The sequence below is a fragment of the Ostrinia nubilalis genome, chromosome 28, assembly GCF_963855985.1.
Source record: "Ostrinia nubilalis chromosome 28, ilOstNubi1.1, whole genome shotgun sequence".
NCBI lineage: Eukaryota > Metazoa > Arthropoda > Insecta > Lepidoptera > Crambidae > Ostrinia > Ostrinia nubilalis.
Genome location: NC_087115.1, coordinates 3,858,229 through 3,911,452, shown reverse-complemented (window position 1 = coordinate 3,911,452; position 53,224 = coordinate 3,858,229). Strand labels below are relative to the sequence as shown.

Genomic DNA, 53,224 nt, shown 5'->3' with positions numbered 1-53,224 from the left:
GTAATTTGAACAAATGTGATTTTTCCTCAATTCCGTGGATCTCAATTCCGCGGAATATGGGGCATCGAATTGAGAAAACACGTACACCGAATTGATATTAAATGAAAATAGAAACTTTTGTTGTGCTATAAATTGTTTGTGTAACTTAAAATAATAATGAAATCAATAGAGCATAATAATAGGGTGAACTACCAATCATTGGACCGTACCAGTCATTGGACAGAAGACAATAAAACTAATTTTTTGAGGTTTCATTAAAAAAAATACACTGCTATTGCTATCTTATTTAAATAATTATTCCAGGTTCTTCGCTCGACCTTCACCAGATCGTCGGTCTACCTAGTGGGGGCCTGCTCACTGGTCCGTGGTTTCCACTCGACAACTTTTCAGTCCCAACAGCCGTTATAATCTGTACGAGCTATGTGCCCCGCCCACTGCTACTTGATTTATGCAATTTTACGGGCTATGCCGGTCACTTTGGTTCTCTTGCCGATATTCACATTTCTGATTCTTATTAGGCTCATAGTAAGCGACCAAGTTTCACATCCATACACCATAACTGGCAACACACACTGGTAGAAGACTTTTGTCTTAAGACGCTGCGGTATTTCAGACGTAATAGCGAAGCTTCCCGATCGATGCTTAGCTGAGTTGAATTCAGCGATAGACCTCTTTCTCAAAGTTGAACCTAACTATCTGGACTCTTGTCCCAGGTATACACAATTGTCAACAACTTCGAGTGTAGTCTCCAACCTTCACAGGAGTGGGTGCAACACGGACATTTGACATGATTTTTGTCTTGTCCATTCAAAATTCAATTCAAAATTATTTATTGTGAAACATAGGTGTTTACAGATAAAAATATTACATTGTGATAGTCTAGATGTTTCGCCTGGTTGGCATACAATAATATAAGTGATTAATAAATCAATGAATAAATTAATAATTCACATGCATTAATGACACAAAACACTATGACACCATGTTCATTTTAAGACCCACTTGTTGAAAGGCTCTACGGAGGCCATGACTCCGATATCATCCCCGATATCGCGACTCCTTGGTCTTCTGTATAATCTGCCGTAGCGTACCTGTGTGTGTACCATAATACTAAAGCCTTTTCGGAAACAAGCATGTTCGGAAGACTGGAAGTCGTCGAGTTTGCGAGTGAGATGATTTTTTGTAAGGACTCTCGAAAACAGCTTGTAAACACACCTCATAAGTGAGATGAGTCTATAATGCTATCACCACACTTCTGTGCCATGCCGGGGGCGTTTTTTCTTCGAGAATGACGGACCTGAACTGCTTCTGTAGAGCCTTTAGTACCGGCGAAGCTCAGCTTTAATGCCGTAACACCTGGTGCCTTGTTGTATTTCAGCTATTAGAGTGCCATTTTAATCGTGTACAAACTGACGTCCTATATAATATCTTCAGTATAGTGTCAGGTCAATCTAGCTCTTGGGTTTTGCAATATTTGTTTTATGTTTAAGGTTAAGAATAAATAAACAAAGAGACCCTGTGTTATGTATTTTATTTGTTTTATTTAAATAAAATTAAAATAATATTATATAAAAATTAAAAATTTATTATAGTTGCTTATTAAAAAATTAAACATATTGATTAGGATTTTTGTTTTATTCCATTGGTATTTCAGACACATAAACCTAAAATGAACCATCTAACTAATAGACCAGCAATCAGATATCAAAACGTTTTAAGTATTTATTATATTAATTATTGAAATACATTAGGTATTTCTTCATAATGTCATCAATTCTAAGTTTGCGGAGCGATTTTTATATTTGGAGATTCATTTCTCAATTCCGTGATTCATTTTCTCAATTCGGTGCTCTCTCAATTCGATGCTTAACATTTCTCATAAACCACTTCACAATATTTAGTGACAATGCTATTTTTACATTCAGAATGGAGTAACATTTATTTTTTTGTATTGAAACTACTTAAAAAACTAAATATAAATTTTAGCACCGAATTGAGAAAAAATACACCGTACAGTAGAAATGCCCTTTGATCAATCGTATCGCAGAATCGATGAAACGCGTCTGGATTGGAGACGTTAAAAATTACCGTAATCGGGGCTCAGAGCCCCGATCAAAACAACTGACGTTGGTCAAAACAGCTGACGTACGCTGTTGAACGACCAATCGTATCGCAGAATCGAGAAGCGTGTCTGGATTGTAGACGTTAAAAGTTACCGTAATCGGGGCTCTGGTTTCCTTTCGCCAGTTTGCCTCTCAATATTTCAACAACCACTTGACGCACTCTTATCAACAGTACAGTATAATAATCTCCGTTTATTGTATTTTTTAAAATAGGTAGTCAATGAATAAAATTCCTCCACAATCCCAAAAATAGTTTATGAGCTTGGGTGTCGATCGCTCCACTTTGAATTTCCGCGGCGGCGTTTTCCCTTTTAAATCCGTTGCATTGACTCTTATTTTGACTCTACATCGGTACTGCCGGATCTATTACTTATCAATAGTGACAAATTGAGAAAAATTGTTAGGATTATGGCCAAAGATGTCAAAAAACTCCTGCGAAGTTGTGACTCGACGCTGGTTGTCGAGCGGCGTGAGCATTTTTGGCACCCATCGCGCGCACCCCTATTTCATGTGCAAATTAGTATGAAAAATATCGCCAATACGTTCCTTGCTAATGCCTATGGCTTCAGCTATCTGTCACAGCTCAATTCGCTGATCTCTAAAGCAAGATTAATTAAATTTTCATTATTTTATTCGTTAATGGCGAAATCTGGCCGCCTGGGCCGCCCTGTCTTGCGGTCATCTTTTAGCGACTCCCTGCCATGCTTGAACTATCGGATCCAATCTTTCATGATGGCAAATGAAGGCCCAGCCTCCCCATAAACTGTAAACATCTCATCAAATGTTACCGTCAGCGTTTTGTTCCTCTTTTTGAGGAATTTTATGACAACTGTGTACCTACTTCAATTTCGTACATTGCGCGAATGACTGAGACATGATGATGTTTACGAATTAATTACTAAAAGCGTGATGACGCTAATGAAATGAAAATTTGTACATATACTAAGGTTATTGTCAAATTAATTAAATTTAGCGCAAGTCAATAACACTTGAAGATACTTAGCACAGTAAATATATTTATCTACTGTGTACTTACTTAGGCCTCAGCCTCGAGTTTAGCGGGCAGCGGGGCGGGAGCGGCGGCGGCGCGGGAGCGGGGCGGGCAACGCAGACCCGTTCTCGAAACAAGCGGGCAGCTCGCATATCGATACCTCTGGGCTCAAAGGTCGTAAAGGACAAAATACCGAAAATGAGTTATTTATACAGTTTTACTCAGAATTTAATTCTCTATCGATCTGTATATTTAGTTTGTCGAAATTCCCAAAAAAAGTGCCTTTACGACCCATCATATTTGATAAGCTAAACAGAATTCATCGTGAAAATTGGGATGTAAATACCATTTGATTTTTTAGTACAGTTACCATGGTAGTAAAGAACAAGTAAACACAAATTTTTGGGCGTATAATGTACATGTAGTATATCTATTGTCCTATACAACCTTACATTTTCATAACCAAGTCTAAATAATTTGTCCTTTACGCCCTTAGATTATCTAAACAAATATTTTAAAAATCTACACAGTGAGGATATTAAAATAACTGTAAAGGTACATTTTATAGACGTTTCTTATAGTATTTAAGTATGTGCATTTGGAACAAACGAAGGAACCTAAAAATCATCAAAAATATATATTTCGGGTGTAACATTTATGTGATTTGTACATAATTTATAAAATGATGACATCTACCCACATCGGATAAAGTATTGTTGCTTTTTATTATTTCTCATTTTAAAGAAACTAGGTATTTGTCAGGTAAAAGATATTTATTAAAAGATGATTTAAGAAAATAAAAACATGCTATAAAATAACGTATTACCTAATTAAGTTAGGATAGTCATCATAAAAATGAAAAAGCTAGATTTGTTAAAAATATTATGAGAAAAAAAGTCACCTTACTGTAGTACCTTAGGTGTCATTATTTTGTATGCACAAATCACACAAATACTACACTTTATAATTATTTTTAATGATTTCCTAGTAATTTTGACTAACGCCCTTGGTCAAAACCACTTTTGAGTTTTGACTGTTACAATTAATAAATTAGTATAGTTTCTAAAGTTATTTGGATTAGCTAATAAAGCATAACTAGTAGGAAAAATATTTACACAACATTGGGAAAATATATGTTGAGACTTAATCTACTAAAAAGCGTGAATGCATTTTTTTTCGAAGTTATATTTTTATATTAAAAATAATTGGCTTTTAAAAATGGTATTATGTAGGAGTAAAGTAGGTGGATGTACTTTACTGGAATGAAAACCTTCCTACTTGTAAGCTTACTTACCTAACTTTTCTACTTTTATACTAAGTGCAATGACATAATTTTAAGCTACTATGAATTAATAATGTTTAATTTATTTAGAATTTAGAATAATTATAGTTTGGTTTTCGTTTGTCATTAATAATTATAATTCTATCTGCATTATGATAAGGTCAACTGGTGGACAGACTGCCCTATGGAATTAATTCCGCTATTTGTAGTTTTTCGAAACAATAATAATGATTAAATAAAAAAATTAAATTAAATTGGTTTCGGTTTTTCCTATAAAGTAGACATTTATGAAGTTTCATTTAAAAGCGTCATAATATTTATTTTCTATATTCGCTTTTATATCGGAAATAGATTCTTTTTGTTCGAAGATATCAAAACTTCTACTTAAATAGTTTCATAAATTGTGTGCATTAAATTATGAAGCTACGGAAAATCATTTTATTACATTTAAAAGACCATAATTAATTAAAAATATGTGAAGAAATGGTATATTACATATGAAATACCATAAAATATTAAATATTTAAGCTAAATCATCAATTTACCCTTTCATAATACCTTACCTGGGTGTCCCGTTACGACCCATGAAAACCTACAAAACTATGTAAATTGTCATTTATTACCTTAGTTTTGTAGTTTTGTGAAATAAAAATGGACTTACGTCCTGAGTAACTTGCCTAGGACGAATATTTGAGGGGCGTAAAGGTCTTTTTATTGTAATTTTGAGGGCGTAAAGGAAATCTATCTCAGTAAATACAGCTCTAGTCCAGTTTTTCAATACCTCTTCGGCAAATGCTGTGAATTCTAAGCACTTTCTTCATAAGTCATAATTTAATAGCTCAAAAAACAAAAAAGTTATCGTCGAATAAAAAAATAAAAAAACGTTTTTTGCTTCTCCTGAAAAGTCGTACTTTGTCCTTTACGACCTTTGAGCCCAGAGGTATCGATATTTGTTTTTATTCGCAAACGAAATGTCTGAACAACGGCGACAATTTTATTTCGATTCAAATTTATTCCTAATGCTCGATTTATTATGGGCAAAAGAAGGAGTGCGCTGCCCGCTCGTTGCCCGCTCCTGCGCCGCTGTTTTCGAGAACCGGTCTATTTGATTTTACGCATAAGATCCTGCCGCTCCCGCGCCGCCGCCGCTCCCGCCCCGCTGCCCGCTAAACTCGAGACTAGCAAATCCGCAATCAAACATAATAAGTAGTATTTTTTAAGCAGGCGCCTATTGCTCATATAATTCTGTAGGCGTTGAGATAATGATATAGTAAATACATAATTACTTTTTAGCCTTAAACGCTATGAGCTCCAAGACGTGGCATATGAAGGTAGCAGTTAGTAGCAACTGTTGGTTAAAAACAAACTCTTTTAACTAGCGCAGTTTGTTCTCGCTAGATAGGTGACCAGCCATTCTGATGCTAGGATGACGCGTCACCTAAGAAAGTAGATTATTTTCTTTAAATCGGGGGAAGCAACTATTTAACGATTAGTAGCAACTGGGAACTAACTTTCAATATTTCCCATATTTTCGATGTAAAATATGGGTAGTGACCGTCCATTCTGACGCACACATTTACTCTGGTATTGCGAGCCACAGTACAGTTGATGTCGCACGGAAAACATTCGCTAAAAATTCTATTTTTTTTGGTGGATAATGCGTTTATATTTAGTCATATTACCTAGATCACCTAAATAAATATGGAGGATTGAAATCAACACCCTGTATTTACTTGTAAGTTAGGTGTGTTCTGTATTCAAATGTTACCTCAATGTGCTGTACCTATGAATCCATGTTCGCCTCAAGTTTTGCTGCGCGACCTACATTACGTTTTATGTTGAATTTTCAAGCTTAAAAAATATATATAAATAACTTGAAAAAATGGAACTGTCTAGAGTGCATTACCGCAGCAAATTTTTTATAAATGTTGTGCTTTAGAGTCGAGAGTATAGCAGATAATTAGGCGCGAATTGAACCCACGACCTTCCGCTTGCCGAGCGACTGCTCTTCCAACTGAGCTACTTAGACACTGGATGAACCCGTCGAAATTTTCAAGTGTGTTACCACAGTATACAGGGTGGAATTTTGTAATGCCACCTGGAGGAAAAGTACTCTTAATAATGTAGATAGAAAATTCTACTCAAAGAAAACATTCCTTTATATTTGAAAAGAAATAGAACTGCATTCAAAGATTTCCCAAATTTTTTCGAAAATCCTCTACCATGCCGTACAATTTTCTGTAAATAGTTAAAATAATGTAAGATTTCATGGTTTTCCTTTCACTTGATTAATCAAGTTTGTCAGAGAGATTTCATCCTTATACCTTACCCTAACGATCGATGCAATAAAAATACAGAGTGTAATTTTTAGCAGATTTTAGTTGGTTCGATTCCTGAGTATGGCAAGCAAATTTTTGAAAATCTTTGAATGCAGTTCTATTTCTTTTCAAAAATAAAGGAATGTTTCCTTTGAGTAAAATTTTCTATCTACAGTATTAAGAGTACTTTCCCTCCAGGTGGCATTACAAAATTCCACCCTGTATATATGAGCTAAAGTGTTACACTAGTATTATATTATCTGTGGTCACAGATAATATAATACCTGTGGTGTTACTGTTACGGCCAGCGCATGCAGCGTTAAAAAAAATCTTTTAGTAGGTTGACCAAAAAAATTTTAACCAACAACAAAAAAGAGGTTCTTAATTCATTCTGCTGTACCTATGTTACATATTTGTTTTGTATTTAGGAGTTACGTTAAAGCAGACTCAATTATATTTCTTAATTATTTTTCTACTATCTAGTGCACTTTTTTGGAGTGATTTATTTTTTGTTAAAATTTTTGGAATAACATTCACAATTTAAACAAATACCTATTTAATTTAAATATTGTTTATTAAACAATTTTTATAATTATTTTACTAGTTAAACAGATAAGAAAATATAGTCACAAACAATAATATAAAATGTTACATTATACATTGACGAGAGAAAATAAGAGAGATTCAAAACATACCTACTTAGTAACTTACTTTTATAGCCTGACCAGGAACATAAAAACCCTCGCCATGTTGCGGAAAATTAATGGTACTAATTTCTTTTAATGGCAACAGTAACTGAAAACTTCATTGAAATGTCACCTTGCATGTCAGTCTATTGCTGTCAAAGTGTAAACAAACTTTATTATAAATGTGTGCAATTGATTTTCTGAATTAAATTGCTAAAAACTTTTTATAGTCGTGAAAGAAAAGTGGTTCACAATGTGTTAAAGTATTTGTCGAAGAGAAATACTAAGGGTTCGGACAATATTTTCATTGAATAATGTTTCCGACAAAGGTTGTCAAATTGACTGACATGTTTATTGCATAGTACAGTCAACTATGAAAATTAGCTGTGGTTTGTTTCAACTACATAATTTAAAGTTTAAAGTGTTGAGTTTTATGGAATTGGGAAAGAAGTACCGAGTTTGAAGCGTTCATGAGCAGACATTGTAGTTGAATATTCAAGTTCAGAATTTGATTATTGATGAATAATAATAAAATCCTACTTGCTCGATTGATGGTTTCATTTAATTTATTTAAACCAGTTTACCTATAATATAATATTTTTTTGTTAATTTATGAAAATATTAAATTAGCCTATAATCCTGAATCCTGATACATAAAGTTAGCCTATTAATTTAATACAGGTACGACTGTACCCAGTGTTGCACTATCAAATGCAATTGACGCGCCTCTATGCCAGGGTTTTTATGTTCCTGGTCAGGCTATAAATTGAGTAAGTCATGAAGGTTTATTACTCAAACAGCACTGTTACTCTTCATTTTAATGGAAAGTCGTAATACATACTATGAATTATGTGTAATAATAATAATACAACACTACTATTACAATGTGTCAAGTTATACACTGCTACCACATGAGTAAAGAAACTGAACAGAGACAAATCTTCTAAAGAGCTAGCAAAATTTATACCTATTTTGGTAGGGTTGGCACCAGTGTTGGCACTAATCAATAAATTTTTTAATCAATTAATTAATTTGATAAATATAAGGTAAACTGCCTAGGTAACCTAGAAGTTCAGCAAACGTGTTCTAGCCAAAAACAATGCTAATGTTTTCGTTTTGGTAGCAAATTTTAACAATGCTAACTATCGGTTGAACGCAGCCAAAACTTTAGCACACAATTCTGTGCTTTATCATGTTTTCGGCTAGGACACGTTTGCTAAACTTCAAGTGATTTTAACAGGAACAGCACTTAACGCTAAAAGGATGCTATTTTCCGCCAAACGCCCTATTGTTTGGATGTGGAATGTGGAGCTCCCAGAGCCCCGATTACGCTAATTTTAACGTTTCCAATACAGACGCGCTTCTTCGATTCTGCGATACGGATTGGTCAAAACAGTTGACGTCAGCTGTTTTGACCAATCCGTATCGTAATCGGGGCGCTGAAGGCCCGCACGCACGGGTGACTTGTCGCCTTGAAATGTTTGTCCACTGTGATGTTTGTCACTGTCACCTGTCACGACGCCCAACGAAAAGTCACCCGTGGCTTGTGTCGCCGTAACTGTTTCGTCACTAACAACTCCATGGAGATGCATCGAGGTGCGCGCACGTAGCGACGTGACAGTGACAGAAAGTTTTTGTCACCTCTGTTTATAGATGACCCACGCTGAACTGTCCCACCAAACTCAATGACAGGGGGGCGCTACCATCGTTCAACTATATGGTTTCCAACATGGCAAAAATCGGAACCAGCGACCCGGTATTGACGGTGGCGCCCCACTGTCAATGTCATCGATAGGACAGTCCAGTATTTTGGAACTATAAATGACCCACGCTGAACTGTCCCACCAAACTCAATGACAGGGGGGCGTTACCATCGTTCAACTATATGGTTTACAACATGGCAAAAATCGGAACCAGCGATCCGGTGGCGCCCCGCTGTCAATGTCATGGATAGGACAGTTCAGTATATTGGAACTATAAGATGTATGGAGTTATGGAGGTGACAAAAAATCACCCGTGCGTGCGCGAGCCCTAAGAGTTATAGATCTACTTTGTAATATTAGTATACTAGCTTTCCGCCCGCGGCTTCGCCCGCGTGGAATTTTGTCTGTCACAGAAAAACTTTATCGCGCGCGTCCCTGTTTCAAAAAACGGGATAAAAACTATCCTATGTTCTTTCCCGGGACTCAAACTATCTCTATGCCAAATTTCATCAAAATCGGTTGCGAGGTTTAAGCGGGAAAGCGTAACAGACAGACAGACAGACAGACAGACAGACAGACAGACAGACAGACAGACAGACAGACAGACAGAGTTACTTTCGCATTTATAATATTAGTTGGGATGCCGGGGTTCCTTAGGTATAGCCAGGGCCCGGGGGCTCCGTATCATTTTCTGGTGGGCTTTGGAGCGGGCTCGGTGTTGCCGCAACACCGAGCCCGCTCCAAAGCCCACCAGAAAAGGCAACACTGTTGCCTTACTCGTAGTCGCGTACATTTGTTCCGTAGGTTAGAGATACATTCGAATCGGTATTTTTATAAGAAACCCGGTGCTTCGAAGTGCTCAACTCAAAGTGGCATTTTAATGGTTTGTTCTGAAATATGCTGATATCTCTCGGCTTCATTTGGCTGTAGTTATAACCCCTGTAACAATGTAAAATATTTTTTTATGTAAGTCAACAAATTAATATTAAAAAGTCCACTCTAATAGTAAAATTAAGTCAAACCAACCATTAAACAATTTTAACTAACAAAACAATAAAAAAACTCATTTTATAAAATAAAATCTTATCGATGATATGGATTTATCGTGCCAAATCGATAAAGTCGTTGGCGTGCATCTTAGGCCTACTGGTAAATTAACGAAATAGCGGGTTTTGTTTGATAGATTTATACTCGACGCACGTAAAGACTCGTGTCGTGGCAGGCGGGGTCATAAGTAATTTTTGAAACAGAGATGCACACTCGCCAATATTTTATTTTATTATTACATAATATTTCGGACATGAGTATATGGCGAAGCTTTCCGAACGCTGCCCATCCGAGTTGGATTCGACGATTGACCTCTTTCTCGAAGTTGGACCTACCTAACTGGACTGTTTGTCCCTGGTATACATAATTGTCAACAACTTCGAGTGTAGAGTCTCCAACCTTCATAGGAGTGGGTGCAACACGGACATTAGACATGATTTTTGTCTTGTCCATGTTCATTCTGAGGCCCACTTGTTGAGAGGCTCTACTGAGGCCATCGAGCATTGTGCCTAGATCCTCCAAGGTCTCAGCCATGACTACGATATCGTCCGCGAATCGAAGGTGGGTGATGTACTCGCCGTTGATATTTATGCCAAATCCGTTCCAGTCCAGAAGCTTGAAGACATCTTCCAGGGCGGTGGTAAACAGTTTTGGAGATATGACGTCTCCCTGTCTTACCCCTCGCTGCAACTGGATAGGTTTTGAGTCCCGATCCTGGAGGCGGACCGACATTGTGGTGTTTTTGTACAAACACCTCAACACTTCAATATATCGATAGTCAATTTGGCACCTTTGGAGAGACTAGCACTGCTCAGGTCTCGACCGAATCGAAGGCTTTCTCATAATCCACAAACGCCAGGCAAAGTGGTTGATTATACTCCTCGGTCTTCTGTATAATCTGCCTTAGCGTATGTATGTAGTCTATGGTACTAAAGCCTTTTCGGAAGCCGGCTTGTTCGGGAGGCTGGAAGTCGTCGAGCCTGCGAGCGAGACGATTCCTAATGACTCTTGAAAACAGCTTGTAGACATGGCTCAGAAGTGAGATGGGTCTATAATTCTTCAACAAGGTTTTGTCACCTTTTTTGAAGAAGAGTACCACCACACTTCTGTGCCATATCGTAGACGTTTTTCCTTCGAGGAAGACGGATATACTCACGTCCGAAATACCGCAGTGTCTCAAGTCGAAAGTATTTGACCAATGTGTGTTGCCAGTGATGGTATACGGATCTGAGACGTGGTCGCTTACTATGGGCCTCATAAGAAGGCTCAAGGTCACCCAAAGGGCGATGGAGCGGGCTATGCTCGGAGTTTCCCTGCGTGATCGAATCAGAAATGAGGAGATCCGCAGGAGAACCAAAGTAACCGACATAATTCGCAGAATTGCTAAAATCAAGTGGCAGTGGGCGGGGCACATAGCTCGTAGAGACGATGGCCGTTGGGGCAGGAAAGTTCTCGAGTGGCGACCACGGGCTGGAAGACGTAGCGTGGGCAGGCCTCCTACTAGGTGGACCGACGATCTGGTAAAGGTCGCGGGAAGAGCCTGGATGCGGGCAGCGCAGGACCGTTCATTGTGGAAAACCTTGGGGGAGGCCTTTGTCCAGCAGTGGACGTCATTTGGCTGAAACGAACGATTACATAATATTATTTAAAACAACGTTATGCCTGCCTCTGTGTTACATCACAGATAATATAATACTGTTACATTTAGAGTGATGAACGTCACCCATAACCAGCGAGCGAGCGACTAAGATGTTTTTATAGTATATGTCATTGGCGAGCGAAAGAAAACGTGATGTATGTACATGTACGTATGCACTGTTTTATTATTACACCGCCTGCCACGAGTCTTCGCGTTGAGTATAGGCATTATCTGCGCTACGAAATAGTAGTAAGTAGGAGGTACTTACGGATGAAAACAAAACCACGGTATATTTTCGAACACTTGGCCTTGGTATCTATCACCCCAATCAAAAATAATGTCAAGTTGGGCGTGACATTTCCATTCTGGAGTCGTTGAACCCTCACATTTTAAGTAAACAGAGTATTCATGTTTGTCCCTTCTTATATTTATTTTATATATTATAATTTTCCAAAACAAACCACAGAATAAAAATGAGTGAGTGACCCACAAACTTTTATTTTCAGACTTCATAGGTGCAACTGTAGTGAAAGTTAGTTTTTCAATGTCTTTGTTCTCAACTTCAATTATTTTTATCTGAAAACATTCATAAAAAAAATGAATAAATGAATAAAGAGATGTTTGAACGAGGTTTTTTTACTAATAAAGTAATAGACAACATTTTATTTATTGTTCTTGTAATTACTTTCACTGTTCATCTCCGCGAGTTCACATCGAAAACAAAACACGCACGATAGCCCACCTACAGGAGGCGATTCGACAAGGCGTCACATACGAGCTTAGATTAATAATTTATTAATCTAAGTATCTACAATATTAAGAGTGCTTTCCTTCCAGGTGGCATTTCAGAATTCCATCCTGTATAATAATTAGAGGTCAGTGGCATAAGTATTTGTATTTTTAATTAAGTAGCGAGTTTAGCGTAGGCTCAAGAACTCAAAATGCTTACATCTTTCTGCTGCATAATCTCATATCGACGTTTCGTGGTTTGTCTCGAAAATCCAAATGGATGCATAGGACTGTCATTTGCTATTTTTTTCCGGATCATTGTCACTTCTTCCTCAGTCAAAAACCCCGACTTGGATGGACCTTCGTCGAATTCCTTCAGCGTCATGCTTAAGAACCCGATTTCTTTTAGAGCGTCGCGTATTTTCTTTTGAAAGGTAGCATTTTTTTTGCCATTTTTATCCTGTAACATAGTCATAGTCATAAATATTTATTGCATCATGTTGGTATTCATCATAAAACGAAGATAGCAAGCCAATTTAGTCCTGTGAGAATCCAACGAGAAAATAACGGTGTACTAATGACCATGGGTGTGACTTGATGATATTTTTTTCCCAATGATTTATTAATTCCCGTTGTCCACACTTGTGGGTTTTTTTATTTCCATTGAATCCCACCGACCGGAGGAGTGGGCACAACGGGAATAAAAAAGAAATGTTAATAAATAAATATAGGTATTAAATAAATTATTATCCTTGGACATTTTACACTGCACCTCTAGTTCAATAAAATATTAATTTTAGTCACCGTGACAGTACTATCTCTATTTTCTATTTTTAAAGGTGTAAAAGAAACAGACAGACAAAATATCGTTACGGTTAATATTGCCACGCCACAAGCCACGCATAGACTACTTAGGCTGAGTTGCACCACCTAACTTTGACCGTAACTACTAACTATAACGATAACCGCTGTTTTTTGTATGGAGTGTGACAGATTTTTGACGTTTGTTAAAGTCAAAGTAAGATGGTGCAACCCAGTGACAATAAGTCACCCCGTGCGTGCACCCTAAACTAGTGTTCCGCAAACGGTATTTATTTATGGGTAGTATTTAACTGCAAGTCAAAAAATCATCCTTTTGCATACTAAAAAAATCCGAATTCTAAGCAAAAATACTGATTGCACAACAAAAAAATACCTCAAAATATTAAAATCTTAGCAGCAATTTAAGTTCGAGACGCTTTGCTATTTATTTAAAAAGTGAAGCTATTTTATGAATGCATAGCTAATAATAACTCGGCATAGTAAACCTTGGGGGAGGCCTTTGTCCAGCAGTGGACGTCATTTGGCTGAGACGACGACGACGACAGTAAATGTATCAGTATTACATCATTTATTAAAAAAAATACTCTCATTTTTTCTATCGTGCACTGCAGTTTATCTAAATGAAATATCATTTTATTTGTCATAATAATCGAACGTCCATGCTTGCGTTTTTGGCCAATAGCACAGAATAAGTAATAGTACAGGTACAGAAGGATTACTCCGCAAGACGATTTAAATAAATGCGAGTCTTGCTACGACGCGATACAGTGGAATTCAGCTCGCACAGCACTACGTACCTACAATTTTATTCACCTACAAGTTTTGTCTCTTTCTATCGCGTGCCTCTGAACTCTTCTTACGTTGTTAGGGTTGCTGTCTAGTGAAAAATTAATTAATCTACTTATATGTAATGAGGTACGTATGTAGGTAACTGGTAAGTACGCATTCATTATGGAAAACTTGGGAGAGGCCTTTGTCCAGCAGTGGACGTCATTTTTATATTTATACATTATGATTTTAACTCAAACCAATTGTATTCTTACTAACCTTTAAAATTTTTAAGTACTTATTTACTAACACTATGATCTGTATGTGGTCGAAATAAATAAATTTATTATTATTATTATTATTATTTAGCTGAAACGAACGAACGCATTCTGAGCAGTAGTCATGGTAGGTTAGGTTCCTATACTATCCTAAGAATTATTGATTACCTACATGACCAACATACCTTTCAGCATCTTTGGTAAGCGAAAAAAAAGATAAATCCGGTGTAGATTTCTTTTCGAATTTAAACACCCGAACCCCGCACAATATTTATTTCTGTTTATGTCCATTTTTAAATAATACTTCGATCATAGAATTAGGTACATACTACAACGCACGCCAGCGTCCTGACGGGCGCGCGCGTGTCACTCGACTGATATAATACCCGCCGGCGGGGCGCTTCGCTGTAGGTAATTATCGGATGTACCGCGCGGAGTGAGCCAGGCCTGCCAATAGGTATGTTTTTGGCCTCTGCAGGCGATGTGATGTGACATACTTGAGTCGAATCGCAAGCCCTATAAATGCTTGCATAATGTACTTTATTTAAAAAAAGGGGACAGTTAGGTACCTACATTTATCATTCATCCTGCATTTTTTTTAAATCTATCTCACTTGTACACAATACACCAAGTCCGGCGACTTGGTGTCGGCGGCCTTATTTCAAACGAATCATGTCACTGTTTTTGTTTGTCGGTGTAAAGTCGCCGACTCACGTAGGTGGATCATCTGAGCCCCGATTACGGTAACTTTTAACGTCAACAATCCAGACACGCTTCTCGATTCTGCGATACGATTGGTCAAAACAGCTGACGTACGCTGTTGAACGACCAATCGTATCGCAGAATCGAGAAGCGTGTCTGGATTGTTGACGTTAAAAGTTACCGTAATCGGGGCTCAGGACTGCATTATTGAACGGCAAAAAGTGTTAAAAAGACGCAAAATAGATTTTCAGTTCAACTTTAAGAAATAATGCGAAAAAATGTTGCAAGAATAGTTATATTGATATGAGTATGAGTATTACTGATGTACGTTCGAGTAAATTTGCTGTGCAATTAGTATATTTGATGAGAAAATAATATTTATGTATGTTACGGTCAAAGTGATAAATGTGAAAATTATGAATAATCGCCGGTTATTATGAATAATTACCGCATGATTTGGTAAATGTGATTAATATGAGGTCATTTATCCCAACTAATATTATAAATGCGAAAGTAACTCTGTCTGTCTGTCTGTCTGTTACGCTTTCCCGCTTAAACCTCGCAACCGATTTTGATGAAATTTGGCATAGAGATAGTTTGAGTCCCGGGAAAGAACATAGGATAGTTTTTATCCCGGTTTTTGAAACAGGGACGCGCGCGATAAAGTTTTTCTGTGACAGACAAAATTCCACGCGGGCGAAGCCGCGGGCGGAAAGCTAGTGTGTGTATAAAACTAAATAGGCGGCTTAGGGGTGGCCCAAGGGCCACCCCCGCCGCACCTTAACCTATTTTTCACTTTAAATCAAAACATTATGTTATAGGCATCATGGAAAAGTAATATTATGCAAAAAACATTCCAAACTCATTATGCCAAATTATACTAATATATGATATCAAAACGTTCAAAAGTTTGGCTGTACACGAGCACGTACACAAGATGTTGTTCTCTTTTATGAAATTTGTTAGTACTAAGGTTGAATTATTAAATAATCATTGCTAAATGTGATTAATTTATCACTTTCACCGCGACTGTCGGGAATTATTCATAATAACCGGTTATTATTAATAATTTTCAATTTATCACATTAACCGTAACAGATAAGTGTAACTATGTAAATTATGAATTATTTCAGTGAAAAATAAAGTTTTTAAATAATTTCGTATGAAAAAATAAGTCGAAAAAAATTATAAATTAACAAAAATTGTAATGCCATTCCATTCCATGAAGTGGTCTTATTAATACCCTAGAGTTCCAGGAAATCAAAAAGAGCACGTTGTATATTATGTTATTTGACGTGCATTTAATAATATTCCTTTTTTTAAATAAATTATGTAATACATTTACTATGCGCAAGTTATTATTAGATATGCATTCATAATAGCTTCACTCTTTAAATAAATAGCAATGCGTCACGAACTTAAATTGCTGCTAAGATTTTATTATTTTTAGGTAATTATTTTTCTGTGCAATCAGTATTTTTGCTTAGAATTCGGATTTTTTTAGTATGTAAAAGGATGTTTTTTTACTTGCAGTTAAATACTACCCTTTATTTATTTTGTTTAATTCAGAAAACAAACAGCTCACAAACCTAAAGAGGATTTAGGACGCTATTTGGATCAAATATTATGTAATTGCTCAATAATGAATATGTCGGCGCCGGACACAGATGCTGCAATTATTATTGATGATTAATAGTACCAATCTTAATATTATGTTATCTGTATAAATCTGTAGAGCGGAAGGTTTGTGATTCCTAAACGTAACACCCGACTGATGCGCAGAAAAAGATAGCTGTCAATCAGTTGTGTCATGTCAAGTGTGAGCAGGCGGCTGCGAGGTTATCTTTGAAAGCGTGTTGAGTTTGGTGGAACGTTAAATTGTAGGAAAAGTGATTGTCAACCATCCAAGATATTATATCTCCTTGCCCGTTAACCCACGCCAATGGAGATTCCACCCCTAGAGTTCCTTCTGATAGAGACCCAGTGCCTTTATCAGAAGTGGGATTCGAAGGGCACTATTCAAAGGAGATAAATCTTTCAGCATGCACACCTACGCTACGCAACTCATCAAGTTTTACATGGAGGATGCTGGCTCAGACATTGAGAGTTGGTGCAGGTTGACGGAAATTATTGTGATTGACGTAAACTGGAAGGGCCTTTGTGAGTAAGTGAGTTAAGGGGGCCGGGCCAAGGGCGCCCGGGCCACCCTGTTGCCGTGGTTGAAGGGGCTGTTTACGCCCGGGCGCCCTTGGCCCGGCCCCCTTAACTCACTTACTCACAAAGGCCCTTCCAGTTTACGTCAATCACAATAATTTCCGTCAACCTGCACCAACTCTCAATGTCTGAGCCAGCATCCTCCATGTAAAACTTGATGAGTTGCGTAGCGTAGGTGTGCATGCTGAAAGATTTATCTCCTTTGAATAGTGCCCTTCGAATCCCACTTCTGATAAAGGCACTGGGTCTCTATCAGAAGGAACTCTAGGGGTGGAATCTCCATTGGCGTGGGTTAACGGGCAAGGAGATATAATATCTTGGATGGTTGACAATCACTTTTCCTACAATTTAACGTTCCACCAAACTCAACACGCTTTCAAAGATAACCTCGCAGCCGCCTGCTCACACTTGACATGACACAACTGATTGACAGCTATCTTTTTCTGCGCATCAGTCGGGTGTTACGTTTAGGAATCACAAACCTTCCGCTCTACAGATTTATACAGATAACATAATATTAAGATTGGTACTATTAATCATCAATAATAATTGCAGCATCTGTGTCCGGCGCCGACATATTCATTATTGAGCAATTACATAATATTTGATCCAAATAGCGTCCTAAATCCTCTTTAGGTTTGTGAGCTGTTTGTTTTCTGAATTAAACAAAATAAATAAAGGGTAGTATTTAACTGCAAGTAAAAAAACATCCTTTTACATACTAAAAAAATCCGAATTCTAAGCAAAAATACTGATTGCACAGAAAAATAATTACCTAAAAATAATAAAATCTTAGCAGCAATTTAAGTTCGTGACGCATTGCTATTTATTTAAAGAGTGAAGCTATTATGAATGCATATCTAATAATAACTTGCGCATAGTAAATGTATTACATAATTTATTTAAAAAAAGGAATATTATTAAATGCACGTCAAATAACATAATATACAACGTGCTCTTTTTGATTTCCTGGAACTCTAGGGTATTAATAAGACCACTTCATGGAATGGAATGGCATTACAATTTTTGTTAATTTATAATTTTTTTCGACTTATTTTTTCATACGAAATTATTTAAAAACTTTATTTTTCACTGAAATAATTCATAATTTACATAGTTACACTTATCTGTTACGGTTAATGTGATAAATTGAAAATTATTAATAATAACCGGTTATTATGAATAATTCCCGACAGTCGCGGTGAAAGTGATAAATTAATCACATTTAGCAATGATTATTTAATAATTCAACCTTAGTACTAACAAATTTCATAAAAGAGAACAACATCTTGTGTACGTGCTCGTGTACAGCCAAACTTTTGAACGTTTTGATATCATATATTAGTATAATTTGGCATAATGAGTTTGGAATGTTTTTTGCATAATATTACTTTTCCATGATGCCTATAACATAATGTTTTGATTTAAAGTGAAAAATAGGTTAAGGTGCGGCGGGGGTGGCCCTTGGGCCACCCCTAAGCCGCCTATTTAGTTTTATACACACACTAGCTTTCCGCCCGCGGCTTCGCCCGCGTGGAATTTTGTCTGTCACAGAAAAACTTTATCGCGCGCGTCCCTGTTTCAAAAACCGGGATAAAAACTATCCTATGTTCTTTCCCGGGACTCAAACTATCTCTATGCCAAATTTCATCAAAATCGGTTGCGAGGTTTAAGCGGGAAAGCGTAACAGACAGACAGACAGACAGACAGACAGAGTTACTTTCGCATTTATAATATTAGTTGGGATAAATGACCTCATATTAATCACATTTACCAAATCATGCGGTAATTATTCATAATAACCGGCGATTATTCATAATTTTCACATTTATCACTTTGACCGTAACATACATAAATATTATTTTCTCATCAAATATACTAATTGCACAGCAAATTTACTCGAACGTACATCAGTAATACTCATACTCATATCAATATAACTATTCTTGCAACATTTTTTCGCATTATTTCTTAAAGTTGAACTGAAAATCTATTTTGCGTCTTTTTAACACTTTTTGCCGTTCAATAATGCAGTCCTGAGCCCCGATTACGGTAACTTTTAACGTCAACAATCCAGACACGCTTCTCGATTCTGCGATACGATTGGTCGTTCGATTCGAGTTTGGTGGAACGTTAAATTGTAGGAAAAGTGATTGTCAACCATCCAAGATATTATATCTCCTTGCCCGTTAACCCACGCCAATGGAGATTCCACCCCTAGAGTTCCTTCTGATAGAGACCCAGTGCCTTTATCAGAAGTGGGATTCGAAGGGCACTATTCAAAGGAGATAAATCTTTCAGCATGCACACCTACGCTACGCAACTCATCAAGTTTTACATGGAGGATGCTGGCTCAGACATTGAGAGTTGGTGCAGGTTGACGGAAATTATTGTGATTGACGTAAACTGGAAGGGCCTTTGTGAGTAAGTGAGTTAAGGGGGCCGGGCCAAGGGCGCCCGGGCCACCCTGTTGCCGTGGTTGAAGGGGCTGTTTACGCCCGGGCCACGCTGATGTAATGTTGGTTTCCTGGTCGCATGGCTGCATGCCTGGATCAGCAGTAGTAGTGGTGCGGTTTGAGGTAAATGGTTGAAGGAGCCTTGGCTTAAGCCTTGCGCGTCGGGCCATGTTACCTAAACCCTGGTTTCCTGGTCGCATGGCTGCATGCCTGGATCAGCAGTAATAGTGGTAGTTGGGTTTGAGGTAAATGGTTGAAGGAGCCTTGGCTTAAGCCTTGCGCGTCGGGCCATGTTACCTAAACCCCGGTTTCCTGGTCGAAGGGGCCTCACGCCCGGGCCAGCTGTAATGTTTTGGTTTCCTGGTCGGGCTTCGCGCCCGGGCCAGCTGTAATGGTTTGGTTTCCTGATCGAGGGTCATCACGCCCTGATCAGCTGTATTTATTGTGATTCTACGATCTGATATTCGCACGCTCTGTAGTCAGGAATGGACGAGCTGTGATAATAAGAAATTGAATGTTTACAGATGGACAAACCCTGGAGTAAGCGCACGAGGCCGTGCGATAGTCAGGCTGGCCGTGTCGGCGCCGGACACAGATGCTGCAATTATTATTGATGATTAATAGTACCAATCTTAATATTATGTTATCTGTATAAATCTGTAGAGCGGAAGGTTTGTGATTCCTAAACGTAACACCCGACTGATGCGCAGAAAAAGATAGCTGTCAATCAGTTGTGTCATGTCAAGTGTGAGCAGGCGGCTGCGAGGTTATCTTTGAAAGCGTGTTGAGTTTGGTGGAACGTTAAATTGTAGGAAAAGTGATTGTCAACCATCCAAGATATTATATCTCCTTGCCCGTTAACCCACGCCAATGGAGATTCCACCCCTAGAGTTCCTTCTGATAGAGACCCAGTGCCTTTAAATAATAAATAAATAAATAAAATAAATAAATACATAAATTGCATAGATACAGTGTAGTTAGTCAAAGCCTATAGTTTTCACCTCGTATGTAACGGGGTATAAAATTTAACAAATTTTAACTACCGCGGCACATTGGATGTACCGTGGTCATTAGATGGTGTGCCTCGGAAAAATAAGATTATCTTAAACTTATTTTTAGTAAATAAGTAAGGGTTAAGAGTAATAAAAATAAGTAATTAACTTAAAAATTGATTTTTCATGACGTGCGGTGTGGTGTACCTCCAAAAAAATTTGTTCTAGTGTACCTATAACACAAAAATTTGCGGAACACTGCCTGACACTGCCCTAGAACCCCTCTTACCTTTTCATAATATTGCTCGCTGGGTTTCCAACCGTGCGCATGAGCATATTTAGCCAATGTCTCAAATAAATCCAGTTCACTTTCCGACACCATCACCTTTACTGCAAACAGGGACTTTAGAAGGTCAGCCTGTATGTCGTCGTCCACAATCCTCGCTAAAATATCTGGAGTTTTCACAGCAATCAACTGTGTAGGTAAACATAAAGTAAGTAGGTAAGTAAAATTACTTATTAATTATTAGCTTTAATTCTTGAAAAATGGACTTTCGGCTGCATAATTTAATGTTACAGTCAAAACTCTAAACCAATTTTGTAATTTTGTTATTTTTGGTGTACTTGTGACTGCAGCGAACAGTCAAAAGTGGTTTAAAATTTTACCAATAAGCTAAAATTCATACAAAGTTTAGTGAAAATTACTAGGGAATCATCAAAGTTATACATAAATCAACTTTTAAGTGTAGGTAGTTACCTACCTAAACGTTTAAATGTGATTTGACCCCCTTGGTCAAAAGTCAAAGCCATTTTTGACTGATTTTTGCAGTCAAAAGTAAGTTTGACCGATTATGAGTTTTGACTGTAAATAAAACAATAACCCCCTTACTAATAAAAAGTTACACAGTCACGGTAATAATATCATACAGTATTGTAACTTCATATAAACCGACGAAACGCGAGCTTTCCTTCGAATTTCAAAACTCGGGACGTGGTTGAGATTCAAAAGTTAGGGGTGTCGCGAATGTGCCGAACGGAAGTCGATGGCCTAGTGTTGAAAATGACTAAGGTGATTGAATTTGACTGACCGTCTTAAACGGTCAAATTTGTCAAAAACTAGTCATTAGCTGTCAGAAATGGTCATTTTCAGTCAGTTTGATTTGAAATGAAAATTATATTGTATAAAACCAGCTTTGGCCCACGACTTCGCCCGCCTGAAATTAATGTAACAGGTCATTAAGTACTCATTATGATTAGTAGATTCGAAATTATTTTAGTATATTTTTTTAAATTAAATCTACTAATCACACAACAACACGCATTTTTATCCTATTCCATTCACAAAGTATTTAATTTTGTTTGTCTAAATAAAAAAAAAATACAATCACAAAACTAGATAGAAATTCTAAGTAAGACAGATGTAATTAGAATGGGTACTGTAGGTGAGCAGCCCTATCGCATGTTGTCATACCGTGACGTACCGCGGGGCTGTTGACATTTATTTCAAAAATATGGCCGAGTTGGAATACTGTATAGATAGTATTACCGTGACACAGTTGTTGATCATTGTTTTAAAATGACATTTCCATACTAAACGTCACTTTAAGAGTAGGTGCACACCGTTGATTTTTAGTTGGCCGATAGTTGTGTTGTTGTGCCCGATTTTAATTTGTATGAAGAATCGGCCAAATCGAATCGGCGTAGTGTGCGCACTCCCATACATTCAACTGCCCGACTAAACTATCGGCCGACGAAAAATCAACGGTGTGCGCCTACTCTAAAACACTGTTCAACGAGCGTGTAAGTTTTATTAGTAAGGGGGTAAGTACCTAAAGTTATTGGCTTGTCCGTTTCTCTACCGTCCAATGGAAAATAAGATTGTACGATTTGTAAGTACTAATTTAATGTGTCATGCTCTGGGGCGGGACCACCTTAACGTAGGTACATATAATATATACGAAAGAAATGTATAAAATATGTATATAATTGTAGACTTAGTTAAAAAAAAATGTATATCTATAGTTTTGTTGTAAACATTAATTCAAAGTGGTCCCGCCGGAGAGCATACTCCCTAGCGGGACCACCTAGAAGATTTCGTTACTGAAGGTTTCTGAATTCGTTTATAAGCCCATAAAAATGTATATTAAATGTATACAAATCTGCTATACTCAATTTTTTATTTGATTTAGTATAAACCGATTTACGGCAAATTTAAAATTTCCTTTCGGAACATTTAGGGGAGACTGGCCCAAAGCGGGCACCTTATGGTAAAATAGGAAAAAAACATACAGATTATGCAAAACGAAATAAGTTTTTATGACATAAGCTCAAAGTGGCACAGCGTGCTATGGAGAGGGCTATGCTCGGTGTTTCTTTACGAGATCATCGTTACATTCCCTCTAATATGGTCGAGTGAAGCGATGGCTGGTTCACTCGTCATGTCTGTGAACAGGCGCTGCTTTCGGGGACTGGTCAATCCAAGTTATTCAAATTTATTAATGCGAGTCATTTCTACTAGTATTTAAGTATCTTAATCTGTAAGTCTAGATATTAGCACGTTACTACCTTGTTTAATATACCACGCAATTTTGTATACCCATTCTTGTAAGATTTTTCTATTTATTTATATTAACCGGCAGACAGTGGTGACTGACTGAGTTTGTTGCGGCGCTTCTTCTCAGCACTTGCCAAATGTTGGTCTCGAAGCGCTGGTATAAAAAGATTATGAGACATGTAGAGGCTCCTTAAGAACAAAATGACGATTTGTAAGAACTATTTATTAGTCTAAACAAATAAAGAATTTTTGACTTTGACTTTGAGATCGAATCAGAAATGAAGAGATCCGTAAACGAACTAAGTAAAGTCGCTGACATAGCCCGACGGATTAGCAAGCTGAAGTGGCAATGGGCAGGGCACATAGGACGCAGAGCTGACTTGCAACTTTGAGCTTGTTTATAAGGCCCATGTTGCGTCTTACCCAGTTTCGATTGGGAGCTAGATTCTCAAGATTGTTGACAATATGTCTACCTCGCACAAAAGATTCAGCTACGTAGATTCAATTTCGAGAAAGAGGTCAATCGTCGCATCCAACTGTACCGTACCATTTTAGATGGGGGTTATAATATTTAGATAAATGAAAGTAATTTTAAATTTAACAAAAGGGTTTAATTACAACTCTTCAGGGAGTGGGTAAATAATTGCAACGCGAGGAATCACTGGCCTTAAATTCAATCAAAACCACTGCCCTTTTATCTGTGGAGTAGCGTTGACACGAAGTAGGAGCCACGAAGTTGTGATATCGTAGGGTAGTCCGACGACAAAAAAATGCGGCAATCACCTCCGCCGTAAACTTGGCTGTGGAGAGTGAGCCGGAAGCAGCAATTGAAATCCGGTACTGGAACCCTGGAATTCCGGAAATCGGACACTTCTTAAAAAGTCTGATTTCATTTGTGTGACTGCCACATCAACCGGAAGCGAAGACAAGCGGATCAGATGGTAATGATTACGGCAAAAAATAGTGATTAATGATGTGGCAGTTATACACAATCATCCTTAAACTAAAACAATCCGATGTTTGTACTAAATAAAGAACATGACGTTATTAAATAGTCGCAAACATCTTATAAAAATACCACTAATGAAATACAATTCTAAGTGCATTACTATAGTAATATTACTACAATAAGCGTTAATCAAATCAAATATAAATTTCGAAACATAATAGTTAACAACGACCATTGAAGGTCATGTAAGGTCATGTATGCATGACATTTACTTTTATATTTATCATATTAAAATAAAAACGACTATTATTTTATCATTAAACATTCTGCTTTCTAAAAACACTTAAGATATATTTTTATGTACTTTTCAAATATTTAAATGTAGTGCATACATAGCAAGTACATTTAATAATTTTTTTGGCAGGTAGGTGATCGATAAATTTACTAAGCACTAAGTACTATTACTATGTATTAACACAAGTATTAATTTGCAACACTTACCCGTTATCGGGGTGACGCACACAGACTTAATTAGATTTTGAGGTGTAAAAACTTCACGAGTTCGTAAACCTTATATTTAAAAAATCTGCAGCTAAAGTGGTACGTGTCTGCGTACGGATGTTTCGCGAGACACAGTGATGGATTCGCGATCGCTGCGAGCATTCGCCGCGCCTTGAATCATTCGGCGTTCGTTCGTTCGCTCCAAAGATTTAATAACATTGGTATCGCGCAGTTTGCTTACAAAAACAATTCTTTCAATTAATATTAAAATTTATTAAATGTTAGTTATTTTATTGATTTAATTGTATATTATTTCTTTTTTTTTTTACTTATAAAATAGTTGTTTTTAATTATTTCGATTTTAGTTTTTAAGAATAGTGTAACGAAGCGTTACACAACTCGGCTGGGCAGCATTCAGTAAACTACGCAACATCTTTTCATTCAAAATATCTCAGTACCTAAAGACGAAAGTCTACAACCAGGTGTGCGTGTGCTATCAATGATGATAATAGGTACGGCTCAGAAACGTGTCCTCTCACTATGGGCTGTTGATTAGATACAAATATTGCCTTTAAAGTTGGTAAAAAAGGGAGTAAAATTAAAATAGGGGATGAAATTTTTTGTGGAAATTCCATTTCACATAGTATTCATGCTCATGAGATTCGCTTCACTCACTCACTTCTCATTTCACATGTGTTTTTTTCTTGGTGCCCGCTTTGGGCCAGTCTCCCCTAAATGTTCCGAAAGGAAATTTTAAATTTGCCGTAAATCGGTTTATACTAAATCAAATAAAAAATTGAGTATAGCAGATTTGTATACATTTAATATACATTTATATGGGCTTATAAACGAATTCAGAAACCTTCAGTAACGAAATCTTCTAGGTGGTCCCGCTAGGGAGTATGCTCTCCGGCGGGACCACTTTGAATTAATGTTTACAACAAAACTATAGATATACATTTTTTTTAACTAAGTCTACAATTATATACATATTTTATACATTTCTTTCGTATATATTATATGTACCTACGTTAAGGTGGTCCCGCCCCAGAGCATGACACAATTTAATTAGTCTAAACAAATAAATATAATTTTGATTTTGTGCCTACTTTCGGCCAAATCGGAGTTTACTAAATTATTGTTCCAAGCATAATTATCACAACTTTTCTGAACGTGTGCCCTATCTATAGCAGCCCCGACGTTCCATTGTCAATAATTGCTCAGCGAAACGATCAATATTAGCTTTAATGGCACCAAAATATCATCAATTTGCTTCAATCGCGTAAATTCAATTGACAATCGCTTCAATGCCTTTTGTAAACGATCAATGTCAATTGACAATCAAGTAGAATAAAATTGACAATCGCGATTGATCGTGTCAGGGCCACTTTAGTAGGTACCTCAAGTGACGGTAGGGTATCTTACTGTCCCCTCTCGTATTAAAGGGTTCCATCCACGAGACAATAATAAAAAGTAACTATTAATAAAGTCGTCCTAATAAATAAATTAATTAGCTACTCACCTTTTCACATCTTGAAATAATTATTACTGACTTGTCGTCATAATGTAATAGCAATGATTTGCGATATGCAAATAAACAGGTAGAAACATTTATTTTAATCTTTTTGGAACATTTATCTCTCAAGTTGTTTAGATCAATCCGCGATGTAGCATACCAAAGACTAATTATTTGTTTTTCATCTTCAATTTTATCCAAAGGCGATTCGTTTAGGTAAATGTATCTGAAATGAATGTGCATTTTAGATCTTATTTCACCAACATTTAAAGGCCTATTTTTATACATTTACCGTGTGTTCGCATCGTGGTCACTTAGCACATAGCAGGGGCCAAAAGAAACGTAGGTACATAGGTACGCCAACGGTCGTAGGTAGGTACATTTTACCTGTATTGTTTGAAGGTATCATTTGAAGACCACACGGGAAAAACAAAGAATGTCAAAAAACTACAATTAAGAGAAAAACAGTTTTTAAAGTAATTTGAAAGTCTATATTTCTTTCATTTTAGACTCTTTTATGTGAAATATTGAAACAACTTATTACTGTGTTAACATGCTTTGTCTGTACTTCTAAAACTCGATAAGTGATGCATAACATAACCGTTTCTTGCCATGGACAAACAAACACAAATTGAACTATTACAGTTGACTACGATGATTTTTCCCAATTCTGATTTTTGAAATAGAATGTTTCCTTAAAAAGCTAATAGATGGCATTAAAAACTCAGTTTCACAAAAAAGGTGACATTCATTGTTTTTCCCGTGTGGTCTTCATTTGCATTCGATGTATTCCTTTTAAGAGGGCTTTTAAAGTGGATAAACAACCTACCAGGTTGTATCACAGAATATGTATATGTTACGGTTAATGTGATAAATTGAAAATTATTAATAATAACCGGTTATTTTTTTTTTTTTTTTTTTTTTTTTTTTTTATGCATAACAAGGCAGGTATTTGACCACAACCGCACCTGATGTTAAGTGGGATATTATGAATAATTACCGACAGTCGCGGTAAAAGTGATAAATTAATCACATTTAACAGTGATTATTTAATAATTCAACCTTAGTACTAACAAATTTCTTAAAAGAGAACAACATCTTGTGTACGTGCTCGTGTACAGCCAAACTTTTGAACGTTTTGATATCATATTACACTGCACAACAGCATTTCTGATGATTGGGTTATGTTACATGATATTAGTCCAATTTTTAATGACGATTTCAAATCTGTGATTGAGATATCTGTATCAGCCCTGGTTAAAAAAATATGATACTTGGGTCTTTTTGTAAAAAAACACTCTTTTTTTAGAGATGATCCTATTTTATGAAGTTGTTAAGTTGAAAAAACTTTCTTTTATTTGACTTCCTTGCTGATGCTGAAGGCAGACAGCTCTTCTGAATGATTCAACAGCAGTCAGCCATCATGTGTGCATTCCAGTGGCCCTGATAGCGTCCCTCTATCGTACGAAGGCCCTGGTGGATTTGCTCGCCATGTTCTTCACTTAGATCCTTAAGAGTTGTGATAAAATTGTTCAGGTGATTGCGAAGAGAGTGTAATTCGATGTTTTTATTACATCCAACCAAAAAAACATGTTTGTAAGTGACTCATACGTTGTTCGATGTCTAAGAATAGTAAGATTTTTTCGGATTTTCCAAAAAAAAAATTAAAATGCCAAAATAACTCATTCCATGTCTTTTCGGAAGACTTGAAGATCCTAAATCTCTAAAACGATCGTTTAAACCATCTTGGCTACATGGTTTTGAAAATTTCGGGTCACATTCAAAGTCTCTACCACACTGACAGTTTTCGCCTCAAAATCCTCATGTGAAGTATCAACATGAGGTTCAGGTGACTTCTTAGGGTTGAAAAGACGTCTACATGCCAAACGTATGCAAGGAATTACTATTTAGTTCAATATTTTTTGGTTAATACCATTTTTGTTCAAAAATAAAAATAACAGTCGTCGCGATGGTTCAAGGGTTCCTTTCAGATCATAGCGGTTTCGTACCTAAATCTACACATATTCTTATTTATTTATAAACGTAAAACCTCAACGCGTCTTTTCCACGCCTTTTGCGGAATTCAAGGCTTATCTTTCATTTCCACTGGGTCCCCAAACTAATTTTTTTAAGCCAATTTTACGAACTTTGTCACATTTAAACGGATTATTTAAACATATCCTCTCCGCAAATGAAACAAAATTGATTTAGATAATTCACACAAACACTTCTTAATGCTACCATATTAAATTATACAAAGAAAACATAGTATTTTTTGAACTGTCGGCGAATTAAGACTGAAATTTAGCAATTTTTGAGTGAAAGCTATAACACGTAAACAAGAGCTGCTACGAAAAAATGGACGGCAGATTCAGAATCAGCGACGTCAAATTAGTAAACATCATGTAATGAAAGTCAATCATCAGCCAAAAGTTGCAATTTTGTTGTGCAGTGTTATTAATATAATTTGGCATAATGAGTTTGGAATGTTTCTTGCATAATATTACTTTTCCATGATGCCTATACCATAATGTTTTGATTTAAAGTGAAAAATAGGTTAAGGTGCGGCGGGGGTGGCCCTTGGGCCACCCCTAAGCCGCCTATTTAGTTTTATACACACATAAATTGCCTCATATTAATCACATTAACCAAATCATGCGGTAATTATTCATAATAACCGGCGATTATTCATAATTTTCACATTTATCACTTTGACCGTAACATAATAATAATACATAAGTGCCACTTGTGGTCTAAACTGAATAAACACTTTTGATTTTGATTTTGAATAATAATATTGTATCATTACCAACATAGTCAAAAAATTAGTTAGCCATAATTTTGAAGCCACGATAGCCGAACAGTGAAAGGGGTCGGACTGGCCGACTCATTATCCAGGCAACGCGGCAACGCGGATTCGGTCCCCGCTGCGGCTGCGCTCGACAATGTGGTGAGCTCACTCGTAAAAATTACTACTACTACCCGTTCGCGCTAAGTTTGCCGGTCCGTGGAATGCGCATCGCGCATCCCCCTCCCCCAACCGCGATTAAACGCAATTAGTTAGTGATTAAATGCAATTAATGTGTCTTATTTTACGCAAATACACAATTTTATGAATAACTAGCGGCCGCCCGCGACTTCGTACGCGTGGATCCCGTTTTACCCCCTTCATCTATCTTACGCGGTTTAGATTTTTTCATAGAAATGTTTTTTCCCGCTAACTCCCGTTCCCGTGAGAATTTTGCAATATCCTGTTGTAACTAAGCTTTAAATTTACTAAGGTACCTGCATGCCAAATTTCAAGCGTCTATCTTACGTGGCTTAGATTTTTTCATACAAATGTTTTTTCCGTCTTATTCCCGTGTCCGTGAGAATTTCGGGAATTCCTTGTTGTAACTAAGCTCTAAGTTTACTAAGGTACCTACATGCCAAATTTCAAGCGTCTAACTTAAGCGGTTTAGATTTTTCATACAAAAGGATTTTCCCGCTAATGCCCGTTCCCGTGGGAATTCCTAAGTATCCTATAACCTGCCCAGGAGTATGAAGAATAATTGTACCAAGTTTCGTTAAAATCCGTCCAGTAGTTTTTGTTTCTATAAGGAACATACAGACAGACAGACAGACAGACAGACAAAAATTTTACTGATTGCATTTTTGGCATCAGTATCGATCACTAATCACCCCCTGATAGTTATTTTGAAAATATATTTCATGTACAGAATTGACCTCTCTACAGATTTATTATAAGTATAGATAATAAATAAAAAATATTTTAAATATAGTTTGATAAAGTTTTTTTTTTTTTTTTATTTATATGGCTCGCGCGGTTTGCGCATTTGCCAATGTCAAGGTAGGGAAACGGATGTCAATAAAAAAGCGGAATTTCGGAATTTAGGGCTAGGATCAGTATAGGTAGGAACTGGTAGGAAGTGTTAATAGGAAATTAGGAAAACTAAACCTTTAAATTATTATTAGATAAATAAATAGAGATACATTTATATATAGAGAGGTCGTTCGTATATAAAAGAGAATTAATGCAAGTAGGAAAAGGGACACGGAGGGTCAGTAAGGAAGATATAAAAGAGGAGCGGTCATATTTAGGGCATGAAAATAGACAATGGTTTAGGTCACCCACTTCATTTGCGTCTCCACAGTCGCATTTGTCGCTGTCATTGAGTTATAATGTAGGGTAATTGCGCCGGTTTTCCGTCCAGCTCCTGTTTTCGTCCATTTGACCGACTTGCCACAAACAAATACGGAAAATTAGAATACAAACCTAACTTTCCGTGCAAGTTTGGACTTGTTACAATCTATAATATGTAAGTAACAGTTCTGCCTGCATGAAAATGTAATTTGACAAGTAATAACTCCAAAAAAATCTACAGAAGTTGCTGCACACAAGTGAATGGAAAACGTCGTCAAGTTAGGAAAAAAACGTGCCGGTAGGGAACTTTCATGGTATGTTTAATTACTGTTTTAGCTACTTTACGTAATGTTTTTGGCTCGTATGTCTAATTATTAGCATAATAAACATTATTTTAAGGGTTTATTAAAGTGTTTGTATAGAAATCTTACATAATTAAGTGGACTAATACTAGCATAACAATTTTGCAAGATTTTGGTTTTCGTCCACGTGGACGGAAACCCTGACACCTAGTTAATATTTTTAATAATCATTTTACTTCAATGGACCTACAAAATACAATGTTTTTTTCTTCCAATATTTTCTTTATTGCTATTACATTAAACATTTTAGTTTACGTCCACTTTTTAACAGTGATAAACCCATAAAAACCGTTAAAAAGATGTGGACGAAAACAAAAAACAGCTTTAAACGTTGTTGTGTTTTCGTCCATGACGTCATGAGCAAGCACTGGGGTGGACGAAAACTAAAATTAGCTATTCCTGTAGATTAGTTTTCGTCCATTTGTCCTTCGACCTATTGCAATATTTTCCTAAATTTAGGTAAGAAACTTATTTAAATCTTTTTGATATCATTTGAAAGCTAACAAAATTACCTTTCAAATGATATACCACAATCTATAGTTACTGTATTGCAGAATTGGTTTTAAGTTTATAATTCAACTGCACTCTTTTTTCTATACAGTGGTCGAAAACTAGCGTACACTAGGACGAAAACTGATTTTTTTGGACGAAAACTAGTGAAATCGTTTCTTTTGCATAAAATATTTTTTATAAAAAAAACCCGTGGTATTTACTTATTGTCATATAATATTAACGTAAAGTAGACTATATAAGGACTAAAATGACATATGATACATATGAGTAAGGGTATTTTAAGATATTCATTTCGCATCACAAAGTTGGCAACTCCGATAATTGGACGAAAACTAGCGCACTTACCCTACTACGTACTAGAGAAGACATGTCAACGAGATTGTTTCTGGCACGCAAACAGGTCCGTGGACCGATCTTCAATTAGTATGTGCCCAGCGGTTGCTGTGACAACACGCTTGGGTGCCGTTTTGTTTTTTGAAAATATACCATCCTATACACGAAAATACTGTTCAAATAACTCCAGAAACATATTAAGTAAAAATCAAGGAATGACTTGTTACCATTATGTTGTACATTTATGCACTTTAAAACACTAATTTAATTTTAATTTGTCAATTACAAGGCGTCACCGCGGCGGCAGCCATTTTACGAAAATTTCAAAGATTAAAAATCGCAGACTTGACACTGACTCATAAATTACTATACGAAAGGAAGGTTAAATAAAGCAATAAAAAGATTTTTTTAACGATTATTAGCAATTTGTATTGCACAAATTACTAATAGTCCCGTCCAGCCCCTCGTGTTAAGCTAAATAAGCTTGGGTTACGAGTGGGCTCACACAATAGTCGTGCGGGATCATGGATCAAACTTGTTCGAATCTCACTGCTGTTGTTCGTATGCGACTGGTTAGTTAGTAAATCACCCTAATTATTGACACCTAGCTCACGAGATAGGCTAAAATTATAATAATTATACAGTGTGTCTGGTCACCAGTGTCCGACCCGTTAGGGCGCAGTAATATGATCAATTTTATCGACAAATCTACTGATAAAACATTTTATCCCTACTATTTAAAAATTACAGCTATTTTATTTTTTTTATTTCTGAGTCCGGATGGATTCTTTTATTTAGCAAAATCTACCGATGTACACGACCTATAAATATAAAAGTGAATTCGTTCGACAGCTGAAAAAGTAAGCAATACGTTGCCATCAAAAAGTTAACCAAAAGCTCCCATTTAAATTTCTTAGGAACACTTGAACGTTAAAAAAAATGATGCTTCTTTTTAGATTTCAATACTCAATACGTTTATTGCTTCCATAATAGTAATATAGGATTGTTCAATGTTACAAAAAAAATTAGAAAGTGAACTTACATTTTTTCTATTTTTAGATGCACTAAGTCATTACCTAAAAACTGATATAATACCTTGGCTTTAAATCAACTAATCTAGGTGCTAGCTACACAGGAGATGCAGCAGTGGAAAGGAGAGGTGGGAATAGTCCCGTAACTTCTACCTCACTTTGTATAGAATTGAGGTACAGCTATTGTACGAGTACTCAACCGCTGAGGAGCTCAATAGTTAACAATAGTGACAATAAAATAACTGAACGTCAGAAAGGTTCCGGAGTGGAGGCGTGGGTCATCCCTAGCTTTGTCCCTACCGTGACGAGTGGGAATTTTTCTAAAATCTCAAGATGGACTGACTAAAGATAGCAGGAAGACGCTGTGTGCAGGCCACTATCAACTGGGCGACGTGAAAATCATTGGAGGAGGCCTTTGTTCAGAAGTGGACGTCCAGTAGCTAAAATGATGATAACGATGATTCCTTACAGTATCCAATTCAATAGGCAGAAACTAAACGTAAACGAAGTGTCGCCTCTGTAATGGTATCATTATCTATAACTCATAATATTTCGTGCGCTGTTGGATGACAGTTTTAAACTAGAGATGGGTCATTTTTTTATCGAATTAGAAAATACCAGTTAACGATTCTCAAGGCGATTATCGATTACATTAGATTTTAATCGGGAAGAAAAATTATTAAAGGCTTAAGCATCAGTATGAAGCCCATACGCACTTGTAGCACAAGTAACACGATTAGCCACAATCCCCTCAATTGTGAATTTGGAATCGCCAGTTGTAATTTTAAATTCGCATCACAGAGTGAAGTAACTAACACCAAAAAACGGCAGAGCGAAGTGATTTCACTTGTTTTGTCACTTGTCTAGGAGGGCTAATATTAGTCTAAGGGAGGGGCGCTTAGATTACATTACAGGAAACGCACAATATAATAAAAGAAAATAATGTAAGTAGCTGAACATTTTTGCTATTGAGCACCATGAAAATTATAAATAACACAATTTAGTCGATTTGTTTATTTTCACAATCGATTCAAAATGTCAATGATGAGGCGACCGCAGGAACGTCACTATACGCGCAATCCTAGCAATGAAGTACGACATTTTCTGGTGCAGATTTTATCGCCATAAATTATTATGAAACTTGATAGTCATGGATTTGACTGACAGCTGTCCGTCAAATTCCCGCCCCGCACCCCGCACTGCACATATTTTGTTCGCGATGTCTGTTCTATACGTAGTAATATTACTTCAATGGTCGCTGTTTACAATCTTTAATCTAGCCAAATGAAAGGGGAGGCAAACATGACCCAGTCGCATACGAATGAGGCTACTAGTCCCTGCCTTATCCAGCTTCAGTTTGAAAAACCACGGTTTGAGAGGAACTTCTTCTTCTTCTTCTTTGGTTTATGGCGATGAACTTGCGTTTTTTCGCCACTGAGGGCACACTATTCCGCCAATGTCACGTGCGCAGCTTTTACACAGTGTGGTTATAAAAATAAATAATTTTGTAGCTGCAATTTAAGCAAATTTAAATACCTAAAACAAACAGACATCACAAATAAGACAGCACAATACATGAAAATAAAATATAAACAGAACAAACAATAAAATTATGGGAGACAAAAAAGGGATGTTGTTGTTGCGGGCGACAATTAAGGGGAAAAAAAATAAAAAAAAAATAAAAAATAAAAAAAAAAAAAAAGAGAGACTTGTCACTCAGAGGGATAAAATTTAAAAACGTTTGCCAAATAGAACCATCCACCTACAAATTAATTTTGTTTAAGTTAATGAATTTAACAAGGGATTTTAAAGTGGAAGGGTTATTACAATTAAGTACACACTTAATGTTAGTAGGGAGTGGGAATTTTTTTGGAAGAAAATCAAACAAGGAAGAGCCAATTTTGGGACAGTTAAAAAATATATGATTGGTTGATCCCTCATCTAAGCCGCACTCACATAGGGAATTATCTTTAATCCGCATTTTTGCAAGGTGAACCGGGGTACAAGCATGTCCAAGACGCAAGCGACAGATAATGGAAACAGTCCTTTTAGATAAGTGGTGATATTTAAAGAACCAGGGTCTTGTGGGAATGCTCTGTTGGATGTCTGCATAATATCTACCAGCCAATCGTTTAGACTTTTCCCAATGAGTATTCCATGATTTGTAAAGGTGACTGCGTGGCAGGGAGGAAGCGTCATGCGCATATAACTTGTAATGTTCCAACGAGCCAGTGGTTATAGCAATTTTGGCGGATGAGTCTACTGTTTCATTACCAGGAATTCCTCGATGGCTTGGGATCCAGGCCAAAACGACGTTTAAATTCAGCTGATTACACTGATATAGGGCTTCTCGAATTTTGAAAATTATTGGAAATTTGGATTTGGATTTGAAGGGATTGGCTAAAATGGATTGAAGACAGCTTAGAGAATCGGTGAAAATTAGAGTGTTGTTTAGTTGATGAGAGATAATGTAGCGAATAGCTTCAAGTATAGCAACAGATTCTCCGGTGAACACTGATGTAACAGGAGGACACTTAAAATTCAATGTTATTTTGTATGCTGGGATCCATACTGCAGCACCTGTGCATCCACCTTCGTCCAGCTTAGAAGCATCAGTATATATCTTGAGCCAGCCTTGCCAGTGTTCGGAGACAATATTGATAAATTCTTGGCCTGCAGAACATGAATCTTTAGTTATACCAAAGTTTAAAATAATCGAGGGATGGTAAAGTAGAGATTCAAAGCTGTTAGAGAAAAGGGGATTCAATGTCATGTTTTCAATCGGAGTGGGGAGACGGTTAAATTTCTGGTAACTTAACAAGATACATGGCAAACTCCGGGAGAGGTCATTGTTGATCAGTGAAGAGAGGAGGATTAATTTGTCATTTAATGGGTGAGTTGAATTTTGAGAAACTTTTAAATAAAATCTGTCACTGAGGTATTGTCGACGCAAATAGAGGGGAGGTTCCACGCTTTCAACTTGTAATCCGTTGATAGGCGAGGATTTCATAGCTCCCAGTATTATGCGAAGACATTTAGACTGGGTTTTAGTAAGCTTATCGAGGACGGATTTGTTGCACGGGTCTAACAGAAATGAAGCATAGTCAAAATGGCTACGAACGATAGCATTATATAGTAGCTTTTGGGAATAAGGATGAGCACCCCACCAGGCACCCGAGAGGGCTCGAAGAATATTTAACCCTTTTTCTGCCTTTCCAAGGATGTAACTGAAATGCGGGATACCTGACAATCGGGTGTCAAGAACTAATCCCAAAAACTTTACTTGATTGTTGCAGGGAATGGTATCGCCGTTCAATGAAATATCTAAATTTGGAATGGAACGTTTTCTAGTGAAGACAACGCAACTACATTTTTGAACAGAAATTGAGAGTCCATGATCTGTCATCCAGGAGTTAAGGTAATCTAATGCTGAGTTTAGACGGGAGCTTGCTTCGTTAATAGATTTGGAGGAGTAATACAAGGATATATCATCCGCGTACTGCAGTATGCTGCAGAAAGAGTCAACTGTTCTGTTTAGGTCGTATGTATAAACGCTATAGAGTAGGGGACTAAGCACAGACCCTTGAGGGAGGCCTTTCCATATTAAACGAGGAACAGAAGAGTCTTGGCATCTCACCGTTATTGATCTAGACATCAATGAGTTACAGATGAGACGTACCAGTTTCTCCGGGATACTCAGCAAGTGCAATTTTTGCCTGAGCAATGGGAGCAAAACATTATCATACGCGGAGGCTATGTCCAGGAAAACACCAACAAGGAATTCTTTATTTTGGAAAGCTACTCGAATATCGGTTGTCAATATGCTCAAACTATCAAGAGTGCTCAGCCCTTTACGGAAGCCAAATTGGGACTTAGGCAAGATGTTGTTGGATTCTAAGAACCATTCTAAGCGGTTTTTAACCATATGCTCCATTATTTTGAGAAGGACGGAAGAGAGAGCTATAGGACGGTAGGAATTGTGGTCTGAAGGTTCTTTTCCTGGTTTGGGGATTGGAATAACTATCTGTTGTTTCCAAGATTCCGGAAGAGAACCTAGATCATGAAAAGAGTTAATGGTGTCAAGAAAGTAATGTTTGGCTTTTTCGGGGGATTTTAATATAAAAGAGTATGGGATTCCATCTACCCCTGGGGAAGAATCCTTTAAACCGTCAAGAGCCAATGACAGTTCTTCAAATGAAAAGGGCCGATCGAGGTTGTTTGTATGAGGGAGAAAACTACTGGGAGAAGGGAAGCTATCCATGAAAGGAACAAAAGGAGGGGCCAATTTGTCAGCGAAAGCATTTAACCATGCTGAGGGATCATTTGATGGAGCATTAATTGGTAATAAAGACCTACGGTATCTTTTGATATGCTTCCAAACTATTGAGGAAGGAGTTCTTGGAGACATAGTCTCGCAGAACTTAATCCAGCCCTTTCTCTTCTTTTTGGCCAGGAATTTTCTGGTTTGCGCAGCAGTTTTTTGGTAGAAGATGTAGTTCTCCATGGACATTGAACGATTGTATCTTTTTTCAGCCTCTTTACGATTTTGGACACTAGCAGTACACTCTGCATCCCACCAGGGAGGTGACACCTTCCTAGATGGGTTTTTTGTGGGAATATGAGCATCAGCTGATGTCAGCAGGGTATTCACAAACTCCGAGTACACATCAAGAGCGTTCTCGTTAGTGACGTTAGGTAGGTCCTTCAGTTTTTCTCTAACCGACGCATAATAGCCTGACCAATCAGCGTTATTTAATTTATATTTTAAGAGGGGAGGGGGGCGATTTATTACAGAGTTATTATTCGGTAGAGAAATTAAAATTGGAAAATGGTCACTACCGAACGTGCTCTTAAGAACACTCCAGGAAAGAATTGAGCTTAAATTAGGTGAACAAAACGAGACATCCACGGCAGACGCTGGGTTTTGAGACGGCGCACATCTTCTCGTTGGATAGCCACTGTTCAAAATGCAGAGGTCCAAATCATCCAAAAGATCCAAAAGCAATGATCCAGGGGAGTCAGAGTGATATGAGCCCCATGAGACGTGATGGGCATTTAAGTCACCCATAATGAGGACAGGAGGAGGAAGGGATATAATGGCAGAGCGTAATTCATTAATAGAGGAAGAGTTAGGACGAGGAATGTAAGCGGATAGAAAGGATATGTCAAATACTCGCACGGCCACGACATTAATGTCTTGACTGTGCGAGGGGAGAGGAAGTTGGGTATAGCGGAGAGAGCGCCTTACAAGTAAGGCACTTCCCGCGTAACCATCGGTCCTATCATCCCGGAGGCACGAGTAACCTGATACACGAAAGTGTGAACCAGGCACCAGCCATGTCTCCGAGACGGCTAGGACCGATGGAGAATATTTATTAATTAAAAAAGTTAATTCGTGTTTTTTACGTCTAATGCTTTTGCAGTTCCATTGGACTACCTCTGTCGACATTATTATTGCAAGTTAACTGCGAGATTTGGGAAAGCTTTTGCGCAACGTTGGACGGTAAGGTGTTTTTACGGCCAGAAACAATTTGAAGGATAAGAGAGAGAACCAGGTCCAGAAGGTTCTCCTCTCCTAAGGAGGAAAAAGAGTCATCGCCTAAAGCGCAGCCATTGGGGAGGGCGGAGGCACAGTTGCCTATTATGGCTTGGTGCGCCTGTTTGTCATACCCTTTATTCAATGGCGTATGAGGACGGGAAGGACGCGGGATGGACTTTCTGTAAGAGCTGGATTGAGTGGAGGGTGAGGATTGGGGGTAGGAAGATTGAGGAGTGGGGTTGGATTTTTGGGGTGATGGGGATTTAGCAATGTCTGCATATGACCTACGAACTGGCGCAAATTGGGAGGAGGCCTGGGAGTAAGAGACATTGTCCTGAGACATGGTGATCTTAATTGCCTTCTGCCGAGAGTGCTCTGGGCAGGACCTGTTTAAAGCAAAATGGGGGCCTTGACAGTTGATACATGTAGCTTTGTCTTCCGTAACTTGGCATTCCTCAGCAGAGTGTGGTTGTGTGCATCGGTAGCATCTTGGCTTGGATCGGCATTGAGACTTAACGTGGCCAAAACGACAGCAGTTCATGCATTGGATAGTTGGGAGTTGGTACGTCTCAACTGGTAATGAGTTGTGGAAGCAAAAGACTCTTTCCGGGAGAACTTGACCCTTAAATGTGACTACGACTGTTTGTGTGGGGACCCAGGAAGTTTGATTTTCTTGAACTAGTTTCCTATTGAGACGGCGTGCCTTCAAAAGGATACCGCAGCCGTCTGGGGTAGTCAAGGATTCTGCGAGTTCCTCCATGGTCCAGTCTGTAGGGATATTTCGAATGAGGCCCATGCGGGTCACGTTATAAGTTGGGATGGAAGCTACATATTTGTACATGGACAAAATTTCATTATTAAGGAAATTGTTGGCAGCAGTGGATGAAAGAAATTCGACAGAAATCTTGTTTCTGCCAATTTTTTTGACACCGTCTAAAATAATTCCCTGTATCTTGTTAGTGACCAGAAATTTGCCAAATCTCATGGGTTGAATATAAGCTGGGGAAGAAGGTTCATTTTCCACATGGGAAACGTGAACGATAAAGGGGCCTTTGTCCTGGTCGCTGTATATTTTAGGAGCAATCACAAGTGAGGGATGTGTGTACACCGATTGATGATTTTGTGAAGATCCGTCTGTGTTTGTCCTCTTGGCGGGCTCGGAGTCAACCTCCGTATCTAGGCGGCGTTTAGTTGCCGTTTGGGAGAATAAGGGTTGGGAGACCTCCATTGTATCCGTCTGATCTGGAGGATCAGGCGGGTCGGGAGGACTAGGGTCCATTTTTGTTAAAACTTACCGAGAATAAATAAACTTATGTACCACCACCCTTGTTTTAGTAATAATTTAGCTTAAAATTGGTTTTCTGTAAAAGATTACACTAGTAATTACACCAAAACTAATTGTTTTCCTGAAACACGTGTAGCCACTGACACTCGCGAGACGGAAAAAAAATTATTTTCGTTTGAGAGGAACATGTGGTTGAATATTCCTGTAGTGTTTCGCTTTAGTTTGACTGCTGTCAGTCCATTGACTTTCCCAAGATTCCCTAAGGGAGAGTTTGGGAAGTGAAAGTAAGTCATGACTGTAATTTTTATATGGGAACAGGTCACCACAGGAAATTGCATCATTAGCTAAGCGATCGGCCCTTTCATTCCCGGGAATATTACTGTGACCAGGAATCCAACCAAATACAACTTTCAAATCTTTTAAGAAGCAATTGTATAGTAGCCGCCTGCAATCCATGATTACAGGGTAGAAAGTATTTGACTTAAAAGGGAATTTAACAAGAGCTTGAAGAGCACTTTTTGAATCAGTGAAAATAATAGTTTGTTGCAATTTCATAATTAAGATGTATTCAAGAGATTTGAAAAGGCCGACACATTCAGCTGTAAATACAGATGTTTCTGGGGGAAATTTGATTTTTTGAACTATTTTTAATTGCTCATGGTAGACTCCAACGCCTACTTGGCTATTGGTAGAATGCTTTGATGCATCACAATACATGTGTTGCCAGTTAGACCAATCCCTGTCAATCATAAAATTAAAGTTTGTGAGGGCATTTCGATCATCTTTGTAAACACCCAAATCAAAATAAATCTCTGGGGAGAACATTAACTCTTCATATTTACTACAAAAAATTGGCAGATAAGAGGAACTATGGGTAGGAGCTTGCAGAGATATGTATTTACGATAACTGATTACTAGACACGGAGGAGATTTGTGATACCAGTATGAGGAAGATTCTACATATTCTAAAAGAGCTGTAAGTTTTGAATGGAGAGGGTGATTCGAAAACTGTAATGCTCGGAATAAAAATCTATCACTTAAGTATTGACGACGTAGCTTAAGAGGTGGATCGACACACTCGACTTGAAGAGCAATAATAGGGCTCGACTTCATGGCACCAGTTACTAATCGAAGAGCTTTATTTTGGATCAAATCCAATTTACGAAGCCCCACTATACTGCAGGGTTCAAGAAAGAAAGTTCCGTAATCGAGGATACTCCTGATAAGGGCATTATATAAAAGCTTTAAACAGAACGGATGAGCGCCCCACCAGACACCAGTTAGACATCTGAGAATATTTAATAGTCGCTCACATTTAGAACTGATGTAATAGAAATGCGGAAGACCTGTCATTTTGGAATCTAAAATGATTCCTAAAAATTTGGCTTCATTTTTAACCGGGATTGGTTGATTATCAAAATAAACACTAATTGGGGGTGGAAAACGGATTCTAGAAAACAAAACTATTGAGCTTTTAGGAGGGGAAAGGCTAAGGCCATTTTTGTCTAACCATGATTTTAATAGGGAGAGAGAATATGTAAGAGACTCACACATTAACTGTATATTATTACCACTAACATAGAGGAGCAGATCATCAGCATATTGTAAAATATGTGCACTGTTATTCATAGAAGGTTCTAAATCATAGCTATAGATGTTAAATAATAAAGGACTCAAGACGGAACCTTGAGGAAGGCCCTTACTTAATAACCTGGATGAGATTTTGTTATCATGAATAACATTTATAGTTCGCATAGATAAGATATTTAGGATGAAATTTACGAGCAAACCGGGAACTTGTAGTTGTAAAAGTTTACTTCTAAGAACAGTTAACAACACATTATCATATGCTGCTGTTATATCAAGAAAAGCCGAAAGAACTGAAGCGCCACATGAAAACGCCAATCTAATATCAGTGCAAAAAATGCCAATACTATCTGCACAACTCTTCCCTTTTCTGAAACCGTATTGACTCTTGCTGAGCAAGCCTTTACTCTCCATAAACCATTCCAACCGGTTTTTAATTAAGTGCTCAGCTACTTTCATAAGAATGGATGAGAGTGCAATTGGTCTGTAAGAGTTGGAGTCTTCTCGTGGCTTATGGGGTTTCAAAATTGGAATTACTTCCTGAGATTTCCATGAAGGTGGAACGCAACCAGAATTGAAAATAGAATTTACAAGAGTTAGATAATATAACAAGCTAGAATTACTAAGGTTACACAGAAATGAGTAGGGGATCCCATCGCCACCCGGCGCAGAGTCTTTAACATAAGTTAAAATTCCTTTAAGCTCAGAAAGTGAAAAAGGGTCGCTAAGAACAGTATGTTCAATGTTTGTAAATAAAAAAGCATCATTGGGTATAGAAAGATTCTCAGCAACAGAAGGTGGAGCAAGTTTATCTAAAAATTCTTCAATTAAAGTATCATTAAGAGACGGCGGCTGGGATTCTTTAAAAGCAGATCTAAATTTTCTTATGTTAGTCCAAACAAAAGAAGGGGAAACATCTGGCGAGATGGATAAGCAAAAGTTTCTCCAGCCTTCCCACTTTTTGCGTTTTAATAACTTTTTGGTATTTGACATTATTTCAACTAATAAGTTAAAATTAGCTTCTGTTGAAATAGCACAGTAATTCTTTTCCGCTTCCTTTCTTTTCCTAACAGCATCTGAGCACTCGCTATCCCACCAAGGTGGTGAGGGGATTTTATTAGTATGACGACCGTTTTTAATAGGAAATACCTGATTAGCAGATTCGATTAATAAAGAGGCTAAAGCTTCAGCACATGCTGATTGATTGTTTTCACTAACAACCGGTAGAGATGAAAGACCTTGTTCCACCTTGTCCTTAAATAGGCTCCAATCAGCTCGGTCCAGTCTGTATTTCATTCGAGGTTCGCGATTATTCACATTCCTATTAATATCTGGGAATTCAATGACAACTGGGAAATGGTCGCTGCCATACGATGAAGGTAATGTTGACCATGATAATGACGAGGCTAAATTAGTAGAACAAAGAGATAAGTCAGGAGCGCTCACTCCTTCATGAGGCGCAGTCCTGCGGGTTGCAACGCCAGAGTTTAAGATACATAAATGATTGTTATCTAAAATTTCTAAAATCCTATTACCGTAATAATTAGAACTACTACTTCCCCAAGCTTCATGTTGAGCGTTAAAATCACCCATAATAATAATAGGATAAGGAAGGTTGCCAATAATGTTATCTATTTCATCATAAATGTGGGAAGTAGGATGAGGAATATAAATTGAGACAAAAGTTATATGATTTACTGAAACTGCAATAATAGAAAAATCACTACTGTGCTGAGGAATTGGGACATGGGAAAACGGAGTAGAGTGACTAATAAGAATAGCCACGCCTCCATACCCATCACTACGATCTTCTCTAACACAGGAAAACTTAGGCACTTTAAAAATGGAAACAGGCTTAAGCCATGTTTCCTGTAGAGCAATAATAAATGGATTTTCTTTATTTATTAAATATAAAAGGTCACTTTTTTTAGTTAAAATGCTGCGGCAATTCCATTGAATTGCTGAAGCTTTGTTCGTTATGTGAAATTTTGTCTAATAATCTATCTTTGATTGAGGCAGCGTTGGACGGTAGGGATGACAAATTAGTTTGCAGAGAATTAATCAGGGCTACAATTAATTCTTTTAATGATAAATTACTTAAAGAGTTTGAGTATTTCTCATCGCTGTTAATTAAAATACTTTTACTTGGAGAGATTTCAGAGTTATATCCTTGAATGATTTCATCATGAGCAGATTTGTCATAACCTTTAGAGAACCTAGGAGGAGATCTAGGCTTTAAGAAAACAGTTTTTTTGTATGAGGTCTTATTAGAGTAATTTGATGACACATGATTGTATGAATTCTGAGGTGTAGGAGATACTAAAACATCTGCATAAGATTTAGAACAAGGGGGGTGTAATTTAAGTGCCTCAGCATATGTAATGCAGTCTTTTGCCATAGATTCCTTTATGTTCTTTTGCCTATTATATTCAGGACACACTTTGCTAGTAGCCATATGAAGACCTGAACATAAACAACACCTTATTTCATCTTCCTCCACTGAACAGGTATGTCCTGAGTGGCCTAGACCACACTTAAAGCATCTAGGAGTTGAACGGCATTGACTTTTCACGTGGCCATACCGACAGCAGCTAAAACATTGAATGGTGGGATAGATATACAGGTCAACGGGCAGTGAGTTAAAACATAAAAACACTCTCTTAGGGAGGACCTGACCGTCAAAAGTTAACACCACTGTTTCTATAGGCACAAACTGAGCCTCACCATTAACTATATTTTTCCTTTTAAGACGCCTAGCTTTCAGAATTTTCCCACAACCTATTGGTACTGAAATATTGCTCACAATCTCTTCTTCAGTCCAGTCTGTCGGCACACCTCTCACCACACCCATACGTGTCACATTAAAAGAAGGTATGAACGCTTTATATTTATTGAACTTCAAACTCCCGTTATCTAGAAATGAGTTAGCATCTTCAAATTTGGAGAAAGATATTGATAATCGGTTCCTTCCAATTCTTTTTAAACTACCATCAATGATGTTTCTAATCCCATTCTTTTTTAAGAAAAAGCCAAATGATATAGGATGAATGGTGCAGTTTTCATTAGGGTCAGATGGAACTCTTTGTATGTGAACAACATATGGTGCCAAATCTGAAGCTACATAAGAAGGTCTAGCAACTGGGGCACTTGGGGAGTTGGTTAAGTTTTCATTGGCCGACAAATTCGCAGTGGATGGAGATGGATCTAATGAAGAAACTATGGGCGCATCCTGTAATTCATTAGTACTGCTACTAAGAATACACTGACATTCAAAAACGTTTGTTGAATCGAACACATTAGATTTATTATGACGGCTCCTCCTTTTTTTGTTACAATGTTTGCAAACTTTTCTAGATAAAGTTCGTTTGCGTTTTGCATGCGAAACATTTGACTCACAGTTATTATTATCAGTTACCGATCCTTCAGTGTCCAGACATGAACTATTACGTGAAATAGTAACGTAATTAGATACCGGGGGGGCTGTCCCACCCGGGTCATGAGGATCGTCGTCCATTGGACGAAATGGAAAGTTAAAAAGTTAAAACTTACCCAATATGTGATGAGATATGATACACTAATATGATATATAAATAAAAATTAAGTTAACAAACTACACTGCACTACTTATCTGATCCTTTAAATAGAAAATTAATGAAAAAATAATTTCTCCAAAAAAAGACGTCCACCGAAACCGACGTTTCCCGCGCTTCCATTTGATAAAGTTATAGACGCTTTTCTTCGAGTGACGTCATATCGCCAGCGGCAAACTCAAAGCGAACGGATAGTATAGTTCCAAAATACTGGACTGTCCTGTCGATGACATTGACAGAGGGGCGCCACCGTCAATACCGGATCGCTGGTTCAGATTTTTGCCATGTTGGAAACCATATAGTTGAACGATGGTAGCGCCCCCCTGTCATTGAGTTTGGTGGGACATTTCAGCGTGGGTCATCTATACTAATAATCTTAAAAAAAAAAATAGTGACGTAAAAGTTTAGGTACACACATGAAGCTAAAGATAAAAATGGAGGGCAGAGTTGGAACAAAAACTTGAGTCAAATACCTACTTATATCTATCTCGCTCTCTGCGGCCCTACCTCTCTTTTTAGTGTGAACTGTAGTATTGCTATCTTCTGATTTAAATCTCCTTGTAAATTCTTCGAAATAGCCAATTCACTAACCAAATCAGAAGTTAAACAAATAAATAATTAATATTTGAAATAGGGGTCGCAATACCGAATAATTTCAGCAAAACCGGTATTTTCGGTATTGGCTCTAAACCAATACCGATAATCCGGTATTTTCGATATTTCCGGGATTAAGCTAAAGTTAGCAAATTTAGTATAATAAACTTATTTTGCGGAGGAATAGTAAGTAGGTACCTAACCTAAATGAATTTATCTTCTAAGGGCTGATTTTTCAATCATCAAATAACTTTTAACTGACGAATAAATTTGTCATTTTGATATATTTCCCATACTGAAACTATCAAATATGCCAAAATTATCCAACGATTGAAAAATCAGCTCTAAATAAAACAAAATACTCATTGACACAAGGTTTGTTGTTTGATATGTTGGTAATCAATCAGTTAGTTCTTTGCAATAATTTCTCCACAAAGATCTCTGACCTCACCAATCAACTCATGGAAGAGAGACGGAACTTGGTTCTGCAGTCCTCTGAAGATGCTGCTCAGTATCGTCTTAACAGACAGATCTCCAAGTCTTTGACTCGCGACCTACGCCAATTTAATACAGACCGTATTAAAGAGGCGATTGAGTGAAACAAGGGCTCTAAAGTGTTCGCAAGAGATCTGTCTGTTGACCAAAGTCAACTGACCAAGCTGAAGACAGAGGATGGCAGAGCCATTTCGTCGGAGCCGGAGATATTGGAAGAGGTTGAGAAGTTCTACGGACAATTATACACGAGTGTACGCACACCTGTCACAAATCTAGCCGAAGACCCAAGAGCTAGATTGACCCGACACTATACCGAAGATATCCCGGACGTCAGTCTGTACGAGATTAGAATGGCTCTCAAACAGCTGAAGAACAACAAGGCACCGGGTGATGATGGAATTACGGCTGAACTTTTGAAGGCAGGCGGAACGCCGGTACTAAGAGCTCTTAAGAAGCTGTTCAATTCCGTCATACTCGAAGGAAAACGCCTACGACATGGCACTGAAGTGTGGTGATACTCTTCTTCAAAAAAAGCGACAAAACCTTGTAGAAGAATTATAGACCCATCTCACTTCTGAGCTATGTCTACAAGCTGTTTTCAAGAGTCATTACGAATCGTCTCGCTCGCAGGCTCGACGACTTCCAGCCTCCCGAACAAGCCGGTTTCCGAAAAGGCTTTAGTACCATAGACCACATACATACGCTAAGGCAGATTATACAGAAGACCGAGGAGTATAATCAACCACTTTGCCTGGCGTTTGTGGATTATGAGAAAGCCTTCGATTCGGTCGAGACCTGGGCAATGCTACAGTCTCTCCAAAGGTGACAAATTGACTATCGATATATCGAAGTGTTGAAAAGTTTATACAAAAATGCCACAATGTGGGTCCGCCTCCAGGATCGGGACTCGAAACCTATCCAGCTGCAGCGAGAGGTAAGACAGGGACACGTCATATCTCCAAAACTGTTTACCACCGCCCTGGAAGATGTCTTCAAGCTTCTGGACTGGAATGGATTTGGCATAATCATAATCCTTTATTAAAATAACTTGGGTTAACTAGTTCAAATACTTACTTTAATTAACTCGCGCGCGCGTATTTTGAATTAAATGGCGCGTAAATTTTTCTATTTGTATTTGTTTTTTATTTATTTTACTAAAACCGAAAATACCGAATATACCGGTTTTTGTGAAATGAATACCGGTATTAATTAGACCTAAATTTGGCCCGGTATTCCGGTATTTTCGAAATTCGGTATCCCGGTTTGCGACCCCTAATTTGAAACTAAGATTACCTAGTTAAATAAAAAATCACAAAATTGTCGGCCATTTAGGCTTAATGTGTTGGCGAATCAGGGAATTACAATCCCAATTCCTGGGTAATCGGTACCATGTGGCAACATCGGCCCAATCCGGCCCATCATGGCGGTTGTTTACTATTTTGTTTATTAAGCAGTTAATTTCGTTTGAGATTGTTTACAGGAAATAATCATTGTTTTATCACAAGAATTGGTGCAAAATTTTGTAGTGCGTGGTTGCGGTAGTACGTGGTGTCCTGGAACCCTGGAAGTGACATAAGATTCCACGCGTAAGTGTTTATTTCGTGATTTCCGACATTGGATCATTGTAAACATTTTTCACATTTTTTACAGTAATTTCTTCCTAAAACGTTTTACCAGTAATTACACTCATCATTTTTAATGATACCTATGTCAAGAAATAAAGATTTTACATTGGTTTCATTGAATTTGAGCAATTTTATATTTTTTGTTTATTTAGAAAGAGCGAGTCTGCCCACAGAGAGCGAGATAGTGATACTTAGTTTGTGCTTCAAGTAGGTATTCGGAGTGTGGCCTCCATTTTTATCTGTAGCTTCATGGGTACACACGACAGCACATCAGGCTACCCATTTTTGTTGCAAACTCGCCCCTATTACGATTGCACAACCATGAAGCTACAGATAAAAATGGAGGCCACACTCCGAATACCTTGAAGCACAAACTATGTATCACTATCTCGCTCTCTGTGGGTAGACTCTATCTTTCTAAATAAACAAAAAATATAAATTTGCTCAAATTCAATGAAACTCAATGTAAAATCTTTATTTCTTGACATAGGTATCATTAAAAATGATAAGTGTAAATACTGGTAAAACGTTTTAGGAAGAAATTACTGTAAAATATGTGAAAAATGTTTACAATGATCCAATGTCGGAAATCACGAAATAAACACTTACGCGTGGAATCTTATGTCACTTCCAGGACACCACGTACTACCGCAACCACGCACTACAAAATTTTGCAGCATTTCTTGTGATAAAACAATGATTATTTCCTGTAAACAATCTCAAACGAAATTAACTGCATAATAAACAAAATAGTAAACAACCGCCATGATGGGCCGGATTGGGCCGATGTTGCCACATGGTACCGATTCCCCAGGAATTGGGATTGTAATTCCCTGATTCGCCAACACATTAAACCTAAACGGCCGACAATTTTGTGATTTTTAATTCAACTAGGTAATCGTAGTTCAAATATTTAATTATTTATTTGTTTAACTTCTGGCCGGCTGATTTGGTTAGTGAATTGGCTATTTCACAATACTACAGTCCACACTAAGAGAGGTCGGCCCACAGAGAGCGAGATAGAGATAAGTAGGTATTTGACTCAAGTTTTTGTTCCAAGTCTGGCCTCCATTTTTATCTTTAGCTTCATGTGCACAACAAGAACCCACCCACAGTGGTTACTTACGTTGACGTGCCGTCGTCTGTACACTGAGGGCCTACTGTGAAAAAATGACAATATAGATGAACTACACTGAAATGTCCCACCGACGACATTGACAGCAGGGCGCCACCATCGTCGTGCAACTATATGGTTTCCACTTCCACCGTGGCAAAAGTCGGAACTAGCGATCCGCTATTGACGGTGGCCCGTGGCCCCCCTGTCAGTGTCAAATAAAGGACAGTTCAGTCACAGTGTAGTTCATCTATAAATTATATGTACCCTTAGATTATAATCTTAGTACCTATGTACCTATGACGGAAACGTTCAAAAACTAAATTTTTTATACATTTTTTAAACGCGCATGAGCGCGTTTGATGTAAACTTACACTCAGCCCACTGTAACTTAAACTTAGGTCATAGTTCACAAACGATCTCACCTTAACAGTAGTTCAAATGTCTTTGGTTCGAAGTTATGTAGAGGTATCGGCTCATCACCACTTGCTGAATAAAGCAGTCTTTTAAACTCTGTCGAAGCCATCGCTAGAATCAGCTTGTGTGCACCAAAAGGCACTTTCTCGGGTCCAACTAAGAACTTGCAATCAAATAAATCTTGCATCGTATACATTCTTCGTAACCCTTCAAGAATTACCGGATCGTCCTCATCTGGATCGGAGAGGAGCCCCCTTTTCCACATTTTTAACAACAAAACTGACTTGACACTTCACTTATAGCACTCTGCTAAGTAATTGTAGTTGCTAGGATTACTGGACAATGAATGGTTAGTCAACCAGCAAAGAGCAAAGCTAAAACCGAAGTGATTATTATTTTGCAGTGTTAGTGTAGTGATAGTGACGTTGACGTAATATCGACAATACTATCGATACCTATTCGGGACTATTCACACCTCGTTCCCACCGCTGCAGCGCTGCTACTCCTGTGTAGCCAGGATCTACAGCTTGACCGCCAATAAAAACCCAACCAGTGAAGGTCAACTTTGTCCCGGGGTTGTTTGTATCGATACTTATTATAGGTAGGTATAGCACTTAACTAAGTGCCTGAGATAATATGGGAGCGGCACATGAGGGGTGATCATACAAATCTGAAGGAGATGTGACTCGCTGACATTTGACCTACATTCTAATGTGCTCGGTCACTCTCCCCCTCCCCACTTCCCCTTTCCACCATTCTTACAGGTTTAATAATACGTTAAAATGCATTAAGTTTAATAAGATTAATTATAATAAGGGCTGGGCTGAGACTGAACAATTTTAACTGAAGAATAAGTTTATTGACACATTGACAGTTTCAGTATGGGAAATATGTCAAAATTACAAGTTTATTCTTCAGTTAAAAGATATCTGACGATTGAAAAATCAGCCATAAATTATGTAGACCTAACTTTAACATCGATATTACTGGGGAGAATGTCAATGTCATCACACATCACTAGTTTATTGATCTTATTATTACAAAGCTGGTACACACGCTATCCTGGCCAAACTAAAAGGATTCAAAAGCTATAGCAATAAAGTAGATTTTACACTGACGATTGTGTTTCTATTTTTAATCAGAAGTGGTACGGATGTTGAATTCACGGAATCAGGGGAATTACCTAACATAGTGTAGAGTACAAGAGTACTACTAGGGTTGCCACCATTTTTATTGAATTAAAAGCACAGTGGTTATTATTATTAAATAAGAAAAAAAGTACACAGTATCAAAATAATAATAATAGCATTTGGCCTCGGCCCGTGCTCCTAATGTTAACCTCTTAGGAGAGAAAAATGACTAAAATACATATAATAATATTAATAAATACTCTTTATTGCACACCAAAGAACAGAAAGAAAGAAAATCTTAAATAGTTAACTCAAAGGTGACTGACTGGCTGACGACTGACTGACTGACTGACAACTGACTGACATAGTGACGGATCGGGCTGAAATTTGGTATTATATGCAGGTACATAAATATAGATGTTATGACGTAGGCATCCGCTACGAAAGGATTTTACAAAACTCCACCCCTGAGGGGGTAAAACGCACCAATCGATAAATTTTGTAAAACAAAAAATACTTACAAGACGACTAAACTTATCAAAATCCCAAAAAAATGAAATAATGAGAAATAAAGTATTTTCGTGTACTTACCTACTTTATAGTTCTCAAAAAAAAAAAATAGTACAATTACCTGAAATAACATAAGGATGGACTTCTTGGCGGGAATGTTAGCGGTTTTTTTATTTTCTAAAATTCGTGTTTAAACGACTATTAATGTGTAATAATGGTGGATTATTAACCATTAAGTCGACGGTCCCTACGTATAATTCAGTATCTACCAGTTCCGTGATTTGCCGTTTTTGTTTGCAAAACCTTCAGAGCACCCAACAGTTTCGGCTCAGTTAAAAAAACATACAGTTTTTATTCAAATTGAACCTTAAAACGTCAAAAAACAAATCCCGCAACTACAAAATTAGAACGATTTCCGCAGTAAAATTGCATTAGTGGGAGTTAAGAAATTTTATGTTGGACCGCACGCCTTACTCCGCGCGCCCAGCCCCGCAACTGCCACTGTCATTCGCGCAGATCGAGTAAATTGATACGTAATTTATGAAGGACAAAGGTATTATTATGGTTTCTGACTTAATTTATTTCACTCAACATTATACCAACGGCAAATTAATCAGTTAACTGTAGGCATAAGGTAGTTGCGTTGTTTTACTAGGGAAAATTAAAGTTACTATTATAAGTAGGTGGCACTTACTTATTTTTACGTCGGAAAATTCAAGTAGGTATCTTCTAGCCGTAACTGCCACTATAAATGTTTTACTTTGGAAAAGTTTGTTTTATGTCTATAAGTTAGTGCCAGTAACGGTGTTTTACGCTGAGAAATTGTATTTTAGCAATATCTGGTGGACATAAAAGTGAAGACAAAACAATATAAAATATGATTTATACAACACGACTTAAGTATCTAGGGTTATTTATTAGACTCAACGCAACCAAATTCTTCTCCTATGCTACTTTATAATACAAGATACCAGTAAAAAATCGTAAAATTTATTTTATTTATTTATTAAGCATAATAAAGGCATTCAGAAATAAAGATAAGCAGGTAACACTTACAAACAAAAGTTTAAATTAACTGCATATAGAATCTACTATTACATAATAATGCTCACATGATATTGCAAACATATACCCATCAGAAGGATGAGGTATACCCACTAAAAATACCCTGGTGCGGTGGTGCCCCGTCACTCGCTATAAGTGCTAACTTTGAGATTCCAGACAAGATCTCCCACCTACACGGCGACAGTTGGGACGAGAGCAACTGGAAGTACACAGCTTTCCCGTACACACACTCACCGTCAGCAGACGGTGGTGGTGGCCAATCTATGCAATGCCTCCCGTGCGGCCCCACGCCCCCGTTACGCTGGTCATTAGGTACCGAGGAAGGAAGATAGGAGGCAATCATACTGTCACCTTCCCTGGAACGAATTCAAATGCACTTGGTTAGTAGTCACGCTATCGTACCGCAGCTTCTTGCGGCACCTTGTCTTCTCAGATAGAGGTGATTCATTACCACCCAACTTTTGTTACCGTCCACATAGCTTTGACTATGCTATCCCGCAAGAATATGGTGTGTCGTATGTTCCTAGCCACCTCAAAACAGGTAGGGCTCGAAGGATCCGTGCCCAGTCATGGTGCGATCGCTAGAGCAACCTTAAACTTCAGCACGAGTGCGAATAAGGTTCGACGACCCAACTTAGCCACGGCCCATGGCGAGGTGGTTTATCAACTATTAGACTACAGCACAGTCTAGCGAGTCTCACGTCAAACGGCCTCTCTGTCCTCCTATGGCGGAGCTTTCACCTCGTTCTTCACGCTGCGTTAAAGCCGACGATGTAGCCTTGTAGACTTTCTGGGCCTGTTAAGGTCTTAGAAGATGGGCAGCATTACCCTTCCCAATGAGGGTGATGCCTTAGATGGGACAGAATCATGCTTTGAAGGTGCCAGTATAGAGCTCCCGGCCTTTCTCCATAGCCTTCCGACATAGAGTTTTCGGACCTCCAAATTAGGGAAGCAGCCACGAAAAAGCAAGCTGTCTTCCATTCGCACGGCGACGGGTTGGAAAAAGCGCGAGCTGCCACTGGTTATATACATAAGGTCACCGTATTTACGTTCACTACTTAGCGCCACTGGTGATTAACAGGATAACTCTTAGATATTTGATCTGGGCCTTAGTTTTGACAGTGGTGTGGGCGTCAGGTGAAGGTGTCAGGGATGCCTTTAAATATATGTGGTCCCTGGCCTAGGGCGACCATAATGCCGTCTGTGGAGCCCAGCCAAGCCGCCTCGCTGTGAAAGTTATTTATTTATTTATGAGGATATTCTTGTAATGATGAAACTATCTGCATGACAGATGATACCTTGAAATATTCATGTTTGAACCAAATAAACAATTTTTCTTTCTTTCTTTCTTTCCCTTGAAAAGGGTTCCACTTAGTACCCAGTCGTATTCAATGTTCCACAAGATCGAACTCAAAAAAGAGCCATGTGGATCTTCGGACTCGATGTCATGCTGTCAAACCTGGCCGGCACTATTGACAAAGAAAATTTACCGGTTCTACAGGTATTCTTCAGTAAAAAAAACCCCTTAGATAAGGAAGAATCTTAAGGTATTGAGTGCCTCCAATATGCCACTATCTGGGAAACGAGGCGGGACGCTGTTATGCCTCGTCGAGCAGGACT

At 37.8% G+C, this 53,224-nt stretch overlaps 1 protein-coding gene and 1 long non-coding RNA gene across 4 annotated transcripts; both read right to left on the bottom strand.

Annotated features, from left to right (window-relative positions):
- Positions 1-7,269: 7,269 nt before the first annotated feature.
- Positions 7,270-49,294, bottom strand: LOC135085401 (uncharacterized). 3 transcript variants are annotated; one of them, XM_063980184.1, is made up of 6 exons: positions 48,908-49,294; positions 26,277-26,496; positions 21,040-21,225; positions 12,739-12,978; positions 12,058-12,365; positions 7,270-10,042 (listed from the first exon to the last, which is right to left on the bottom strand). In XM_063980184.1, the coding sequence occupies exons 1-6, from the start codon at positions 49,162-49,164 to the stop codon at positions 9,877-9,879; spliced, it is 1,377 nt and encodes a 458-aa protein (XP_063836254.1). In that variant the 5' UTR covers positions 49,165-49,294; the 3' UTR covers positions 7,270-9,876. The 3 variants fall into 3 exon arrangements, with proteins under 3 accessions (XP_063836254.1, XP_063836255.1, XP_063836256.1); XM_063980185.1 differs by having other exon boundaries at positions 12,251-12,365; XM_063980186.1 differs by lacking the exon at positions 12,058-12,365.
- Positions 33,934-39,668, bottom strand: LOC135085465 (uncharacterized). Its single transcript, XR_010260123.1, has 2 exons — positions 39,488-39,668; positions 33,934-34,189 (listed from the first exon to the last, which is right to left on the bottom strand). It is a non-coding gene; the product is annotated as an uncharacterized LOC135085465 (long non-coding RNA).
- Positions 49,295-53,224: the final 3,930 nt, after the last annotated feature.

Excerpts from the sequence above, each read along its gene's own strand:
- LOC135085401 (XM_063980184.1), bottom strand. The coding sequence starts at position 49,164 with ATGTGGAAAAGGGGGCTCCTCTCCGATCCAGATGAGGACGATCCGGTA. Across the intron at positions 21,226-26,276 it reads TTATTTCAAGATGTGAAAAG|TTGATTGCTGTGAAAACTCC; the intron begins GTGAGTAGCTAA and ends TTACCTACACAG. Across the intron at positions 10,043-12,057 it reads CCGTGGTTTTGTTTTCATCC|GGGTTATAACTACAGCCAAA; the intron begins GTAAGTACCTCC and ends ACATTGTTACAG.